The following is a 72,089-nucleotide window of genomic DNA, read 5'->3' as shown; positions in this document are numbered from 1 at the left end:
AATTGCCAGTGAGGGATCAGACACACACAAGTGCTGATAACAACCCCTCTAAAAAGGCTTCTTTAACCACTAAGGTTGAGGAATATAAAGCCAAGATACCTTATCCTCAAAAACTCCAGAAAGAGGAGCAGGATAAGCAATTTGCTCGCTTTGCAGATTATCTAAGGACTCTTGAAATAAAGATTCCATTTGCAGAGGCACTTGAGCAAATACCTTCTTATGCCAAGTTCATGAAAGAGATCTTGAGTCATAAAAAGGAGTGGAGAGAAACAGAAAGAGTTCTTCTCACTGAAGAATGCAGTGCAGTCATTCTGAAAAGCTTTCCTGAAAAGCTTAAAGACCCTGGGATTTTTCTGATACCATGCATATTAGAAGGTGATTGCACCAAGACAGCTTTATGCGATCTTGGGGCAAGCATCAACCTGATACCTGCATCCACTATCAGGAAGCTTGGCTTAACTGAAGAAGTTAAACCAACCCGGATATGTCTCCAACTTGCTGATGGCTCCACTAAATACCCATCAGGCGTGATTGAGGACATGATTGTCAGAGTTGGGCCATTCGCCTTTCCCACTGACTTTGTTGTGCTGGAAATGGAGGAGCACAACAGTGCCACTCTCATTCTAGGAAGACCCTTCCTAGCAACTGGACGATCCCTCATTGACGTCCAACAGGGGGAAATAACCCTGAGAGTCAACGATGACGAGTTCAAGTTGAACGCTGTCAAAGCCATGCAGCATCCAGACACATCAACAGACTGCATGAAAGTTGACCTTATTGACTCTTTGGTAGAAGAGATCAACATGGCTGAGAGTCTCGAATCAGAGTTGGAAGACATCTTTAAAGATGTTCAGCCTGATTTGGAGGATTCAGGGGACATGAAAGAGCCTCTGAACTTTCTTCTGAAAGAGGAAAAACCTCCTAAACCAGAGCTCAAGCCACTGCCACCATCCTTGAAATATGCATTTTTAGGAGAAGGTGACACTTTTCCAGTGATCATAAGCTCTGCTTTAAATTCACAGGAAGAAAAAGCACTTATTCAAGTGCTAAGGACACACAAGACAGCTCTTGGGTGGTCCATAGGTGACCTTAAGGGCATAAGCCCAGCTAGATGCATGCACAAAATCCTATTGGAGGATAATGCCAAACCAGTGGTTCAACCACAGAGGCGGCTAAATCCAGCCATGAAGGAAGTGGTGCAGAAAGAGGTCACCAAATTACTAGAGGTTGGGATTATTTATCCCATTTCTGATAGCCCCTGGGTGAGCCCTGTTCAAGTCGTCCCAAAAAAGGGAGGCATGACAGTGATTCATAATGAAAAAAATGAACTGGTTCCTACAAGAACAGTTACAGGGTGGCGCATGTGTATTGACTACAGAAGGCTCAATACAGCCACCAGAAAGGATCATTTTCCTTTACCATTCATAGACCAGATGCTAGAGAGACTAGCAGGTCATGATTATTAATGCTTTTTGGATGGCTACTCAGGCTATAACCAGATTGCAGTAGATCCCCAGGATCAAGAGAAAACAGCATTCACATGTCCATCCGGAGTGTTTGCTTATAGAAGGATGCCCTTTGGGCTATGTAATGCGCCTGCAACCTTCCAGAGATGCATGCTCTCTATTTTCTCTGACATGGTGGAAAAATTTCTGGAAGTCTTCATGGATGACTTCTCAGTATATGGAGACTCATTCAGCTCCTGTCTTGATCAACTGAAACTTGTTCTGAAAAGATGCCAAGAAACCAACCTAGTTTTAAACTGGGAAAAGTGTCACTTCATGGTGACTGAAGGAATTGTTCTTGGGCATAAAATCTCAAACAAGGGAATAGAGGTGGATCAAGCAAAAATAGAGGTAATTGAAAAATTACCACCACCTGCCAATGTTAAGGCAATCAGAAGCTTTCTGGGGCATGCAGGATTCTATAGGAGGTTTATAAAGGATTTTTCAAAAATCGCAAAACCTCTAAGCAACCTGCTAGCTGCTGACACGCCATTTGTGTTTGACACAGCATGCCTGCAGGCGTTTGAAACGCTGAAAGCTAAGCTGGTCACAGCACCAGTCATTTCTGCACCAGACTGGACATTACCATTTGAGCTAATGTGTGATGCCAGTGATCATGCCATTGGTGCAGTATTGGGACAGAGGCATTACAAGCTTCTGCATGTCATTTATTATGCCAGTCGTGTTTTAAATGATGCCCAGAAAAATTACACAACCACAGAAAAGGAATTACTTGCAGTGGTTTACGCCATTGACAAGTTCAGATCCTACTTAGTAGGATCAAAGGTGATTGTGTACACTGACCATGCTGCTCTTAAGTATCTACTCACAAAGCAGGATTCAAACCCAGGCTCATCAGATGAGTATTGCTTCTGCAAGAGTTTGATATAGAAATAAGGGACAGAAAAGGGACAGAGAACCAAGTAGCTGATCATCTGTCCCGGATAGAGCCAGTGGAAGGGACGTCCCTCCCCTTCCTTGAGATCTCTGAGACGTTCCCTGATGAGCATCTATTTGCCATTCAGGAAGCACCATGGTTTGCCGATATTGCAAACTATAAAGCTGCAAGGTTCATACCCAAGGAGTACAATAGAATACAAAAAAAGAAACTAATAACTGATGCAAAGTACTACTTGTGGGATGAGCCCTATCTCTTTAAGAGATGTGCAGACGGAATTATCCGTAGGTGTGTCCCTAGAGAGGAAGCACAGAGAATCCTATGGCATTGCCATGGATCTCAATATGGAGGCCATTTCGGAGGTGAGCGAACAGCCACCAAGGTCCTCCAATGTGGCTTCTATTGGCCCACACTCTATAAAGATTTCCGAGAGTTTGTACGTAATTGTGACAGTTGCCAAAGAGCTGGTAATCTGCCTCATGGTTACGCCATGCCTCAACAAGGAATCTTGGAAATAGAGTTGTTTGATGTATGGGGAATTGACTTCATGGGACCTTTCCCACCATCATACTCAAACACTTATATTCTGGTGGCAGTTGACTATGTATCAAAATGGGTTGAGGCTATTGCCACACCCACCAATGATACTAAAACAGTACTGAAGTTCCTCCAGAAACATATCTTTAGCAGGTTTGGTGTCCCTAGAGTGTTAATCAGTGATGGGGGCACTCACTTCTGCAATAAACAGCTTTACTCTGCCATGGTTCGGTATGGAATTCGCCACAAAGTGGCCACTCCATATCATCCACAAACCAACGGGCAAGCTGAAGTCTCTAACAGAGAATTAAAGAGAATCCTGGAACGGACAGTAAATACCCGTAGAAAGGATTGGGCAAGGAGCTTGGATGATGCTCTGTGGGCTTACAGAACAGCATTCAAGACCCCTATAGGGACCTCTCCATACCAACTCGTGTATGGTAAGGCATGCCACTTGCCCGTGGAACTGGAACATAAGGCCTACTGGGCAACCAGATTCCTAAACTTAGATGCCAAATTAGCAGGAGAAAAACGATTGCTCCAGCTAAATGAGCTAGAGGAATTCAGATTCACAGCTTTCGAAAATGCCAAGCTTTATAAAGAAAAATAAAAAAAATGGCATGACAGAAAGCTGTCATCTAGAATCTTTGAACCAGGACAGAAGGTCCTGTTGTTTAACTCTAGACTCAGGCTATTCCCCGGGAAACTGAAATCCCGGTGGAGGGGACCATACGTGATTACAAGTGTGTCACCATATGGTTACGTGGAGCTTCAAGATATTGATTCTGATAAGAAGTTCATTGTCAATGGACAAAGAATCAAGCATTATCTTGAGGGCAACATTGAGCAAGAATGCTCAAGGCTGAAGCTAGATTAAAAGCTCAGCAAGGTCCAGCTAAAGACAATAAAGAAGCGCTTTCTGGGAGGCAACCCAGCCATGGGGCATTAATCCTCTGAGCATTTTGCCCTATTTTTCTTTTTTATTTGTTTATATAAAGTTTACTGACACTAAGGTAAAGGATCAATTGCATAAGTTTACAGGGTTATAGAAGGAATTTGCACACAAAACAGAGATTGGAAGCTCAATGGCAAGAAAACGCCAGTAAAGGGGCATTTTGGGCGTTCAGCGCCCAAAATGGGCATCCACTGGGCGCTGAACGCCAGTAATGGCAGCAATTGGGCGTTCAACGCCAGAAATGGCCACCCACTGGGCATTGAACGCCAGGAATGGCAGCAACTGGGCGCTGAACGCCCAGGAGATCAGCATTTGGGCGCTGAACGCCCAAAACAGGCAGTGTTTGGGCGTTCAAACGCCAGGAGGACAGGGAGGAGCCAAATCCAGTAATCCCACACGTATTTCCATTTTAATTTCAAATTTTATGCTTCAACGCATGATTTTTACATGAACATATCAAGAACCCTGATTTCTAAAATCCTTAATTTCTAAAAATCCATCTTTCCAAATTCAATCCAACTCTTTTCAAAATCTTTTCTGAAAACAAATCTATCTTTTTCACGCAAAAATCTTTTCAACTAATCCATATCTTTTTCAAATATCCATATTATCTTTTTCAAAATTCAGAGTTATCTTTTTCAAAAATCTATCATATCTTTTCAAAATTAAACTCTATCTTCTATCTTATCTTTTTCAACTCAATCTTTTTATCTTATCTCTTCCAATTTTTCGAAAACCCACCCCCCCACCCCTTTAAATTGGGTTCGGCCCCCCTCCTTCATCAACAAGTGCTACTCAATCTCCGTCTATCCCTCTCCTTTCTTTTCTTTTGCTTGAGGTCAAGCAAACCTCTAAGTTTGGTGTGTTTATCCGAGATCACTACTAAGATTATGGCTCTCAAAGGAAAACAATCCACTCCAAGAGGCAAGAAAGAGAGCGTTCCAAAACCACTTTGGAATCAAGGGAAGTTCTTATCTAAAGAACATTCAGACCATTATCTTAAAGTAATGGGTCTGAGATCAGTGATCCCGGAAGTTAGATTCGATCTGAAAGAAGATGAATATCCGGAGATCCAGGAGCAAATTCGAATCAGGAACTGGGAAGTCCTAGCTAATCCTGAAACGAAAGTAGGAAGGAACATGGTTCAGGAGTTCTATGCTAATATGTGGCAGACTGACAAGCAAAGACTATCTGGAACAGCCTGCTACGAATTTCGGACCATGGTCAGGGGAAAGATTGTTCATACCACCCCTGACAAGATCAGAGAGATATTAAAGCTACCTCAGCTAAAGGATGATCCAGACTCCTTCAACAGGAGGATGATGAGAGCAGACATTGGCCTGGATAAGATTCTAGAGGACATATGTATCCTTGGAGCCAGGTGGACCACCAACACAAAGGGCGTCCCAAATCAACTCAAGAGAGAGGATCTCAAGCCAGCTGCCAGAGGATGGCTGGACTTCACTGGGCGTTCTCTGTTGCCCACTAGCAACCGTTCTGAAGTCACAGTTAAAAGAGCAGTGATGATTCATTGCATCATGATGGGAAAGGAAGTGGAGGTTCATCAGCTGATTTCAACTGAGCTCTATAAGATTGCTAACAAAAATTCAAAAGAGGCCAGGTTGGCTTATCCAAGCGTGATTTTTCTGCTCTGCAAGGACGCTGGAGTCAAGATGGGAATAACTGAATATATCCTAATTGAAAAGTCAATCACCAAAGCATCAATGGAGAGACAACAAGCACAGGAGGATCCTATCAAGAAGAGAGCACAGGAATTCCTCCCAGAGATTCCTCAAGCGGAATATTGGGAATATCTTGAGACGTCTGTCACCAAGATACAGGAAGCTATGGAGCAGATAATAAAACAACAGAAGGAACACAGTCAAATGCTGACCCATATGCTTAAAGAACAAGAGGAGCAGGGACATGACTTAAGGGAACTGAAGCGCCAAAAGTCTTCTGTAATACCAAGCCTCCCAAGGATCAGAGGAACCCCCATACCCCCAGAATAAAGGTTGTTAATTTCCAATTTCTGCCTTAACTCTGTGACAGTGTCCTTATAAAAGGTCTACCTTAGAAGTCATATAATAGTAATTAGTATCTATTTGATTTTATCTCCAATTAAGCTATAGTTTATTTTTCTCATCATCATTAAACATGAATAAAATAGTAGATCTTTTGAATAAGAAGCAATAAAATTTCGAGTTTAATAAAAGAAATTCTAATTGGTTAAATGTGGTGGCAATACTTTCTGTCTTCTGAAAGAATGCTTGAACAGTGCATATGTCTTTTGAATTTGTTGTTTAAGACTGTTAAATATGTTGGCTCATTAAAGAATGATGAACATGAGACATGTTATTGATAATCTGAAAATCATAAAAATGATTCTTGAAGCAAGAAAAAGCAGCAAAGAACAAAGCTTGCAGAAAAAAAAAAAAGCAAGCAGAAAAAGCCAAAAGCTCTTAAAACCAAAAGGCGAGGGCAAAAAAAAAGGATCCCAAGGCTTTGAGCATCAGTGGATAGGAGGGCCTAAAGGACTAAAATCCTGGTCTAAGCGGCTAAACCAAGCTGTCCCTAACCATGTGCTTGTGGCGTGCAGGTGTCAAGTGAAAACTTGAGACTGAGCGGTTAAAGTCAAGGTCCAAAGCAAAAAGAAGAGTGTGCTTAAGAACTCTGGACACCTCTAATTGGGGACTTTAGCAAAGCTGAGTCACAATCTGAAAAGGTTCACCCAGTTATGTGTCTGTGGCATTTATGTATCTGGTAGTAATACTGGAATACAAAGTGCTTAGGGCCACGGCCAAGACTCATAAAGAAGCTGTGTTCAAGAATCATCACACTGAACTAAGAGAATCAATAACACTATCTGAATTCTGAGTTCCTATAGATGCCAATCACTCTGAGCTTCAATGGATAAAGTGAGATGCCAAAACTGTTCAGAAGCAAAAAGCTACTAGTCCCGCTCATCTAATTAGGATCTGAGCTTCAATTAAAAACTCTGAGATATTATTGCTTCTCAACCTATTAGTCTTCTATTTTATTTGTCTAGTTGCTTGAGGACAAGCAACAGTTTAAGTTTGGTGTTGTGATGAGCGGATATTTTATACGCTTTTTGGGGATAATTTCATATAGTTTTGAGTATGTTTTAGTTAGTTTTTAGTCTATTTCTATTAGTTTTTAGGAAAAATTCATATTTCTGGACTTTCATATGAGTTGTGTGTTTTTCTATAATTTCAGGTATTTTTCTGGCTGAAATTGAAGGAGCTGAGCAAAAATCTGATTCAGGCTGAAAAAGGACTGCTGATGCTGTTGAATTCTGACCTCCCTGCACTCAAAGTGGATTTTCTGGAGCTACAGAACTCGAAATGGCGTGCTTCCAATCGCGTTGGAAAGTAGACATCCAGGGATTTCCAGAAATATATAATAGTCCATACTTTGCACAAGAATAGACGACGTAAACTGGCGTTCAACGCCAGTCCTCTGCCCAATTCTGGCGTCCAGCGCCAGAAAAGGATCAAGAACTAGAGTGAACGCCCAAACTGGCATAAAAACTGGTGTTCAACTCCACAAATGGCCTCTGCACATGAATTGCTTAAGTCTCAGCCCCAGCACACACCATGTGGGCCCCAGCACACACCAAGTGGGCCCAGAAGTGGATCTCTGCATCATCCATCATAGTTTATCCAATTTTTGTAAACCTAGGCTACTAGTTTAGTATTTAAACAACTTTTAGAGACTTATTTTGTATCTCATGACATTTTTAGATCTAAACTTTGTATTCTCTGACGGCATAAGTCTCTAAACCCCATTGTTGGGGATGAGGAGCTCTGCTGTGTCTCGATAAATTAATGCAAGTATTTCTGTTTTCCATTCAAACACGCTTGTTCCTATCTAAGATGTTCATTCGCGCTTAACTGTGATGGAGGTGATGAGCTGTGACACTCATCACCTTCCTCAAATCATGAACGTGTGCCTGACAACCACCTCCGTTCTATATACTATTGAATGAGTATCTCTTAGATTCCTTAATCAGAATCTCCGTGGTATAAGCTAGAATTGATGGCAGCATTCATGAGAATCTGGAAAGTCTAAACCTTGTCTGTGGTATTCCGAGTAGGATTCAAGGATTGAATGACTGTGACGAGCTTCAAACTCTTGAAGGCTGGGCGTTAGTGACAGACGCAAAAGGATAGTAAATCCTATTCCAACCGGATCGAGAACCAACCGGTGATTAGCCGTGCTTTGACAGAGCGCGTGAGCGTAGTTTTTACTGGGAGGACGGAAGGTAGCCATTGACAACGGTGATCCACCAACACACAGCTTGCCATAGGAGGAATAAGATGAAGCCATTGACAAGGGTGATGCCTCCAGACGATTAGCCGTGCCGTGACAGGGCATTGGATCATTTTCCCGAGAGATGACCGAAAGTAGCCATTGACAGTGGTGATGTATCACATAAAGCCAGCCATGGAAAGGGGTAAGACTGACTGGGTGAAGATAGTAGGAAAGCAGAGGTTCAGAGGGACGAAAAGCATCTCCATTCGCTTATCTGAAATTCCTACCAATGAATTACATAAGTATCTCTATCCCTATTTTATTATATAATATTCGAAAACACCATTATCACTTTGTATCTGCCTGACTGAGATTTAAAAGGTGACCATAGCTTGCTTCATACCAACAATCTCCGTGGGATTCGACCCTTACTCACGTAAGGTATTACTTGGACGACCCAGTGCACTTGCTGGTTAGTTGTATCGAAGTTGTGACAAATTATGAGTGTGTAATCACGATTACGCGCACCAAGTTGCTCACGTTGCCAGGGATTGTTCGAGCCTGGACATCACAATTTCATGCACCAAGTTTTTGGCGCCGTTGCCGGGGATTGTTTGAGTTTTCGGCAAGCTTTTGGTCCGGTAACATCAGTGCCAGATTCCCTTTTGATCCGGCAACTGCACTAAGTTTTTGGCGCCGTTGCCGGGGATTGTTTGAGTTTTCGGCAAGCTTTTGGTCCGGTAACATCAGTGCCAGATTCCCTTTTGATCCGGCAACAGCATAAGTTTTTGGCGCCGTTGCTGGGGATTGTTTGAGTTTGGACAACTGACGGTTCATCTTGTTACTCAGATTAGATAATTTTCTTTTTATTTTCTTTTCAAAAATTTTTTAAAAAAATAAAATAAAATATTTTCAAAAATCTCTCATCTGTTTTCGAAAAAAATAAAAATGTTTTCAAAAAAAAATAATAAATTATTCTATAGATTCAAAATTTTTAAGAATGAATTCTAGTGTTTCATGAAGCATGTTGAAGCCTGGCTGGCTGTAAAGCCATGTCTATTCCTTTGGGAATGAGTATGTCAGGCGTGTCATGTCAGAATTACATGTGAAGCTTGGCTGGCTATAAAGCCATGTCTAAATTCATTTGGACTGAGGCTTGCAATTTGCTATCAAGAGCAACTTAGTTGTTGCTCATCCACCTGCTGCTGATCCATGATCACCTGCTGAAGCTTGGCTGGCCATTGGCCATGTCTAGTGTTTTGGACTGAAGCTTTCTTTGAAAGCTTGGCTGGCTAGTGAGCCATGTCTAATTCCTGGACTGAAGCTTTAGACTAACATGGCAAGATTCCTGGAATTCATATTAAAGAATTTTGGAATCCTTATTTTTCTTTTTTCAATTAATTTTTGAAAAAAATCCAAAAAAAAAATTTAGAAAATCATAAAAACCAAAAATATTTTTCTATTTTGTGTTTGAGTCTTGAGTCATATCATAAGTTTGGTGTCAATTGCATGTGCATCTTGCATATTTCGAAAATTTCATGCATTCATGGTGTTCTTCATGATCTTCAAGTTGTTCTTGGTAAGTCTTCTTGTTTGATCTTGATGAATTTTTGTTTTGTGTCTTTTCATGTTTATCATATGCATTCTTGAATTCTTAGTGTCTAAGCATTAAAGAATTCTAAGTTTGGTGTCTTGCATGTTTTCTTTGCATTAAAAATTTTTCAAAAATATGTTCTTGATGTTCATCATGACATTCAAAGTGTTCTTGGTGTTCATCTTGACATTCATAGCATTCTTGCATGCATTCATTGTTTTGATCTAAAAATTTCATGCATTGCATAATTTTCATGTTTTCATAAAAATTCAAAAAATCAAAAAAATATCTTTCCCTTTTTCTCTCATCAAATTCGAAAATTGAGTTGACTTTTGCAAAAATTTTTAAAAATCAAAGTTGTTTCTTATGAGTCAAATCAAATTTTCAATTTGAAAATCCTATCTTTTTCAAAATCTTTTTCAAAAATCAAATCTTTTTCAAATTTCTTAGTTATTTTCGAAAATTCCAAAAATCTTTTTCAAAAATCTTTTTCATAAAATTTTCGAAAATAACATAATCAATTAATGTTTTGATTCAAAAATTTGAAGTTTGTTACTTGCTTGTTAAGAAAGATTCAAACTTTAAGTTCTAGAATCATATCTTGTGATTTCTTATGAATCAAGTCATTAATTGAGATTTTAAAAAATCAAATCTTTTTCAAAAACTAATTCCTATCACATCTTTTCAAAAATATCTTCTTATCTTATCTTTTTCAAAAATATCTTTTCAAAATATCTTTTCTAACTTCCTAACTTCTTATCTTTTCAAAATTGGTTTTCAAAAATTTGTTTCAACTAACTAACTAACTTTTTGTTTGTTTCTTAACTTTTTCAAAACCACCTAACTAATTCTCCCTTTCTAATTTTCGAAAATACCTCCCCCTTTTTCAAAATTTCTTTTTAATTTATTAATTATTTTAATTTTCAAAACTTAATTTTCGAAAATTACTAACAATTTTTCAAAAACCATTTTCAAAAATCACTAACTCCTTTTCAAAAATAATTTTCGAAAATTCCCTCCTTCTCTCTCATCCTATTCTATTTATTCATTCATTAACTAACATCTCTTCCTCACATCATCACCAAATTCGAACCCCCTCTTCTATCTGTGTTCGAATTTCTTCCTCTTTTCTTCTACTCACATAAGGGAACCTCTATACTGTGGTAAAGAGAATCTCTATTATTATTATCATTTTTCTGTCCATTCTTCCTTGTCATATGAGTAGGAGCAAGGATAAGAACATTCTTGTGGAAGCAGATCCAGAACCTGAAAAGACTCTGAAGAGAAAAATAAGAGAAGCTAAAATACAACAATCCAGAGATAACCTTTCAGAAATTTTCGAACAGGCAGAGGAGATGGCAGCCGAAAATAATAATAATGTAAGGAAGATGCTTGGTGACTTTACTGCACCTAATTCCAATTTACATGGAAGAAGCATCTCCATTCCTGCCATTGGAGCAAACAACTTTGAGCTGAAACCTCAATTAGTTTCTCTGATGCAGCAGAACTGCAAGTTTCATGGACTTCCATCTGAAGATCCTTTTTAGTTTTTAACTGAATTCTTGCAGATATGTGATACTGTTAAGACTAATGGAATAGATCCTGAAGTCTACAGGCTCATGCTTTTCCCTTTTGCTGTAAGAGACAGAGCTAGATTATGGTTGGATTCTCAACCCAAAGACAGCCTGAACTCTTGGGATAAGCTGGTCACGGCTTTCTTAGCCAAGTACTTTCCTCCTCAAAAGCTGATCAAGCTTAGAGCTGATGTTCAAACCTTCAGACAGAAAGAAGGTGAATCTCTCTATGAAGCTTGGGAAAGATACAAACAATTGACCAAAAAGTGTCCTTCTGACATGCTTTCAGAATGGACCATCCTGGATATATTCTATGATGGTTTATCTGAGCTATCAAAGATGTCACTGGACACTTCTGCAGGTGGATCCATTCACCTAAAGAAAACGCCTGCAGAAGCTCAAGAACTCATTGACATGGTTGCTAATAACCAGTTCATGTACACTTCTGAAAGGAATCCTGTGAGCAATGGGACGCCTATGAAGAAGGGAGTTCTTGAGGTCGATACTCTGAATGCCATATTGGCTCAGAATAAAATATTGACTCAGCAAGTCAATATGATCTCTCAGAGTCTGCATGGAATGCAAGCTGCATCCAACAGTACTCAAGAGGCTTCTTCTGAAGAAGAAGCTTATGATCCTGAGAACCCTGCAATAGCAGAGGTAAATTACTTAGGTGAACCTTATGGAAACACCTATAACTCAACATGGAGAAATCATCCAAATTTCTCATGGAAGGATCAAAAGCCTCAACAAGGCTTTAATAATGGTGGAAGAAACAGGTTTAGCAATAGCAAGCCTTTTCCATCATCCACTCAGCAACAGACAGAGAACTCTGAACAAAATGCTTCTAATTTAGCAAGTCTAGTCTCTGATCTATCTAAGGCCACTGTAAGTTTCATGAATGAAACAAGGTCTTCCATTAGAAATCTGGAAGCACAAGTGGGCCAGCTGAGTAAAAGGATCACTGATATCCCTCCTAGTACTCTCCCAAGCAATACAGAAGAGAACCCAAAAGGAGAGTGCAAGGCCATTGACATAAGCGCCATGGCCGAACCTCTGAGGAGAGGAGAGGACGTGAATCCCAAGGAGGAGGACCTCCTGGGACGTCCAGTGATCGATAAGGAGCTTCCCCCTGAGGAACTAAAGGACTCTGAGGCTCATCTAGAGACCATAGAGATCCCATTGAACCTCCTTATGCCCTTCATGAGCTCTGATGAGTATTCCTCTTCTGAAGAGAATGAGGATGTTACTGAAGAGCAAACTGCCAAGTTTCTTGGTGCAATCATGAAGCTGAATGCCAAATTATTTGGCATTGATACTTGGGAAGTTGAACCTCCCTTGTTCATCAATGAACTAAGTGATCTGGATCAACTGACATTGCCTCAGAAGAGACAGGATCCTGGAAAGTTCATAATATCCTGCACCATAGGCACCATGATCTTTAAGGCTCTGTGTGACCTTGGTTCAGGAATAAACCTCATGCCCCTCTCTGTAATAGAGAAACTGGGAATCTATGGGGTGCAAGCTGCTAAAATCTCATTAGAGATAGCATACAGCTCAAGAAGACAGGCTTATGGACAAGTAGAGGACGTGTTAGTAAAGGTTGAGGGCCTTTACATCCCTGCTGATTTCATAGTCCTGGATACTGGAAAGGAAGAGGATGAATCCATCATCCTAGGAAGACCTTTCCTGGCCACAGCAAGAGCTGTGATTGATGTTGACAGAGGTGAAATAGTCCTTCAATGGAATAAGGACTCCCTTGTGTTTACAACTCAAGGATCTCCCTCTACAACCATGGAAAGGAAGCTTGAAAAGCTTCTCTCAAAGCAGAGTCAACCAGAGCCCCCACAGTCAAACTCTAAGTTTGGTGTTGGGAGGCCACAACCAAACTCTAAGTTTGGTGTTGAACTCCCATATCCAAACTCTAAGTTTGGTGTTGGAGAGTCTCAACAAAGCTCTGCACATCTGTGAGGCTCCATGAGAGCCCACTGTCAAGCTATTGACATTAAAGAAGCGCTTGTTGGGAGGCAACCCAATGTTTATCTAATTCTTATTTTTATTGTTTTTCATGTTTTCTTAGGTTCATGATCATGTGGAGTCACAAAATAAATACAAAAATTGAAAACGGAATCAAAAACAGCAGAAGAAAAATCACACCCTGGAGGAGCATCTGTCTGGCGTTCAAATGCCAGAACAGAGCATAGTTCTGGTGCTGAACGCCCAGAATGGGAGCATCCTGGCGCTGAACGCCCAGAACAAGCATGGTTCTGGCGTTCAACGCCAGAAATGGCAGCAAAGGGGCGTTGAACGCCCAAAATGGGCACCAACCTGGCGCTGAACGCCCAGAGTTGTGTGCAAGGGCATTTTACATGCCTAAATTGGTGCAGGGATGTAAATGCCTTGACACCTCAGGATCTGTGGACCCCACAGGATCCACTCAGGATCTGTGGACCCCACAGGATCAACTCAGGATCTGTGGACCCCACAGGATCCACTCAGGATCTGTGGACCCCACAGGATCCACTCAGGATCCGTGGACCCCACAGGATCCCCACCTACCTCCACTCACTTCTTCTCACCACTCTCTTTCACACAACCCCATAAACACTCTTCCCTAAAAGCCCTTCACCAATCACCTCAATCTCTCTTCCCCATTAAACCTTCACCACTCACATCCACCCACTCTTCCCAATAAACCTACCTCATAAACTCCACCTACCTTCAAAATTCAAAACCAATTTCCCACCCAAACCCACCCATATGGCCGAACCAATACCCCCCCTCCCTTCCCTATATAAAGACCTCCATTCTTCATCAAATTCACACAACACACCCCTCTACACTCCTCTTGGCCGAAACCACATATCCCTCTCCCTCTCCATATTTCTTCTTCTTCTTCTTCTATTCTTTTGTTTATTGCTCGAGGGCGAGCAATATTCTAAGTTTGGTGTGGTAAAAGCATAGCTTTTTTGTTTTTCCATTACCATTGATGGCATCCATGACCGGAGAATCCTCTAGAAGAGGGAAAGGGAAGACAAGAGCTTCCACATCCGAGTCATGGGAGATGGAAAGGTTCATCTCCAAAGCCCATCAAGACCACTTCTATGATGTTGTGGCCAAGAAGAAGGTGATCCCTGAGGTCCCTTTCAAACTCAAAAGAAATGAGTATCCGGAGATCCGACATGAAATTCAAAGAAGAGGTTGGGAAGTTCTAACAAACCCCATCCAACAAGTCGGCATCCTAATGGTTCAAGAGTTCTATGCCAATGCATGGATCACCAAGAACCATGATCAAAGTAAGAACCCGGATCCAAAGAACTATGTTACAATGGTTCGGGGGAAATACTTAGATTTTAGTCCGGAGAATGTGAGGTTGGCGTTCAACTTGCCATACATGGAAGAGAACGCACGCCCCTACACAAGGAGAGTCAACTTTGATCAAAGGTTGGACCAAGTCCTTATGGACATATGTGTAGAAGGAGCTCAATGGAAGATTGACTCCAAAGGCAAGCCGGTTCAACTAAGAAGATTGGACCTCAAGCCTATAGCTAGAGGATGGTTGGAGTTTATTCAATGCTCAATCATTCCCACTAGCAACCGGTCTGAAGTTACTATAGACCGGGCCATCATGATCCATAGCATCATGATTGGAGAAGAGGTGGAAGTTCATGAGATTATACCTCAAGAACTCTACAAGGTGGCTGACAAGTCCTCCACCATGACAAGGTTAGCCTTTCCTCACCTCATTTGCCACCTATGCAATTCAGCTGGGATTGACATAGAGGGAGATATCCTCATTAAAGAGGAAAAGCCCATCACTAAGAAAAAGATGGAGCAAGCAAGAGAGCCCAATCATGGAGCTCAAGAGGCGCAAGAAGCTCATCACCATGAGATTCCGGAAATGCCTCAAATGCACTTTCCTCCACATAACTATTGGGAGCACATCAACACCTCCCTAGAAGAATTGAGTTCCAATATGGGACAACTAAGGGTGGAACATCAAGAGCACTCCATCATGCTTCATGAAATAAGAGAAGATCAAAAAGCAATGAGGGAGGAGCAACAAAGACAAGGAAGAGACATAGAAGAGCTCAAGGACATCATTGGTTCCTCAAGAAGGAAACGTCACCATCACTAAGGTGGATTCATTCCTTGTTCTTATTTCTTCTGTTTTTCGTTTTCTATGTTATGTACTTATCTGCGTTTGTGTCTTCATTACATGATCATTAGTAGTTAGTAACTTTGTCTTAAAGTTATGAATGTCCTATGAATCCATCACCTCTCTTAAATGAAAAATGTTTTAATTCAAAAGAACAAGAAGTACATGAGTTTTGAATTTATCCTTGAACTTAGCTTAATTATATTGATGTGGTGACAATGCTTCTTGTTTTCTGAATGAATGCTTGAATAGTGCATATGTCTTTTGAAGTTGTTGTTTAAGAATGTTAAATATGTTGGCTCTTGAAAGAATGATGACTAGGAGACATGTTATTTGATAATCTGAAAAATCATAAAAATGATTCTTGAGGCAAGAAAAAGCAGCAAAGAACAAAGCTTGCAGAAAAAAAAAAAAAGTAGGCGAAAAAAAAAATAAAAAATAAAAAAATATATAATAGAAAGAAAAGCAAGCAGAAAAAGCCAATAACCCTTAAAACCAAAAGGCAAGGGCAAATAAAAAGGATCCCAAGGCTTTGAGCATCAGTGGATAGGAGGGCCTAAAGGAATAAAATCCTGGTCTAAGCGGCTAAACCAAGCTGTCCCTAACCATGTGCTTGTGGCGTGTAGGTGTCAAGTGAAAACTTGAGACTGAGCGGTTAAAGTCAAGGTCCAAAGCAAAAAAAAGAGTGTGCTTAAGAACCCTGGACACCTCTAATTGGGGACTTTAGCAAAGCTGAGTCACAATCTGAAAAGGTTCACCCAATTATGTGTCTGTGGCATTTATGTATCCGGTGGTAATACTGGAAAACAAAGTGCTTAGGGCCACGGCCAAGACTCATAAAGAAGCTGTGTTCAAGAATCATCATACTGGACTAGGAGAGTTAATAACACTATTCAAAATCTGAAGTTCCTATAGATACCAATCATTCTGAACCTCAATGGATAAAGTGAGATGCCAAAACTATTCAAGAGGCAAAAAGCTATAAGTCCCGCTCATATGATTGAAGCTCTGTTTCATTGATAGTTTGGAATTTATAGTATATTCTCTTCTTTTTATCCTATTTGATTTTTAGTTGCTTGGGGACAAGCAACAATTTAAGTTTGGTGTTGTGATGAGCGGATAATTTATACGCTTTTTGGCATTGTTTTTAGTATGTTTTTAGTAGGATCTAGTTACTTTTAGGGATGTTTTCATAAGTTTTTATGTTAAATTCACATTTCTGGACTTTACTATGAGTTTGTGTGTTTTTCTGTGATTTCAGGTATTTTCTGGTTGAAATTGAGGGACTTGAGCAGAAATCAGATTCAGAGGTTGAAAAAGGACTGCTGATGCTGTTGGATTCTGACCTCCCTGCACTCAAAGTGGATTTTCTGGAGCTACAGAACTCGAAATGGCGCGCTTCTAATTGCGTTGGAAAGTAGACATCCAGGGCTTTCCAGCAATATATAATAGTCCATACTTTGGCCAAGAATTGACGACGTAAACTGGCGTTCAACGCCAGCCTTCTGCCCAAATCTGGCGTCCAGCGCCAGAAAAGGATCCAAAACCAGAGTTGAACGCCCAAACTGGCACAGAAACTGGCGTTCAACTCCACAAATGGCCTCTGCACGTGCTACACTTAAGCTCAGCCCAAACACACACCAAGTGGGCCCCGGAAGTGGATTTATGCATCAATTACTTACTCATGTAAACCCTAGTGACTAGTTTATTATAAATAGGACCTCTTACTATTGTATTAGAGGCGTCTTTTTGACCATCTTTGGACGCCTGGTTCTTAGATCAGAGGGGCTGGCCTCTCGGCCATGCCTGGACCTTTCACTTATGTATTTTCAACGGTAGAGTTTCTACACTCCATAGATTAAGGTGTGGAGCTCTGCTGTTCCTCAAAGATTAATGCAAAGTACTACTGTTTTCTATTCAATTCTTCTTATTTCGCTTCTAAGATATCCATTCGCACCCAAGAACGTGATGAAGGTGATGATTATGTGTGACGCTCATCATCCTTCTTCCTTATGAACACGTGCCTGACGAACACTTCCGTTCTACATGAAATCAAGCTAGAATGAATATCTCTTAGATCTCCTAACCAGAATCTTCGTGGCGTAAGCTAGAATGATGGCGGCATTCAAGAGAATCCGGAAGGTCTAAACCTTGTCTGTGGTATTCCGAGTAGGATTCAATGATTGAATGATTGTGACGAGCTCCTAACTCGCGATTGCAGGGCGTTAGTGACAGACGCAAAAGGATAGTAAATCCTATTCCAGCATGATCGAGAACCGACAGATGAATAGCCGTGCCGTGACAGGGTGCGTGAGCATATTATTCACTGAGAGGATAAGATGAAGCCATTGACAAGGGTGATGCCTCCAGACGATTAGCCGTGCCGTGACAGGGCATTGGATCATTTTCCCGAGAGATGACCGAAAGTAGCCATTGACAGTGGTGATGTATCACATAAAGCCAGCCATGGAAAGGGGTAAGACTGACTGGGTGAAGATAGCAGGAAAGCAGAGGTTCAGTGGGACGAAAAGCATCTCCATTCGCTTATCTGAAATTCCTACCAATGAATTACATAAGTATCTCTATCCCTATTTTATTATATAATATTCGAAAACACCATTATCACTTTATATCTGCCTGACTGAGATTTGTAAGGTGACCATAGCTTGCTTCATACCAACAATCTCCGTGGGATTCAACCCTTACTCACGTAAGGTATTACTTGGACGACCCAGTGCACTTGCTGGTTAGTTGAACGGAGTTGTGTCCACACATTGAGCCACAATGAGGATTCAATACAATTATATATTGTTAATCTCACACAAGTACAAAGAACATGGAACACAAAAACTTCGTCCACCACCTGTAGACCTCGGGATCAACCCCATTGGTCTTAACAGTATCACAGATCTACAAGAATTCAGTTAAGAACTGAAAAGGATCTTCAGATGGAAGTCCATGAAACTTGCAGTTTTGCTGCATCAGAGAAACTAATTGAGGTTTCAGCTCAAAGTTGTTTGCTCCAATGGCAGGGATGGAGATGCTTCTTCCATGTAAATTGGAATTAGGTGCAGTAAAGTCACCAAGCATCCTCCTTGCATTATTATTATTATTTTCGGCTGCCATCTCTTCTTCCTGTTTGAAAATTCCTGTATGGTTGTCTCTGGATTGTTGTATTTTAGCTTCTCTTAGTTTCCTTTTCAGAGTCCTTTCAGGTTCAGGATCTGCTTCAACAAGAATGTTCTTGTCCTTACTCCTGCTCATATGAAAAAGAAGAAAACAGAAAATAATAGGGATCCTCTTTGCCTCAGTAGAGAGAAGTTCCTTTGTGTGAGTAGAAGAAGAAAAGAATGTAATGTAAAGAAGAGAAGAGGAAAAACTCGAACACAGAGAGGGAGGTGGTGTTCAAATTTTTTGGATGGGAGAGAAGTTGACGTTAGGATTTTCGTCAGTAAAGAATGTCATAAAAACAGTCGCGTTGTAGATATAGTCTCTAAACCGACAAAAATTCCTTCGTACAAACGTTTTGGTTGTCACAAGTAACAAACCCCTTTGAAATTGATAACCGAGTATTCAAACCTCGGGTCGTCTTCTCAAGGAATTGCAGGGAGGTATGTTCTTATTATTGGTTATGGAGATTGTAAATTTGGGGGTTTGAGAAATTTGGAGTTTGGGCAATGTGCACAGGTATATTTAAATGATAAGTAAAATAAATTAACAATAATAAAATCTCTTGGCAAGGTATGGAGAACTGGAGGTCCTATCCTAGTTATCCTTATCAATTGTGATGAGAATTGGATTCTTCCCCCACCTTATTAACCTCTAACTATGAAGGTAAGTTAAGTGAATGAATTAATTCTTGAAGAATTCCAATTCTCAATCAACAATGAGTTTGATAACTCAAGAGTTACCAATTATTTAACCAAAGCCAAAAGGAAGAAAATATGTAAGTTAAATTGAGAGTACTTATAAATAAAGCAAAGCAGAATTAAATCTGAAATTACCTCGAATTGCATTAATAATAGAAGATCAATCTAAACATAAAGAGTTCATAAATTAAATTGGGAAAATAAATAAAAATAAAGAACCTGGGATTGAGAGTCACTCCTAAAACTAAGAGAAATCCTAAATCCTAATCCTAAGAGATAGGAGAGAACCTCTCTCTCTAAAAACTACATCTACTCCTAAAATTATGAATGTGAGAGCCTCTTATGTATGGATGCATTCCCCCACTTTATAGCCTCTAATCTGTGTTTTCTGGGCCGCAAACTGGGTCAGAAACAGCCCAGAATTCGCTGGAGAAGAATTCAAATACGCTGAATCCCGTCACTGCGACGCGGCCGCATGGATCACGCGGTCGCGTCACCTAGCGTCAGGGAAACCATATCATATTATATATCAAATCGAAGCCCCGGACGTTAGCTTTCCAACGCAACTAGAACCGCATCATTTGGACCTCTGTAGTTAAAGTTATAGCTGTTTGAGTGCGAAGAGGTCAGGCTGGACAGCTTAGCAATTTCTCCAACTTCTTGTATTCCTTCCACTTTTGCATGCTTCCTTCCCATCCTCCAAGCCATTCCTGCCTTATAATATCTAAAAATACTTAACACACATATCAAGGCATCTAATGGTAATAAGAGAGGATTAATAATAAGCAAATATAAGATCTAAGAAGCATGTTTTCAATCAAAGCACATAATTAGGAAGGCAAATGTAAAACCATGCAAATAGTATGAATAAGTGGGTAAAGAGTAGATAAAAACCACTCAATTGAGCACAAGATAAACCATGAGATAGTGGTTTATCAACCTCCCCACACTTAAACACTAGCATGTCCTCATGCTAAGCTCAAGAGAAGCTATAAAGATGAAGAGGAATGGTAGGATGTATGAAATGCAATCCTATCTATATGAATGCAACTACATGCAAAATATTTCTACCTACTTAGTTAAAAATAAATAAGTTCTCCAAGACAAACATAAATCAGATTTCACTAATTCAAATCATAAAATAAAAATCAGGTAAACTTGTAAGAAGACAGCTCATGAAAGCAGGGAACATAGAATCAAGCATTGAACCCTCACTGGTAGTGTATATCACTCTAATCTCTCAAGTGTATAGGGTTATTCACTCTACTCTTCTCTAGTCATGCTTTCTAAACCTTGTTCTTCATCTAACCAATCAACAAATATTTAATGTACCAATACAAACATCATGAGGTCTTTTCAAGGTTGTAATGGGGCTGAGGTAAAGGTAAGGATATATGTATGGCCAAGTGAGCTATAATATGAATCTTCAATTAACCTAAGCTTTCACCTAATATACATATACTCTATATACTTTTAAATTCATGCCTAGCTACCCATAATTCTCACTTTTGTATAATTCCCATACTCATGTACCAAATTTTTCTTTAATTTTTTTATCACATGTGCATTGATCTTTTATTAAACTTAATATTGGGGTAATTTTGTCCCCTTATTTACTTATTTATTGAGTATTTTTGGATTTTTCTCTTTTTTCTCTTTTTTTTTCTTTCTTCTTTTTTTTTTATTTAGAGAAACAAACATAACTTATCAATGCACATGGATTTTCTATTATTTTTCTATTTTGGTTTTTCATGAGTAGGTTCCCAAATTCCTGATATTCAAATAAATTAGAAACATTATACTTTTCCTTTATTAACCCATGTTCCCACAGTTTTCCCACACTTATTTGATACACAATCTCTATCTTAAGCTAACCAAAGATTCAATTGGGATAATTAATTTGTTTTCCGCTTAAGGCTAGTGATGTGGTAAAATATAGAACAAATGGAGATTAAAAGGCTCAAAGTGGCTGACAAGGGTGATTTAAAGGGTAGGCTTATTTGGGATAAGTGAGCTAAAATCAAACAATGGCCTCAATCCTATGCAAGCATGTAAATTTACTAAATAATGGACATATAGAATGGAACAAAGTTAAGATTGCAATCATAGAGAAGGGAACACACAGGAATAAAATATTTATGGTTAAATAATGTAACCATGTAAATAAGCTCAAAGTCTCACAGGTTGTGTGTTCTTTGACTCAAAAACCATGTTCCAAATACAACTTCAAACAAATTTAACACATAAAAATTTTTATTTAAATTAGTGAAAAAAATTTTTTTTTTCAAAAATAGAATCTTAAAAAGAGATTTATTATTTTAACCAAGTAGTAACTAAATGCACAAAATCAAATAAATATGCAATCAAATATGCAGATGCAACAACGAACAAATAAAGAAAATAAGATTATTGGTGTTGAAAAGAAAGTACTAACCCACGGAGATCGGTATCGACCTCCCCACACTTAAAGATTGCACCGTCCTCGGTGCATGCTGAGATTTGCAGGTGGATGGGTTGTTTCGACTGTTGCTTTTCTCTAAGGATTGTGCAGATGGACTTGTCTGTCTCTCCATGTAAAATGTCTTCCGCTTCCCTTCCGGGTGGCCATCCTGAAAGAAAAAGGGAAGAAGAGTAACCCAGAAATAGAGATAAGAAAATAAAAGAAGTATGGGTTAATGCCAAATGATAAGGGTTTCAATTGCATGGTAGCTACAACATGCAAGTGAGAAAACAGTAGAAGCACATGGCATACTAGTGGTGCAAAAATTGCAACAATGGGGAAGAGAGTGGGTAATGCAAAATAGTGTAAATACATATCAATGCAAAAGGAATATCAGTATTATAAAAATTAGCATTGACTTATGAATAATAATACCCAATTAGAATAAAACAAGTCATGAAGCACTAAGATAATACCAGAAAAGATATAACAGTTGAATAAGAATATTTGAACACCAATAATAACTTTAGAAAAATAAAATATGCAATGAATGAAAGTATGCAAATTAAATTAAATAAAATAAAATGAAAGTGAAAAAGAATGAGAAGTAGAAAAAGAAAGTGAGAAAGGAGAGAGAAGGAAGAAATTAGGATTAGAAGAGAAAAGATAAGAAAATTGGCACTAATCTGGATAGGTTGTGCGACGCTGGCGACGCGGTCGCGTGGGTGATGCGGTCGCGTGGCGCGCAATAAGGTCAGGTGATGCGGACGCGTGGGGCACGTGATCGCGTGACTTGATTTGTGCTAGTGGCGTGAGTGCAGCCTCGCGGTCGCACAACTCTCTGTTCGAAACTCTTTTTGGCAAAATTCTGGGTGACGCGATCGCGTGGTCGACGCGATCGCGTGAGTGGCCTTTCTTTTAAAAATGACGCGGACGCATGGGGCACGCGTTCGCGTGGTAGGGCTTGCCCTTCCAGCACGAGTCCAGCCCAACTCCAGCTCAACTTTCTGCCATACACCCTTTTTACGCCGATTTCAGGTCACGCGGTCGCGTGGGTGACGCGGTCGCGTGGGGTAATTTGTGCCATTGGCACGCCTCCAGTGCTGCTCCTGCGTAACTCTCTGTTCATATTAATATTGTCTCTCATCTCCTTGTGACGCGGACGCGTCGCTGATGCGATCGCGTCGCGTGCTCGCTTTTTCTTTTTTTTTTTTTTGTAATCTGAAAAATGCAGAATGCAGTGTTAATATGAATGTGATGCAAAACTCCAGGTTCAATATAACAAAATAAAATAAAATTCAAAAACAAATACAACTAAATAAAAATGATAAAGGACGATCATACCGTGGTGGGTTGTCTCCCACCTAGCACTTTTAGTTAAAGTCCTTAAATTGGACATTTGATGAGCTTCCTGTTATGGTGGCTTATGCTTGAACTCATCCAGGAATCTCCACCAGTGTTTGTGATTCCAGTAACCTCCGGGGTCCCAAACTAGGCATGTAAAATCCTTGAGCAGCTTCAAAAAGATTCTTAGGCTCCCGGGGTGTTAGATGTCAGAACAGATTCCAGGATCCCAAACCTTGCTTTTACACCCATCTTTGTCGGGATTTGTATTTTTCCAGCCGGGTGATAAGTAATTTGAATTCTCACTGCAGCTACCAAACAGCTTCCTAGACCCATTCAATTGAGCTCTACACCAACCTTTGCGTTTAAATTTAAAGCTTCCAACCATAATGAACCTTGCAGGACAATTCTTACCACTGGCCATCTTCCTCTTACTCTTAATGCCACAAAGAGCTCTAAGTTGACCATCCGTCTCCAGTAGCCCATATCTGCCTTGGAGGTTGTACGCTCTTCTCAACATCAACATCAAACACCGTGGGAGGAGGCTCTGTGACTGGACTTTCCAATGGAGGTACAGCATCTCTTAAGTCTGCAACCACTTCTTCCTTTTTAATAATTGCTGCTTTGTCCAGTTGTTTAAGTATAAAATCGTACTCATCCTCGATGTTTTTCTTTCTATGACAACTCCTTTCAACTATTCTTTCATCTTCAAGGGTCTCTCCTACCCTTACCCGTAGGGCCTCCTCTAGCTCTTTATGAAGTATAGATTCGTGAAGATGATTCCTTCTTTCCTGTTCCATATCAATAGCATAATTGGGATCATCTTGCTCTTGGATTGATGGATGTGGGTGCTCTTCCATGGATGGTGGTGATGGGATGGAGAGATTATTCTATGGTTGACAAGGAAGTGCACTAGAGCTTGAGGGTTGATTGTTGAAGGTAATTGGTGGTCTGATTTGGGTGAAGAGAGCTTGTATAGTAGAGTTTAAATCAGCAAGTGCTTTCTCCATGGAGGTTTGGGGTAGATAGGAGGGTTCATTTAGTTCATAAGGTGGTTGGTATGGTGGTTGAGGGTTGGGGTTATATGGAGGTGAATGGTGGTAGTTGGCTTGTGAGTGTGGTAGTTTAAAGTTATGTTGAGGAAAGGGTTCATAGGCATATGGTGGTGGTTGTTGATAGTCCATTGGAGGTGGTTGTTGCCATGAGGGTTTATCAAATCCTTGTGGCTCCTCCCATCTTTGATTGTTCCAACTTTAATGCCTGTTCTCATTGTAATTTCTTCTTCCTGCAACATTATTGTAACCAGACTCATAGCCAAAGGGGTGAGAGTTCATAGTAGCAAATAAAAAAAATTAAAAACAAAAATAAAAATAAATTTAAATTAAAAGGTTATTTAAATTTTGAATTTGAAAATTAAATTTTGAAATTTGAATTTTTGAAATTTGAATTTTTGAAATTTTGAAATTTGAAATTTGATTTTTGAAATAAGATAAGATAAGATAAAAATTTTAAAAATAAAAATCTGAATTTTTTTTTCAAAAAAAAATTAATTAAAAATATTTTTGAATTTAATGAGGAAAGAGAAAAACAATAACATGACAACAAATTTCAAATTTTTAGATCAAAACAAAGAAAACAACTAAGAACAGCTTGAAGGTCAAGATGAACGCGAAAAACAACTTGAAGATCAAGATGAACACTAAGAACAAATTTTTGAAAAAAATTTTTTTTTTATTAACTAAATAAAAACCGATAACCTCTTAATTTATGAAAAAGAAAAAATAAAAAGAAAAATAAAAACAAATAAACAAGCAAAAATAAAAAAAATATTTACAATAACCAATAATAAGGCACACGTTTGCAATTCCCCGGCAACGGCACCATTTTGACGTTAGGATTTTCGTCAGTAAAGAATGTCATAAAAACAGTCGCGTTGTAGATATAGTCTCTAAACCGACAAAAATCCCTTCATACAAACGTTTTGGTTGTCACAAGTAACAAACCCCTTAAAAAATTGTTAACAGAGTATTCAAACCTCAGGTCGTCTTCTCAAGGAACTGCGAGGAAGTGTGTTCTTATTATTGGTTATGGAGATTGTAAATTTGGGGGTTTGAGAAATTTGGAGTTTGGGCAATGTGCACAGGTATATTTAAATGACAAGTAAAATAAATTAACAATAATAAAATCTCTTGGCAAGGTATGGAGAACTGGAGGTCCTATCCTAGTTATCCTTATCAATTGTGATGAGAATTGGATTCTTCCCCCACCTTATTAACCTCTAACTATGAAGGTAAGTTAAGTGGATGAATTAATTCTTGAAGAATTCCAATTCTCAATCAACAATGAGTTTGATAACTCAAGAGTTGCCAATTATTTAACCAAAGCCAAAAGGAAGAAAATATGTAAGTTAAATTGAGAGTACTTATAAATAAAGCAAAGCAGAATTAAATCTGAAATTACCTCGAATTGCATTAATAATAGAAGATCAATCTAAACATAAAGAGTTCATAAATTAAATTGGAAAAATAAATAAAAATAAAGAACCTGGGATTGAGAGTCACTCCTAAAACTAAGAGAAATCCTAAATCCTAATCCTAAGAGAGAGGAGAGAACCTCTCTCTCTAAAAACTACATCTACTCCTAAAATTATGAATGTGAGAGCCTCTTATGTATGGATGCATGCCCCCACTTTATAGCCTCTAATCTGTGTTTTCTGGGCCGCAAACTGGGTCAGAAACAGCCCAGAATTCGCTGGAGAAGAATTCAAATACGCTGAATCCCGTCACTGCGACGCGGCCGCATGGATCACGCGGTCGCGTCGCCTAGCGTCAGGGAAACCATATCATATTATATATCAAATCGAAGCCCCGGACGTTAGATGAAATGCTTGGTTGGATTTTAGCATAGAATTTTCTCCTCTTGGCTTTGGTAGAGTAGTTAGTGACGCTTGAGTTATCTAATTCCTTTGTAGATTGATAATTAAAAGTTGCTAATTGATTTGGATACCACTAAAGCTAGTCTTTCCCTTGGGAGTTGGCTAGGACTTGTGGAATCAAGTTGATTCATCCACTTGACTTTCCTCCATGATTAGAGGTTAACTAAGTTGTAGCAATGGACAATTGTGGTCACAATTGAGGAGGATAACTATGATAGGACTTCTAGTTCTCATATCTTGCCAAGAGCTTTCTTAGTTGTTAGTTTATTTCTTTTGCAATTTACATTCCTTGTTCCTTAACTCAAAAACCCCCAAATATACTTCATAGCCAATAACAAGAACATTTGTTTGCAATTCCTAGGGAGAATGACCCGAGGTTTGAATACTTCGGTTTATAATTTTAGGGGTTTGTTACTTGTGACAACCAAATTTTTGTATGAAAGGACTATTGTTGGTTTAGAAACTATACTTGCAACGAGAATTCATTTGTGAATTCTAAACCACACAAGAATCCATTCATCAAAATGGCACCGTTGCCAGGGAGTTGCAATGGTGTTGTGTTATTAGTTATTGTATATATATATGAATAGTGTGAATATATTTGCTTTTGTTAGTTCTTGCTAGTTTTAGGATTTAATTTTCTTGCTTATTCTTATTTGATTTTATTTTTCATTTTCTCTTTTCACTATGAATTCTCACTTTGGCTATGAGTTTGGTTCTAACTATGTTGTAGAAAATGAGGGCCACAATGAGGATGTGTATCAAGGATGGGATAATCAAAGGTGGGAGGAGCCATATGCATATGATCAATCTTCATGGCAACAACCTCCACCAATACACTATGAACAAGAACCATTCTATGATGCATATCAATCTAATAGTTATGGTGAATCTCCTTGTGACTTTCAAGAACCACCACTATATACCTATGAGCCATATCCTCAACATAGCCATCAACCATACTCACAAGCCCCTTTTCACCAACCACCTTCATATGATCCTACTCCTTACACACCATACCAACCACCTTTTGAGCCATATGAGCCACATATAGAACCACCACCATTCCAACCTCAATACTTCCAAGAACCACCTCCAATATATGAAAATTTTCAACCACAAGATGAATACTACTTTCCACCACAACCTACCATGGAAAAATATTCATGTCCTTCGCTCTAAGTGCCATATGATCCTAATCATATTATCCAAGAGAACAAGAGTCAAGGGATCGTCTCAAGGAAACATTGGATCAACTTCAAGCAACCATGGAGTGTGTTGTGCAACAAGTGGAAAGAGTGGAAAGTAGTGAACCACCACAACTCTACCAAGAAGAACCACCTTCCTACTATGAATCCTTCTCCCAAATTGATGAACCCTTCCATCCACTCCAACCTCCGATAGATGACATCCTTGATGTTCTTGTTCAAGGACAAGAGGAGATGAAAAGGGATGTGCAAGAATTCATGGCCGCCTTGGACGAGGTGGTAAACCGGTTAGCATCCCAATGCTTGAATACTCAAGGAACTCCCATGGTTACATGTGGAGAAATAAATGAAGAGCATAACATGAAGGAGAGATTGGTGGAGAATGAGGAAAGTTGCTTTGTATTGGAACAATTGGAGGAAGCTACAATTGTTGAAGAAGAGGAAGAAGTGGTTGAAGACTTAGGAGATGCGGAACCACCTTGGGAGTCTAGAATTGAAGAAAACCCCTCCAAGATGATTGAAATTGATGCTAGGGAGGAAAGTGCACACCTTCCAAGGCATATTCCATATGAAGACTTGGATGGGATAGAGCAAGAATTGAGTTCCCTTGGTGAGGAAGATCAAGCATCAAGTCTTAGTGACAAAGAATCCTTTGAGCATGAAGAACCTTCTCCCAATGAAATGGAAAGTAATGTGGAGGTAAAATTCTCTCACACTCCCATTTATGATTTAAGTAAGGGAAAAGGCTTAGATAGAATTGGTGAACAAAGGATTGAAATTAAGAGATCTTGTGAAGAGGTGGAAGTCCCTAGAAAAAGGAAGATGGGAATTGAATACGCTTTGTCAAGACCCTTGGAATCACCTTTGCCTAGGTTGCCATTTACACCTTCATTTGAGTGGGTGAAACTCATTTCTATTAGCTTTATTATCCCACTTGAATATGGTTTGCTTGAAACGGATGACCAACTTAGGGAACTTTGTGCGATGAAGCGTAAGCGAAAAAGGTTTTGTGGTTGGCGTTGAAAATCAAGGCTCATTATGGTTGATGCATCAAACATGCGATATAAAGGTTGGAGTAGTGCTCAACTAGATGGATCTAGAAGGATTGTTGGTCACTTTATAGAGAATTCACCTTGTTCACCACCCGGATGGACTAATAATGAGAGTCAACTTAAAGACGGGTGTGAAAACAAAGTGTGGGATCCCGGATCGCACAAGGAGGATCAACTTTGGGAGCCCCAAGCTGGTGAAGAACTCCATCAAGACTTGGCTCAAATCCATGAGAAATTTTAGGGCACAATGGAGAACCAAGCATTGGTGGGAGTTCCAAGATGAATTCAAGTACAAGCCACCTTGATGAGGAGCTCCCCATAAGTCCAACTTAAGGACAATAAATAAAAGTGTTAGGTGGGAGATACCACACCATGGTACACTCTTTCCACTCTCTTGTAGCTTTGATTAATAAGTGATTTGAGTTGCAATTGTAGGTAGTTTTCCTCTTCATGTAGTTTTATCTTAATATCTTGGTTGTTAGTTGCTTAAAGTGCAAGCTATGTTTGTTTGCACTTGAAAGTTTTTTTTAATTTTGCATTTTAGTTGATCTTGAGTTGTAGGTAGTGTTAGGGAGATTTTTAGTTGTTTATAGTATTGCTGAAAAAAAAAAGAGGGGTCAAGGACGCGTACGCACGCTGTGCGCGTGTGCATCCCTAAGTATATGCAGGCCCATACTCTTTCCAGAGAGTTGGGCCAATCTCGCGCAAAAGCTGGGCCACTTGCACAACTGCGTGTACGCGTGCGCGCACTGCGCGCTTACGCGTCGATGTCCTTATTTTGTATATGCGCGCGCCCATGTACGTGCCGCGTGCGCGCCGATTCACAGACGCAGTATCCAGGCCATAGACCCGAGAGTTGTGCGAACCTTGGGCCAACCTTGTGCCACTAGCACAACCACCTGTACGCGTGCGCGCACCTGGCGCGTATGTGCCCTTCGGCCAAAATGCACATCGACGCGTAAGCGTGCATGATGCGTCCGCACCGGTAAAAAAAAAGTTTTTTTTTCCTCATCTTCCATTTTCTTTTGTCCATTGTATTCGCCTACTTTTACTCTTTACATTTTCATTTTGTTTTTATAGCTTATTTTTACTTCACTTTTTTTTTCTAGGTTCTTATTTTAATAATGGTGTTGAATTCTCTTACTCAATTGTTGAGCATTCTTGCATTGCTTTGGTGCTTCTTGACTTGTTTAATATTGATGGGTGATGAAACTTTTAAATTAATACTTCAATCTTTTATGACACTTGTGTCTTTGTGCATTGATATGACCTCATACTGTCTTTCATGACCCACTCTTTCTTGTTCGAACTTGATGCTTTTGGGTGCTCTTTATGCTTTGCTTTTGCTCTTGCATCCAGTATTCGTTGATATGCCATTTCCCTATATTTCTTTCTCATTTACATGCGTAGCTAACACGTGGTGAGACCCTACTTTTATTTGGCATTAGCCCCCGCCTATGTTCTATTTCGTTTGATATCTTTGTTGTAGGCTTAATTTTCTTTCTTTTTCTCTCCTTTTAGGTTGGCCACCAAGAAAGAAGGAAAAGGAAAAGCTTTTAAATGGGGCAACAAACAAGTCCTCCGCACAACTCTTTAAAGAAGCTCATCAGTTATAACAACTCATCAACATTGCTCTCCTTTGCATCCACCGAGGACGGTGCAATCTTCAAGTGTGGGGAGGTCGTCTGACCGATCTCCATGGGTAACAATGTCCTTTTCAACACCAATTTTTTTATTTTTTTCGTTACATAGTTGTTGCATTGCATGATAGGTTACATGTTAGTCAGAATTTGTACATATTTTTACCACTTCTTTCCTATTAGGACTACTTTGTTAGGGTAATGATTTCTTTTCCAAGAAATTATTTTTAGGGCAACTGGTGCACGAAATTTTTATCCTTAACAACGGCGCCAAAAACTTTGTGCTCGGAACATAATTCACACACTTTGTCACAACTTCGCATAACTAACCACCAAGTGCACTGGGTCGTCCAAGTAATAAACCTTACGTGAGTAAGGGTCGATCCCACGGAGATTGTTGTCTTGAAGCAAGCTATGGTCACCTTGTAAATCCCAGTCAGGCGGATTCAAATGGTTATAGAGTTGTAATTATTAAAAGATAAATAAAACATAAAATGGGATAGAGATACTTATGTAAGTTATTGGTGAGAATTTCAGATAAGCGTATAAAGATGCTTTCGTTCCTCCTGAACCTCTGCTTTCCTGCTGTCTTCATCCAATCATTCCCACTCCTTTCTATGGCAAGTTTTGTGTAGGGCATCACCGTTGTCAATGGCTACTTCCCATCCTCTCAGTGAAAATGGTCCAAGATGCGCTATCACCGCATGGCTATTCATCTGTCGGTTCTCGATCATACTGGAATAGGATTCAGTAATCCTTTTGCGTCTGTCACTACGCCCAGCACTCGTGAGTTTGAAGCTCGTCACAGCCATCCCTTCCCAGATCCTACTCGGAACACCACAGACAAGGTTTAGACTTTCCGGATCTCAAGAATGGCCACCAATAGTTCTAGCCTATACCACGAAGACTCTGATCGTGAATCAGAAGACTAAGAGATATGCATTCAAGCTTGCTTTCATGTAGAACGGAAGTGTTTGTCAGGCACGCGTTCATAAGTGAGAATGATGATGAGCGTCACATAATCATCACATTCATCATGTTCATGTGTGCGAATGAATATCTCAGAGAAGAAATAGGCTTGAGTTGAATAGAAAAACAAGAGTACTTTGCATTAATTCATGAGGAACATCAGAGCTCCACACCTTAATCTATGGTGTGTAGAAACTCTACCGTTGAAAATACATAAGTGATGAAGGTCCAGGAATGGCCAAATGGCTAGCCTTCCAAAGAGCATATGAATTCAAAAATAGGGAAAAGGACCCCTAGTACAATAGTAAAAAGTTCTATTTATGCTAAACTAGTTACTAGGGTTTACAGAAATGAGTAAATGATGCAAAAATCCACTTCTGGACCCACTTGGTGTGTGCTTGGGCTGAGCATTGAAGCTTTCATGTGTAGAGGTCTTCCTTGGAGTTGAACGCCAGTTTGTAACCTGTTTCTGGCGTTTAACGCCGCTTTGCAACCTGTTTCTGGCGTTTAACTCCAGAATAGGGCAGAGAGCTGGTGTTGAACGCCAGTTTGCATCGTCTAAACTCGAGAAAAGTATAAACTATTATATATTTCTGGAAAGCCCTGGATGTCTACTTTCCAACGCAATTAAGGGCACGCCATTTGAATTTCTGTAGCTCCAGAAAATCCACTTTCAGTGCAGGGAGGTCAGAATCCAACAGCATCTGCAGTCCTTCTTCAGCCTCTGAATCAGATTTTTGCTCAGGTCCCTCAATTTCAGCCAGAAATTACCTAAAATCATAGAAAAACACACAAACTCATAGTAATGTCCAGAAATGTAATTTTTATTTAAAAACTAATAAAAAATATACTAAAAACTAACTAAATCATACAAAAAACTATGTAAAAATAATGCCAAAAAGCGTATAAATTATCCGCTCATCACAATACCAAACTTAAATTGTTGCTTGTCCCCAAGAAACTAAAAATAAAATAGGATAAAAAGAAGAGAATATACTATAAATTCCAAAATATCAATGAAACTTAGCTCCAATCAGATGAGCGGGACTAGTAGCTTTTTGCCTCTTGAATAGTTTTGGCATCTCACTTTATCCATTGAAGTTCAGAATGATTGGCATCTATAGGAACTTAGATTTTAGATAGTGTTATTGATTCTCCTAGTTCAGTATGTTGATTCTTGAATACAGCTACTTTATGAGTCTTGGTCGTGGCCCTAAGAACTTTGTTTTCCAGTATTACCACCGGATACATAAATGCCACAGACACATAACTGGGTGAACCTTTTTCAGATTGTGACTAAGCTTTGCTAAAGTCCCCAATTAGAGGTGTCCAGGGTTCTTAAGCACACTCTTTTTTTGCTTTGGACCTTGACTTTAACCGCTGAGTCTTAAGTTTTCACTTGACACCTTCACGCCACAAGCACATGGTTAGGGACAGCTTGGTTTAGCCGCTTAGGCTAGGATTTTATTCCTTTAGGCCCTCCTATCCACTGATACTCAAAGCCTTGGATCCTTTTTATTACCCTTGCCTTTTGGTTTTAAGGGCTATTGGCTTTTTGCTCTTGCCTTTTGGTTTAAAGAGCTTTTGACTTTTTCTGCTTGCTTTTTCTTTCTCTTTCTCTTTTTTTTTTCACCATTTTTCTTTTCTTTTTTTTTTTGCAAGCTTTTGTATTCACTGCTTTTTCTTGCTTCAAGAATCAATTTTATGATTTTTTAGATTATCAACAACATTTCTCCTTTTTCATCATTCTTTCAAGAGCCAACATATTTAACATTCATAAACCACAATATCAAAAGACATATGCACTGTTCAAGCATTCATTCAGAAAATAAAAAGTATTGTCACCACATCAAAATAATTAAACTGGTTTCAAGGATGAATTCGAAACCCTGTACTTCTTGTTCTTTTGTTTTTAGAACAGTTTTCATTTAAGAGAGGTGATGGAGTCATAGGACATTCATAGCTTTAAGACATAAACATTTAAACACTAATGATCATATAGTAAAGACACAAACATAAATAAAACATAAGGCTCAAAAACTGAAAAACAGGAAAATAAGAACAAGGAGATTAAGGAACGGCTCCACCTTAGTGAGGGTGGCGTCTTCCTCTTCTTAAAGAACCAATGGTGGTCTTTAGCTCCTCTATGTCTCTTCCTTGTCTTTGTTGCTTCATCCCTTAGTTGCTCCCAATAGTTGTGTGGAGGAAAATGTATCCCTTGAGGTATCTCAGGGATTTCATGGTGAGGAATTTCCTCATGCTCTTGTTGAGGTCCATGATCTCTTGTTTTGCAGTCAAATGCTCTACTACTGAGCTATGGACCCTTGAGATGAATCTCTCCATCTCCCATGACTCAGAGGTGGAAGCAATTGCCTTCCCTTTCCTCTTTCTTGAGGTTTCTCTGGCCTTAGGTGCCATTAATGGTTATGGAAAAACAAAAAGCAATGCTTTTACCACACCAAACTTAAAATGTTTGCTTGTCCTCGAGCAAAAGAAGGAAGAAGGTAGTAGAAGAAGAATAAAATGGAGGAGATGGAGGGAGGTGAGTGGTTCGGCCATGTGTCGGTAGGTTTGGGAGGGGAGAGTGGTGAATATGTGATGGCGAGGAGAGAATAAGGTAATTGGTGAAGGGTATTTGGTGAAGAGTGTTATGAAAAGGTGTGAAGAGGAGAGAAGAAGAGGTGGGGTAGGTCGAGATCCTGTGGGGTCCACAGATCCAGAGGGGGTGGATATGGGGTCCACAGATCCAGTGGGGTCAAGGACTTAACATCCCTGCTCCAATTAGGCATGTAAAATGCCCTTAGTATGCATGTCTGGCATTAAACGCCAGCTTGATGCTTGTTTCTGGCGTTTAACGCCACTTTCATGCTCTATTCTGGCGTTAAACGCCAGTCTGGTACTTGTTTCTGGCGTTTAATGCCAGCTTGATGCTTCTTTCTAGCGTTAAATGCCAGCTTGATCCTTCTTACTGGCGTAAAATGCCAGTAAGTTCTTCCTCCAGGGTGAGCTATTTTTTTAATGCTATTTTTCATTCTGTTTTTGAGTTTTCAGTAGTTTTTGTGACTCCACATGATCATCAACCTAAAAAAAATAAAATAACAATAGAAAATAAATAGATATAATTAAATAACATTGGGTTGCCTCCCAACAAGCGCTTCTTTAATGTCAATAGCTTGACAGTGAGCTCTCATGGAGCCTCACAGATGTTCAGAGCATTGTTGGGACCTCCCAACACCAAACTTAGAGTTTGAATGTGGGGGTTCAATACCAAACTTAGAGTTTGGTTGTGGCCTCCCAACACCAAACTTAAAGTTTGACTGTGGGGGCTTTGGTTGACTTTGCAGTGGGAGAAGCTTTTCATGCTTACTCTCCATGGTTATAGAAGGAGATCCTTGAGTTTTAAACACAAGGTTGTCCTCATTTAGTTGCAGGACCAACTCTCCTATGTCCACATCAATCACAGCTTTTGCTATGGCTAGGAAGGGTCTTCCAAGGATGATAGATTCATCCTCATCCTTCCCAGTGTCTAGGATTATGAAATCAGCAGGGATCTAAAGGCCTTCAACCTTTACTAACACGTCTTCTACTTGTCCATAAGCCTGTTTTCTTGAGTTATCTGCCATCTCTAATGAGATTCTGGCAGCTTGCACCTCAAAGATCCTAAGTTTCTCCATTATAGAGAGTGGCATTAAGTTTATTCCTGACCCCAGGTCACACAGAGCCTTCTCAAAGGTCATGGTGCCTATGTTACAGGGAATTAGAAATTTACCAGGATCCTGTTTCTTTTGAGGTAATTTATGCCTATCCAATGCATTCAGTTCATTGGTGAGCAAGGGAGGTTCATCTTCCCAAGTCTCATTACCAAATAATTTGGCATTCAGCTTCATGATTGCACCAATGTATTTAGCAACTTGCTCTTCAGTAATGTCTTCATCCTCTTCAGAGGATGAATACTCATCAGAGCTCATGAAGAGCAAAAAGAGGTTCAATGGAATCTCTATGGTCTCTAGATGAGCCTCAGATTCCTTTGGTTCTTCAAAGGGAGACTCCTTATTGGTCACTGAGCGTCCCAGGAGGTCTTCCTCACTAGGATTCACGTCCTCCTCCTCCTCTTTGGGTTCGGCCACACCAAGGAAGGTAATGGCCTTGCACTCTCTTTTTGGATTCTCTTCTGTATTGCTTGGGAGAGTACTAGGAGGAGTTTCAGTGACCCTTTTACTCAGCTGGCCCACTTGTGCCTCCAAATTTCTGATGGAAGACCTTGTTTCATTCATGAAACTTAGAGTGGCCTTAGATAAATCAGAGACTATATTTGCTAAGCTAGATGGATTCTGCTCAGAATTCTCTGTCTGTTGCTGAGAGGATGATGGAAAAGGCTTGCTATTGCTAAACCTGTTTCTTCCACCATTATTAAAGCCTTGTTGAGGCTTTTGTTGATCCTTCCATGAGAAATTTGAATGATTTCTCCATGAGGGATTATAGGTGTTTCCATAGGGTTCACCCATGTAATTCACCTATGCTATTGCAGGGTTCTCAGGATTATAAGCTTCTTCTTCAGAAGATGCCTCTTGAGTACTGTTGGATGCAGCTTGCAATCCATTCAGACTTTGAGAAATCATATTGACTTGCTGAGTTAATATTTTATTCTGAGCCAATATGGCATTCAGAGTATCAATTTTAAGAACTCCCTTCCTCTGAGGCGTCCCATTGCTCATAGGATTCCTTTCAGAAGTGTACATGAACTGGTTATTTGCAACCATGTCAATGAGTTCCTGAGCTTCTGCAGGCATTTTCTTTAGGTGAATGGATCCACCTGCAGAATGGTCCAATGACATCTTTGATAATTCAGACAGACCATCATAGAATATATCCAGGATGGTCCATTCTGAAAGCATGTCAGAAGGACACTTTTTGGTCAGTTGCTTATATTTCTCCCAAGCTTCATAGAGGGATTCACCTTCTTTCTGTTTGAAGGTTTAAACATCCACTCTTAGCTTGCTAAGCTTTTGAGGAGGAAAGAACTTGGCTAAGAAAGTCGTGACCAGCTTATCCCAAGAGTTCAGGCTATCCTTAGGTTGAGAGTCCAACCATATTCTAGCTCTGTCTCTTACAGCAAATGGGAAAAGCATAAGCCTGTAGACCTCAGGATCAACCCCATTGGTCTTAACAGTATCACAGATCTGCAAGAATTCAGTTAAGAACTGAAAAGGATCTTCTGATGGAAGTCCATGAAACTTGCAGTTCTGTTGCATCAGAGAAACTAATTGAGGCTTTAGCTTCCCTTAGCTTCCTCTTCAGAGTCCTTTCAGGTTCAGGATCGGCTTCAACAAGAATGCTTTTATCCTTATTCCTGCTCATATGAAAAAGAAAAAAACAGAAAAGAAGAGGAATCCACTATGTCATAGTATAGAGATTCCTTTATGTGAGTAGAAGAAGAAAAGAAATTCGAACACAGAAAGAGGGAGAGGGTTCAAATTTTTAAGAAGAAGAGAAGTGTTAGTAGATAAATAAATAATTAGGAGGAGGTGAGAGAGAAGAATTTTCGAAAATATTTGAAAAGAAAAGAAAAATATTTTTGTTTTAATTTAAAATTAAAGTTAAAATTCGAAAATAAGAAAAGAAATAAAACTAAAATTAAAATTTAAAATAATTAGTTAATTAAAAAAGAATTTTGAAAAAGATGAAGGTGATTTTCAAAAATTAGAGAGAGAAAATTAGTTAGGTAGTTTTGAAAAAGATAAGAATCAAACAAGATAAGATTAATTGAAAAAAAAAAGATTTGAAAATCAATTTTGAAAAGATAAGAAGTTAGAAAAGATTTTGAAATTGATTTTGAAAAAGATGTGGTTGAAAAGATATGATTGAAAATCATTTTGAAAAAGATTTGAAAAGAAAATTAAAAAGATTTGATTTTTGAAATCAAAGTTGATTACTTGACTAACAAGAAACAAAAAGATATGATTTTAAAATTTAAAGATTGAACCTTTCTTACTAGGCAAGTAACAAACTAAAATTTTTTGAATCAAACACATTAATTGTTAGCATTAATTTCGAAAATATGAAATAGTAATAAGAAAAAGATTTTGAAAATAAATTTTGAAAATTTAGAAATTATGAAAGAAAAAATGAAAAAGATTTGTTTTTTTGAAAAAGATTTGAAAAAGATAGAATTTTTTTAAATTGAAAATTTGATTTGACTCATAAGAAACAACTAAATTTTAAAAAATTTTGAAAAAGTCAACTCAAATTTTTGAAAATTTATGAGTGAAATAAGGGAAAGATATTTTTTTGATTTTTGAATTTTTAATGATGAAAGAGAAAAACAATGAAAAGACTCAAAACATGAAAATTATGAATCAAAACACACAATGCATGCAAGAACACTTTGAATGTCAAGATGAACACCAAGAACACTTTGAATGTCAAGATGAACATCAAGAACACATTTTTGAAAATTTTTTAAGAAAAGAAAAACATGCAAGACACCAAACTTAAAAATTTTTTAAAGTTAAGACACTAACAAATTAAAAATTCATATAAACAAGAAAAGACACAAAACAAGAAATTTTAAAGATCAAACAAGAAGACTTACCAAGAACAACTTGTCATGAAGAATGCAATGCATGAATTTTCGAAAAATGCAAGAAAGAGATAACCATGCAATTGACACCAAACTTATGACTTGACACTAGATTCAAGCAAGAAACATCAATTTTTTTGTTTTTTTATGATTTTATTAAATTTTTTTGGATTTTTCGAAAATTATTTGGAAAAGGAAAATAAGGATTTCAAAATTTTTAATAGGAATTCCAAGAATCTTGCAATGTTAATCTAAAACTCCAGTCCAGGAATTAGACATGGCTCACTAGCCAGCCAAGCTTTCAGTGAAAGCTCTGGTCCAAAACACTAGACATGGCCAATGGCCAGCCAAGCTTTAGCAGATACCAATCAGACATACAACAGCTGATACTTCATTCAACTTGCTTCTATGCTGATGAGTGGAAGCCTCGGTCCAAAAGAGTTAGACATGGCTGTAGCCAGGCTTCAACATGTTTCATGAAACTCTAGAATTCCTTCTTAAAAATTCTAAAGAACATAAATTAAATTTTTTTGGAAAATATATATATTTTTTTTTTGTATTTTTTTTCAAAAATTATATTGGAAAAACGAAAAGAAGAAAATTTTTTTTTTCGATAATAAGAAATAAAAACCTTAAAAATAAAATAAAATTACCTAATCTGAGTAACAAGATGAACCGTCAGTTGTCCAAACTCAAACAATCCCCAGCAACGGCGCCAAAAACTTGGTGCACGAAATTGTGATCCTTAACAACGGTGCCAAAAACTTGGTGCTCGGAACGTAATTCACACACTTTGTCACAACTTCGCACAACTAACCAGCAAGTGCACTGGGTCATCCAAGTAATAAACCTTACGTGAGTAAGGGTCGATCCCACGGAGATTGTCGGCTTGAAACAAGCTATGGTCACCTTGTAAATCTCAGTCAGGCGGATTCAAATGGTTATAGAGTTGTAATTATTAAAAGATAAATAAAACATAAAATGGGATAGAGATACTTATGTAAGTTATTGGTGAGAATTTCAGATAAGCGTATAAAGATGCTTTCGTTCCTCCTGAACCTCTGCTTTCCTGCTATCTTCATCCAATCATTCCCACTCTTTTCTATGGCAAGCTTTGTGTAGGGCATCACCGTTGTCAATGGCTACTTCCCATCCTCTCAGTGGAAATGGTCCAAGATGCACTGTCACCGCATGGCTATTCATCTGTCGGTTCTCGATCATACTGGAATAGGATTCAGTAATCCTTTTGCGTCTGTCACTACGCCCAGCACTCGCGAGTTTGAAGCTCGTCACAACCATCCCTTCCCAGATCTTACTCGGAATACCACAGACAAGGTTTAGACTTTCCGGACTCAAGAATGGCCGCCAATAGTTCTAGCCTATACCACGAAGACTCTGATCGTGAATCAGAAGGCTAACAGATATGCATTCAAGCTTGCTTTCATGTAGAACGGAAGTGTTTGTCAGGAACGCGTTCATAAGTGAGAATGATGATGAGCGTCACATAATCATCACATTCATCATGTTCTTGTGTGCGAATGAATATCTTAGAGAAGAAATAGGCTTGAGTTGAATAGAAAAACAATAGTACTTTGCATTAATTCATGAGGAACAGCAGAGCTCCACACCTTAATCTATGGTGTGTAGAAACTCTACCGTTGAAAATACATAAGTGATGAAGGTCCAGGCATGGCCAAATGGCCAGCCTCCCAAAGAGCATATGAATTCGGAAATAGGGAAAAGGACCCCTAGTACAATAGTAAAAAGTTTTATTTATGCTAAACTAGTTACTAGGGTTTACAGAAATGAGTAAATGATGCAGAAATCCACTTCCGGGCCCACTTGGTGTGTGCTTGGGCTGAGCATTGAAGCTTTCACGTGTAGAGGTCTTCCTTGGAGTTGAATGCCAGTTTGTAACCTGTTTCTGGCGTTTAACTCTGCTTTGCAACCTGTTTTTGGCGTTTAACTCCAGAATAGGGCAGAGAGCTGGCGTTGAACGCCAGTTTGCATCGTCTAAACTCGAGAAAAGTATGGACTATTATATATTTCTGGAAAGCCCTGGATGTCTACTTTCCAACGCAAGTAAGAGCGCACCATTTGGACTTCTGTAGCTCCAGGAAATTCACTTTGAGTGCAGGGAGGTCAGAACCCAACAGCATCTGTAGTCCTTCTTCAGCCTCTGAATCAGATTTTTGCTCAGGCCCCTCAATTTCAGCCAGAAATTACCTGAAATCACAGAAAAACACAAAAACTCATAGTAAATTCTAGAAATGTGATTTTTATTTAAAAACTATTAAAAAATATACTAAAAACTAACTAAATGATACTAAAAACTATGTAAAAACAATGCTAAAAAGCGTATAAATTATCCGCTCATCAGCAACCTACCAATTTGAAAACTTTTTGTTGAACTTGCTTGAAAGAATTTATTTTGGAACATGGTTTTTGAGCTAAGAACACAGGCTTGTGAGATTTGAGCCAAATGGTGTGGTTACATCTTATAACCACTTATTTTCCCTTCTTGTGTGCATTGTTCTCATTCTATGATTGTGATATTTGATTTGTTTGATTCTTTATGTCCATTATTTTGTGTATTCATGCATTTATATGATTGAGGCCATCATTTCATTTAGCTCACTTACCCAAATGGCCTTACCTTTTATCTTCCATTGTTAGCCAATTTGAGCCTATGCTTAACCCACTTTGTTCATAATTTTAGCACATTACAAGCCTTAAAGCGGAAAACAATAAAAGTCCTTAATTTGGATCTTTGATTAGCTTAGGCTAGGGTGTGTGTGTGTCATTTAAGTGTAGGAAATCTTGGAACATTGGGTGAATAAAAGGGTAGTTTTGTATTTTTGTTGTAAATATTGGGAACTGGGTACATGCTCATGTGTAATGAATGTAAAACCTTATGCATTGATGATCTTGTATATAGAAAAAAATGAAAAAAAGGAAAAGGAAAAGAAAAAAAAAGGCAATATGGAAAAGAAAAGAAAAAAATAGAAAAAGAAAGAAACAAAGAAAAAGAAAGATATAAAAGGGGGACAAAATGCCCCAAAGCAAAGCTCAATAAGGGTCAATGCATAAGTGTTGTGAAATGAAAAGGAATACATGAGTATGTGAAAAAGTGAGAAAAATGGGTAGCTAGGTTAGCTTTGAAATTGTATAGGATGTCATAGGTTAGGTGGGAAGTTTAAGCTTATCAAAGAATCAAATTTCAAGCTCACTTAACCATATATGCATCCTACCTTGACCCTAGCCCCATTACAACCTATGAAAATACCTCATGATACTTGTATGCATCATTGAATAAATGTTGATTGTTAGAAGAAGAACAAATCTTAGAGAGCATGATTAGGGGAGAATTGAGAGAATCAACCCTACACACCTGAGCGACTAGAGTGCAAACACTTCCGATGAGAGTTCGATGCTCAATTCCTTGATTCCCGACTTTCATGAGCATTCTTCTTGTAAGTTGGTGCACGAAATTGTGATCTCAGGCAACGGCGCCAAAAACTCTGTACGCACGTCTTAATAAATTGTTTTTCATTCACAACTTTGATACAACTAACCAGCAAGTGCACTGGGTTGTCCAAGTAATAAAACCTTACGTGAGTAAGGGTCGATCCCATGGAGATTGTTGGTATGAAGCAAGCTATGGTCATCTTGTAGATCTCAGTCAGGCGGATATCAAATTGTTATGGAGTTTTCGAAAATAAATAATAAATAGACAGAAAATAAAGATAGAAATACTTATGTATATCATTGGTGAGAATTTCAGATAAAGGTCTAGAGATGCTTTCGTCCCTCTAAACTTCTGCTTTCCTGCTATCTTCATCCAATCAGTCCTACTCCTTTCCATGGCTGGCTTTATGTAAGGACATCACCATTGTCAATGGCTACTTTTCATCCTCTCTAGAAAATGGTCCGATGCGCTGTCACTGCATGGCTAATCGTCTGGAGGCATCACCGTGGTCAATGGCTGCATCCTATCCTCTTGTGAAAATGGTCCAAATGCTCTGTCACAGCACAACTAATCATCTGAGGTTCTCAATCATACTGGAATAGGATTCACCCTCCTTTTGCGTCTGTCACTACGCCCAGCACTCGCGAGTTTGAAGTTCATCACAGTCATTCAATCCCATAATTCTACTCGGAATACCACAGACAAGGTTTAGACTTTCCGGATTCTCATGAATGCCGCCATCAATCTAGCTTATACCACGAAGATTCTGATTAAGAGATCCAAGAGATAATCATTCAATCAAAGGTAGAACGGAAGTGGTTGTCAGGCACGCGTTCATAGGGAATGATGATGATTTTCACGTTCATCACATTCATGTTGAAGTGCGAATGAATATCTTTGAAGCGGAATAAGTTGAATTGAATAGAGAAACAGTAGTACTTTGCATTAATTCATGAGGAACAGCAGAGCTCCACACCTTAATCTATGGAGTGTAGAAACTCTACCGTTAAAAATACATAAGTGAAAGGTTCAGGCATGGCTGAGAGGCCAGCCCCCTAAACGTGATCAATAGTCTCCTAAGATGAACAATAGATTAAAACTGAGACCAAAGATGACTAATACAATAGTAAAAAGTCCTATTTATACTAAACTAGTTACTAGGGTTTACAGAAGTAAGTAATTGATGCATAAATCCACTTCCGGGGCCCACTTGATGTGTGCTTGGGCTGAGCTTGAAGTTTACACGTGGAGAGGTACTTCTTGGAGTTGAACGCCAGTTTGTAACGTATTTTTGGCATTCAACTCTGGCTTGTAACGTGTTTCTGGCGTTTAACTCCAGACAGCAGCGTAGAACTGGCGTTCAACGCCCTTTTACGTCCTCTAAACTCGGCCAAACTATGAACTATTATATATTTCTGGAAAGCCCTGGATGTCTACTTTCCAACGCAATTGGAAGCGCGCCATTTTGAGTTCTGTAGCTCCAGAAAATCCACTTTGAGTGAAGGGAGGTTAGAATCCAACAGCATCAGCAGTCCTTCTTCAACCTCTGAATCTGATTTTTGCTCAAGTTCCTTAATTTCAGCCAGAAAATACCTGAAATCACAGAAAAATACACAAACTCATAGTGAAGTCCAAAAATGTGAATTTAACATAAAAACTAATGAAAACATCCCTAAAAGTAACTAGATCCTACTAAAAACATACTAAAAACAATGCCAAAAAGCGTATAAATTATCCGCTCATCACAACACCAAACTTAAATTGTTGCTTGTCCCCAAGCAACTGAAAATCAAATAGGATAAAAAGAAGAGAATATACTATAAATTCCAAACTATCAATGAAACATAGCTCCAATCAGATTAGCGGGACTTGTAGCTTTTTGCCTCTTGAATAGTTTTGGCATCTCACTTTATCCATTGAGGTTCAGAATGATTGGCATCCATTGGAACTCAGAGTTCAGATAGTGTTATTGATTCGCCTAGTTCAGTATGTTGATTCTTGAACACAGCTAATTTATGAGTCTTGGCCGTGGCCCTAAGCACTTTGTTTTCCAGTATTACCACCGGATACATAAATGCCACAGACACATAACTGGGTGAACCTTTTCAGATTGTGACTCAGCTTTGCTAAAGTCCCCAATTAGAGGTGTCCAGGGTTCTTAAGCACACTCTTTTTTTTGCTTTGGACCTTGACTTTAACCGCTCAGTCTCAAGTTTTCACTTGACACCTTCACGCCACAAGCACATGGTTAGGGACGGCTTGGTTTAGCCGCTTAGGCCATGATTTTATTCCTTTAGGCCCTCCTATCCACTGATGCTCAAAGCCTTGGGATCCTTTTTATTACCCTTGCCTTTTGGTTTTAAGGGCTATTGGCTTTTTGCTTTTGCCTTTTGGTTTTAAGAGCCTTTGGCTTTTTCTTCTTGCCTTTTTCTCTCTTTTTTTATTTTTTTCGCTATTTTTTTTTCTTTTTTTTTTCTGCAAGCTTTGTTCTTTGCTGCTTTTTCTTGCTTCAAGAATCATTTTAATGATTTTTCAGATTATCAAATAACGTGTCTCCTTGTCATCATTCTTTCAAGAGCCAACATATTTAACATTCATGAACAACAACTTCAAAAGACATATGCACTGTTCAGGCATTCATTCAGAAAACAAGAAGCATTGTCACCACATCAATATAATTAAACTAAGTTCAAGGATAAATTCAAAACTCATGTACTTCTTGTTCTTTTGAATTAAAACATTTTTCATTTAAGAGAGGTGATGGATTCATATTCACTACTTTAAGGCATAGACACTTAGACACTAATGATCATGTAGTAAGACACAAATATAAATAAACATAAAGCTCAAAAATTGGAAAACAGGAATAAATAGACAAGGAGATTAAGGAATGAGTCCACCTTAGTGAGGATGGCGTCTTTCTCTTCTTGAAGAACCAATGGTGCTTTTGAGCTCCTCTATGTCTCTTCCTTGTCTTTGTTGCTCCTCCTTAGTGATTTTTGGTATTTCTATCCTCAGTTGCTCCCAATAATTATATGGGAAAAATGTATCCCCTGAGGTATCTCAGGGATCTCTTGATTTGCAGTCAAATGTTCTACCACTGAGCTATAGATCCTTTACATTAATCTCTCCATCTCCCATGACTTGGAGGTGGAAGCTTTTGTCTTCTCTTTTCTCTTCTTTCTTCTTTCTTTTTTTTTTTTTTTTGAGGTTTCTCTGGCCTTAGGTGCCATCAATGGTTATGGAAAAGCAAAATAAGCAATGCTTTTACCACACCAAACTTAGAATGTTGCTTGCCCTCGAGCAAAAGAAGAAAGAATAGATGAAGAAGAAGATGTGGAAAAAAAAACTAGGATTATTAGGAGGGAAGGTGGGGATCCTGTGGGGTCCACAGATCCTAAGATGATCTTGTGAGGTCCACAGATCTTGAGGTGTCAAGGATTTACATCCCTGCACCAATTAGGCATGTAAAATGCCTTTGCATGCAATTCTGGCGTTTAAACGCCGAACTGATGCTTGTTCTGGGCGTTCAACGCCCAGATGCAGCATATTTCTGGTGTTGAACGCCAGCTTCATGCTTGTTTCTGGCGTTCAGCTCCATGCTCTGTTTTGGCGTTGAACGCCAGACAGATGCTCCTTACTGGCGTTTAAACGCCAGTAAGATCCTCCACCAGGGTGTGATTTTTCTTCTGCTGTTTTTAATTCTATTTTTAATTTTTTGATTTATCTTGTGACTCCACATGATCATGAACCTAATAAAACATGAAAAACAATAAAAATAAAAATAGAATTAGATAAATAAAAATTGGGTTGCCTCCCAACAAGCGCTTCTTTAATGTCAATAGCTTGACAGTGGGCTCTCATGGAGCCTCACAGATGTTCAGAGCATTGTTGAGACTCCCCAACACCAAACTTAGAGTTTGGATATGGGAGTTCAATACCAAACTTAGAGTTTGGTTGTGGCCTCCCAACACCAAACTTAGGGTTTGACTGTGGGGGCTCTGGTTGACTCTGCAGTGGGAGAAGCTTACTGTGCCTCTTTTCCATGTTTACAGAAGGATGTCTTTGAGTTTTAAACTCAAGGGAGTCCTCATTCAATTGAAGGACTAGTTCACCTCTGTTATTAACATCAATCACAGCTCTTGTTGTGGCTAGGAAGGGTCTTCCAAGGATGATGGATTCATCCTCATCCTTCCCAATATCTAGGATTATGAAATCAGCAGGGATGTAAAGGCCTTCAACCTTTACTAATATGTCCGCTACTTGTCCATAAGCCTATTTACTGAAATTGCTTGCCATCTCTAATGAGATTTTAGCAGCTTGTACCTCAAAGATTCCCAGTTTCTCCATTACAGAGAGTGGCATGTGATTTATTCCTGACCCAAGGTCACATAGAGCCTTCTCAAAGGTCATGGTGCCTATGGTACAAGGTATTAGGAACTTTCCAGGATCCTGTTTCTTCTGAGGCAATGTCAGTTGATCCAGATCACTTAGTTCATTGGTGAACAAGGGAGGTTCATCTTCCCAAGTTTCAATACCAAATAATTTGGCATTCAGCTTCATGATTGCACCAAGGTACTTGGTAACTTGCTCCTTAGTAACATCCTTATTTTCTTCAGAAGAGGAATACTCATCAGAGCTCATGAATAGCATAAGGAGGTTTAATGGAATCTATATGGTCTCTAGATGAGCCTCAGATTCCTTTGGTTCCTCAAAGGGAAACTCCTTATTGATCACTGGACATCCCAGGAGGTCTTCCTCCTTGGGATTCACGCCCTCCCCTTCCTCTTTGGATTCGGCCATGATGGTTATATCAATGGCCTTGCACTCTCCTTTTGGATTCTCTTCTGTATTGCTTGGGAGAGTACTAGGAGCGGTTTCAGTGATTCTTTTACTCAGCTGGCCCACTTGTGCTTCCAAATTTCTAATGGAGGACCTTCTTTCATTCATGAAACTCACAGTGGCCTTAGATAGATCAGAGACTAAGTTTGCTACATTAGAAGTATTTTGTTCAGAGTTCTCTGTCTGTTGCTGAGTGGATGATGGAAAAGGTTTACTATTGTTAAACTTATTTCTTCCACCATTCTTAAAGCCTTGTTGAGGCTTTTGATCCTTCCAAGAGTGATTTAGGTGATTTCTCCATGATGAGTTATAGGTGTTTCCATAAGGTTCACCTAAGTAATTTACCTCTGCTATTGCAGGGTTCTCAGGATCATAAGCTTCTTCTTTAGAAGCTACCTCTTGAGTACTGTTGGATGCAGCTTGCATTCCATTCAGACTCTGAGAAATCATATTGACTTGCTGAGTCAATATTTTATTCTGAGCTAATATGGCATTTAGAGTATCAATTTCAAGAACTCCCTTCTTCTGAGGTGTCCCATTACTCACAAGATTCCTCTAAGAAGTGTACATAAACTAGTTATTAGTAACTATGTCAATGAGTTCTTGAGCTTCTGCAGGCATTTTCTTTAGGTGAATGGATCCACCTGCAGAAGTATCCAATAACATCTTAGCTAATTCAGACAGACCATCATAGAATATATCCAGGATGGTCCATTCTGAAAGCATGTCAGAAGGACACTTTTTGGTCATTTCCTTGTATCTCTCCCAAGCTTCATAGAGGGATTCACCTTCTTTCTGTCTGAAGGTTTGAACATCCACTCTAAGCTTACTCAGCTTTTGAGGAGGAAAGAACTTGGCTAAGAAAGCCTTGACCAGCTTATCCCAAGAGTTCAGGCTATCCTTAGGTTGAGAGTCCAACCATATTCTAGCTCTGTCTCTCACAGCAAATGGGAAAAGCATGAGCCTGTAGACTTCAGGATCTACTCCATTAGTCTTAACAGTATCACAGATCTGCAAGAATTCAGTTAAGAACTGAAAAGGATCTTCAGATGGAATTCCATGAAACTTGCAGTTTTTTTGCATCAGAGAAACTAATTGAGGTTTTAGCTCAAAATTGTTTGCTCCAATGGCAGGAATGGAGATGCTTCTTCCATGTAAATTGGAATTAGGTGCAGTAAAGTCACCAAGCATCCTCCTTGCATTATTATTATTTTCGGCTGCCATCTCCTCTTCCTGTTCGAAAATTTCTGTAAGGTTATCTCTGGATTTTTTGTATTTTAGCTTCTCTTAGTTTCCTCTTCAGAGTCCTTTCAGGTTCAGGGTCTGCTTCAACAAGAATGTTCTTGTCCTTGCTCCTGCTCATATGAAAAAGAGGGAACAGAAAAATAATAATAATAGGGATCCTTTTTACCCAGGTATAGAGGTTCCCCTATGTGAGTAGAAGAAGAAAAGAATGTAGTGTAAAGAAGGGAAGAAGAGAAAATTCGAACACAGATGGAAGAGGGGGTTCGAATTTGGGTGAGATGAAGTGTTAGTAGATAAATAAATAAATAGAAAGAGATGAGAGAGAAAGAGGATTTTCGAAAATAAAATTTTGAAAAGGGGTCAGTGATTTTCGAAAATTAGGAATGAAAGCAAATTAAAATTAAAAATTGAAACAATTAGTTAATTAAAAAGAATTTTTGAAAAAGAGGGAAGAGATTTTTGAAAATTAGAGAGAGAGAGTTAGTTAGGTAGTTCTGAAAGAGATAAGAAACAAACAAAAAGTTAATTAGTTAGTTGAAACAAATTTTAAAAATCAATTTTTAAAAGATAAGAAGATAAGAAGTTAGAAAAGATATTTTAAAATCAAATTTTTTTTTTGAAAATGATATGATTTGTAAAGATATGATTGAAATTAGTTTTGATAAAGATTTGATTTTTAAAATCACAATTAATGACTTGATTCACAAGAAATCACAAGATATGATTCCAGAACTCAAAGTTTGAATCTTTCTTAACAAGTAAGTAACAAACTTGAAATTTTTGAATCAAAACATTAATTGTTGATGATATTTTCGAAAATATGATGTAAAATTAAGAAAAAGATTTTTGAAAAATATTTTTGAAATTTTCGAAAATAAATAAGAAAAATGAAAAATATTTAATTTTTGAAAAAAGATTTTGAAAAAGATAAGATTTTGAAATTGAAAATTTGATTTGACTCATAAGAAACAATTGAATTTTAAAAATTTTTGAAAAAGTCAATCCAAATTTTCGAAATTTATGAGAGAAAAAAGGAAAGATATTTTTTTGATTTTTGAATTTTTAATGATGAAAGAGAAAAATAAAAAATTGACTTAATGCATGAAAATTTTGGATCAAAACATGTGATGAATGCAAGAACACTATGAATGTGAAGATGAACACCAAGAACACTTTGAATGTCAAGATGAACATCAAGAACTTATTTTTGAAAAATTTTCAACAAAAGAAAACATGCAAGACACCAAACTTAGAAATTTTTTATGTATAGACACTATGAATGCAAGAATGCATATGAAAAACAAGAAAAGACACAAAACAAGAAAATATGAAGATCAAACAAGAAGACTGGCCAAGAACAACTTGAAGATCATGAAGAACACTATGAATGCATGAATTTTCGAAAAATGCATAGAAATTTTTAGAAAAAAAAATGCAATTGACACCAAACTTGAAATTTTCTCAAGACTCAAACAAGAAACACAAAATATTTTTGATTTTTATGATTTTATGATTTTTTTTTTGGATTTTTTCAAAAATTAATGTGAAAAAGAAAATAAGAATTCCAAAATCTTTAAGAAGAATTCCATGAATCTTTCAATATTAGCTTAAAGCTCCAATCAAAGGGTTGGACATGGCTTAATAGCCAGTCAGCTTTAGTATGTAACTCAGATATACTGCTCATTAGTTATCAAATTAACTTGCCTCTATGCTGATGGTTTGGAAGCCTTAGTCCACAAGATTTTAGACATGGCTTTACAGCCAGCCAGGCTTCGACATGCTTCATGAAACACTAGAATTCATTCTTAAAAATTCTGAAGAAAAATATATTTTTGAAAAGATTTATATTTTTTTTTCGAAAACAGATGAGAAATTTTTGAAAGATTTTCGAAAAATTTTTGAAAATAAAACAAAAAGAAAATTACCTAATCTGAGCAACAAGATGAACTGTCAGTTGTCCAAACTCGAACAATCCCCGGCAACGGCGCCAAAAACTTGGTGCACGAAATTGTGATCTCAGGCAACGACGCCAAAAACTCTGTACGCACGTCTTAATAAATTGTTTTTCATTCACAACTTCGATACAACTAACCAGCAAGTGCACTGGGTCGTCCAAGTAATAAAACCTTACGTGAGTAAGGGTCGATCCCACGGAGATTGTTGGTATAAAGCAAGCTATGGTCATCTTGTAGATCTCAGTCAGGCGGATATCAAATTGTTATGGAGTTTTTGAAAATAAATAATAAATAGACAGAAAATAAAGATAGAAATACTTATGTATATCATTGGTGAGAATTTCAGATAAAGGTCTAGAGATGCTTTCGTCCCTCTAAACTTCTGCTTTCCTGCTATCTTCATCCAATCAGTCCTACTCCTTTCCATGGCTGGCTTTATGTAAGGATATCACCATTGTCAATGGCTACTTTTCATCCTCTCTGGAAAATGGTCCGATGCGCTGTCACTGCATGGCTAATCGTCTGGAGGCATCACCGTGGTCAATGGCTGCATCCTACCCTCTTGTGAAAATGGTCCAAAAGCTCTGTCACAGCACGGCTAATCATCTGAGGTTCTCGATCATACTGGAATAGGATTCACCCTCCTTTTGCGTCTGTCACTACGCCTAGCACTCGCGAGTTTGAAGTTCGTCACAGTCATTCAATCCCAGAATCCTACTCGGAATACCACATGCAAGGTTTAGACTTTCCGGATTCTCATGAATGCCGCCATCAATCTAGCTTATACCACGAAGATTCTGATTAAGAGATCCAAGAGATAATCATTCAATCGAAGGTAGAACGGAAGTGGTTGTCAGGCACGCGTTCATAGGGAATGATGATGATTGTCACATTCATCACATTCATGTTGAAGTGCGAATGAATATCTTAGAAGCGGAATAAGTTGAATTGAATAGAGAAATAGTAGTACTTTGCATTAATTCATGAGGAACAGCAGAGCTCCACACCTTAATCTATGGAGTGTAGAAACTCTACCGTTAAAAATACATAAGTGAAAGGTTCAGGGATGGCCGAGAGGCCAGCCCCCTAAACGTGATCAATAGTCTCCTAAGATGAACAATAGATTAAAACTGAGACCAAAGATGACTAATACAATAGTAAAAAGTCCTATTTATACTAAACTAGTTACTAGGGTTTACAGAAGTAAGTAATTGATGCATAAATCCACTTCCGGGGCCCACTTGGTGTGTGCTTGGGCTGAGCTTGAAGTTTACACGTGGAGAGATCCTTCTTGGAGTTGAACACCAGTTTGTAACGTATTTCTGGGATTCAACTCTGGCTTGTAACGTGTTTCTGGCGTTTAACTCCAGACAGCAGCGTAGAACTGGCGTTCAATGCCCTTTTACGTTGTCTAAAATCGGCCAAAGTTGGACTATTATATATTGCTGGAAAGCCCTGGATGTCTACTTTCCAACGCAATTGGAAGCGCGCCATTTGGAGTTCTGTAACTCCAGAAAATCCAATTTGAGTGCAGGGAGGTCAGAATCCAACAGCATCAGCAATCCTTCTTCAACCTCTGAATCTGATTTTTGCTCAAGTCCCTCAATTTCAGCCAGAAAATACCTGAAATCATAGAAAAATACACAAACTCATAGTGAAGTCCAGAAATGTGAATTTAACATAAAAACTAATGAAAACATCCCTAAAAGTAACTAGATCCTACTAAAAACATACTAAAAACAATGCCAAAAAGCATATAAATTATCCGCTCATCACAAGTCTACTTAAACTTCATTTTGATATTTAAATTGGTAGGATTCATGAGTTGTCATGGGACCTTAGCCCTTCTTGTGCATGTATGTCTTGGAGATTGATTTATTTTTAACCAAGTAGGTAGAATCATTTTGCATTTAGTTGCATTCATATAGACAGGTGCATATAGTTTAGGTTGCATTTAGATTAGTTCACATTGAATAAATATTGATACCCTTTGCTTTCTCTTGGTTTAAGCATGAGGACATGCTTGGTTTAAGTGTGGGGAGGTTGATAAACCCCATTTGTAGGGTTTATCTTGTGTTAAATTAGGAGTATTTTGATAACCTTTCCTCACATTTTATTCAATAAAATAGCATGGTTTTATAACTTCTCCTTTAATTGCGCTTAAGTGTGAAAACATGCTTTTAGGTCCTAAAATAGCTAAATTCAATTCACCTTGATTCCATTAGATGCCTTGATATGTTTGTTAAGTGATTTCAGATTTAGGAGGCAAAGATTAGATCAAGGGAATGAAGAAAAAGCATGTATAAATGGAGAACTCATGAAGAAATGAAGGAATCACAGAAGCTGTCAAGCCGACCTCTTCGCACTTAATCGGCCATAACTTGAGCTACAGAGGTCCAAATGATGCGGTTCGAAATGATATAATATTTGTCATGGTTGCATTTTGCATAAGGATGTGCACGCGCACGGTATGCGTACGCGCCGATGGGTGCACACAATTCACTTATTGCAACTCATGGCCAACGATTTTAGAAGCCTTGTGGGCCCAATCCAACTCATTTCTGATGCTATTTAAGCCAAGGATTGAAGGGGAATTGCCATACTTTCACACATTAGTTTACTTTAGTTTAATTTTTGGAGGGAAAGTTAGTTTTAGAGAGGATCAGAATTAGGATTCGGTTTAGTTCAATAATCTAGATCTAGGTTTCAATTCATGCTTTCTTCTTCTTCTACCTCTCAATTCTATGTTGTTACATTCATGATTCCTCTATTATTTTGTTGTAATTTCCTTTATGTTGCTTCTATATTTTGTTGTAGATCTACTCTTGTTCCTTCCATTTTCTTTCAATTCAATATGAGGTAATTCATAATAATTGTGTTCCCTTTGATTGTTGTTATTTATTTCTTACATTCTATTGTTGTTAGATTCTATTTTTATTATCAATTTACTATGCTTCCTTTTTTGCCTTCCAAGTGTTTGATGAAATGCTTGGTTGGATTTTAGCATAGAATTTTCTCCTCTTGGCTTTGGTAGAGTAATTAGTGACGCTTGAGTTATCTAATTCCTTTGTAGATTGATAATTAGAAGTTGCTAATTGATTTAGATACCACTAAAGCTAGTCTTTCCCTTGGGATTTGGCTAGGACTTGTGGAATCAAGTTGATTCATCCACTTGACTTTCCTCCATGATTAGAGGTTAACTAAGTGGTAGCAATGGACAATTATGGTCACAATTGAGGAGGATAACTAGGATAGGACTTCTAGTTCTCATATCTTGCTAAGAGCTTTCTTAGTTGTTAGTTTATTTCTTTTGCAATTTACATTCCTTGTTCCTTAACTCAAAAACCCCCAAATATACTTCATAGCCAATAACAAGAACATTTGTTTGCAATTTCTAGGGAGAACGACCCGAGATTTGAATACTTCGGTTTATAATTTTAGGGGTTTGTTACTTGTGACAACCAAATTTTTGTATGAAAGAACTATTGTTAGTTTAGAAACTATACTTGCAACGAGAATTCATTTGTGAATTCTAAACCACACAAGAATCCATTCATCAGTTGGTCCCTCATAATTGTCAATATATGGTTTGTAGACAAGGATGGTGATCTCAATTTCCATGCCTTAGCTAAGAGTTCTTTTCCTTTCTTTTATTAGTTAATTGTCATTTACTTTCTTGTTATTTACTTTTTTTTATCAATTACCAAATCAAACCCCCCTTGTTTCTTCATAGCCAATAATTGATCACTTCATTGCAATTCCTTGTGAGACGACCCGAGGTTTAAATACTCTCAGTTTTTATTGGGTTTGTACTTGTGACAAACAAAATAAAACTTTGATTGAAGGTTGTTTGTTGGTTGGGACTATACTTGCAACAGAATTATTTTGTGAAATTTCCTAACCGACGATAACCTTCTTTCAAGTTTTTGGCCATTGCCGGGTAATTGCAATGGTGTTATATTATTGGCTATTGTGAATATGTGAATATGTGAATATGTTTTTCTTTTACTTTTTTGTTGGTTTTTATTAGGTTTAGAACTTTGTTGCTTATTTTTGTTAGCTTTTGTTTTTATTTATCACTTTGAATTCTCATCACTTTGGCTATGAGTTTGGTTCTAACTATGTTGTAGGAGATGGAAATTACAATGACAACATGGATCAAGAATGGAACAATCAAAGATGGGAGGAGTCTCAAGGATTTAATCACCCTTCTTAGCAACAACCTTCCCAAATGTATTATGAGCAAGAACTATACCATGATGCATACCAATCCAATAGCTATGGTGGACCTCCTTGTGGTTATCAACCACAACCACCATGTGCCTATGAGCCCCCTCCTCAATATAGTCATCAACTATCATACTTACAAGCCTTATACCACCAAACACCTCCATATGATCCCAATCCATATCCACCATACCAACCACTTTATGAGCCATATGAACCATACATAGAACCACCCCAATTCCACCACCAATACACACAAGAACCACCACCTCCATGCCATTATCAAGATGAACCACCTCCCATGTATGAGAATTTCTAACCACATAATAAATTCCTCTTTCCACCATAACCCTCCATGGAAGAATACCCATATCCATCAATCCAAGAGTAATATGATCCCACCTATGTTAGCCAAGTGGAACAAGGGCCAAGGGATCATCTCAAGGAAGCAATGGATCAGTTTCAAGCAATCATCCATCAAAAGGAGCAAGAGGAAGCACAAAGGATGAATGAAGCTATCGAGGCTAACCTTGCCAAAATTAAAGCCAACTTGGACTCATGGAATTCATACCGTAGACAAAGCATCTCCACGGATGAATGTGAGAAATCAACCGAAGAGAAGAGCATGAAGGAGATTTTAGATCCCAACATGAGAACAAGGAGATGGAGTATGTCTTGCAACAAGTGGAAGGGATGGAGATTGTTAAAGAAGAAGAAGTGGTTGAATACCTAGGCGAAGTTGAACAAGAGGTGGATTCCAAGCTTGAAAACGCTTCCACACCAAGTAATATTGTTGATGAGTTGGTGGAAGTTGTTGAACCTTCTTCCATTGAGCTTGAATTTGATGTTGAGGAGGATCATGTACAACCTCCTAGGCATATTGTTGATAATGAAAGATTGGAAGAAGTTGAGCAAGAAGCAAGCCGCACCATTGAAGATGATCCCACACCAACCAATGTGCCATTTGAAATTGTTGAACCTTCCTCATTGTTATGTAAAATTGATGACAAGGAGGACCGTGCATAACCTCCGACGCATGGCTTGAGCAATGAGGGATGTATAGAAGAAGTTGGTGAGCAAGGAATTGAAATTGAAGAAGCTTTCCAAGAGATAGAGATAGTCAAAGAAGATCACAAGGGAGTGGAACTTGCAAGATCATTGGGACCACCCCTTCCTAAGTCACATCATCCATCCTTTCATTCAAGTGGGTAAATTTCTTATCCCTAAGCTTTAATTTTCCACTTCAATATGGTTTGCTTGAGATGGATGGACAACTTAGAGCCCTTTGTGGAATCAAGAGAAAGAGAGAAATGGTTAGTGAGTGGGAATACCAATCAAGGTTTATTACGGTTGCATGCTCAAAGTCCAAATTCAAGGATTGGTGTGCCTCTCAATTGCTCAGACATAGGAGGATGTTTGGTTATCTTAATGAGAATTATAAGAGCTTGCCACCCAATTAGAATTATGATGATCAACTTGAAGATGGGTGTAGAAACAAGATTTGGGATCTGAGATTATATGAAGATCAATTTTGGGAGCCCTTAGCTTGTGTGGAACTTCATCAAAGCTTGGTGCCATTGATTTTGAAATTTGGAGCTTACTTGAAATCCAAGCACTGGTGGAAGTTCAAGGAAGAGTACAAGCACAAGCCACCTTGACAAGGAGCCTCCCAATTGTCCAATTTAACGACAATAAATAAAAGTTCTAAGTGGGAGATACCCTACCATGGTAAACTCCTTCCATTCTCTTGTATATATAATCAATGAATGAATTGAGTTGCCATTGTTAGGTAGTTTTCTTCTTTGCATATTCTTGTTTTAGTGTTTTGGTTGTTAGTTCGTTTGATTAGATTTATGCCTTAAGTTGTAGGTTAGTTGTTTGAATTACATTTTTATTTGAATTGCCTCAACTTCCATGAGCAACAGAGTGAAGGATGTCAAGCTAGTGACAATAAAAGAGCGCTTGTTGGGAGGCAACCCAACCGGAGGTAACTATCTTTTCATATCTATTTCAATAAAAAGGTTAAGTAGTTTTATCTATAATGCAAGAAGCTAAGTTTGGTGTTGTACACCAAAACAATCTAAAGGAGAATGCAGGATTCTAAGTTTGGTGTTTCACCAAAATCCCATTATAAAACACATTCTCACTCTCTGCATAATGCTGGCTTCAAGCATGTTGGATGAACTAGTTAACTATTCTGCTGTTTCTTAGTTTTCAGTTTTATTGCTTTTGAAAAAGAAGAAGAAAAGAAAAAAATTTATCACACATGGTTAATTTGATGCATGAAAACCATTGGCAAGGTACTAAGTTTGGTGTTCCCACACCAAAGTAAGTTCAAAAGCCCACAAATAAATCATGCATGCTAACCATTTTTCAAGTGCTTGGGGAACAAGCAACTTTCAATATCATTGCAGAGGTCCATACAAGCTTTTGGAAGGATTAAAACATCATCAACCAAAGAAACAAGAGATGAACCTGAAGGCCAGCAATGATGATGATGATGAGAAGAAGGAAAGCAAGTGAACTCCAAAAGGTTGTATTGTTAAGTGATTATCTTACATCAAACACTGCTATGATTGAGAGTGGTTTAGTTTCCCTGATTATCTGTCTGTTTAGCATAGTTTCTTTTCTGCAATTCAATAAGCAAGATGCTTGATCATTCACAACATTTTTCTCTTCAAAACTTGTTTGCACTCAATGTTCAAAAAAAAATTGCATCACTCAAAAGTTCTTTGAAAGAAGGATTAAGGAATTAAACAATTTTGAGGCAAGCAAAAGATTAGGAGAAGTGGTGGTTCTAGTTGTATGATTATGTATTGAGGTTGCATGCTTGTGAAAACTTGCATGGGAGCTCATAGGCGGGACATGAAGTTCAAAGAAGTATTGTGGAGATTCTCAAAAATTTATTGATCCAAGAAGCAGCAAACAAAACAAAAGAAAGAAAAGAAAATACAAAAACAAAAAGAACATGGCCCAAGGCTCTGAGCATCAATTACTAGGCAAAAAAAAAAAAAAAAAAAGAAACAAAACTCAAAAAGTTGTTAGCCTAGTAAATGCTTGTGGTTGAGCTGTGTCAAGGAAAGAGGCTTGAGCAAGTAAATCCTTAGGGGTGCTTTAACACCTAATACCTTAAAACCAACTGGTTTAGGAGTATTGATTGAAAGCTTATCTAAAGAGCTGCTTTGAGACATGACACTTAGAGTCAAGGCCAAAGCACAGAAATTATAAGCTGCTTCAAGGTGACTACATATAAAGAGATCTCCATGATACCATTTGGATGAAAATCCTAAGACCTAAGACTCCCAATATGTGAGGACTAGTAAGCACTGAAGCCCTTGCTTGAGCATATGATTTAGAATTTACCCCACTGTTACTTGATCACTTCACTCACAGGACCTTACAATTTATTCTTCAATCCGTCTTAATTGAAAGAACCTCTGAGCATAATTCATTTCTTGCTTGGGGACAAGCAAGCTTTAAGTTTGGTGTTGTGATGACAAGTCATCTTAGCCTAGTTTCACTAGCCTTTTTCTTCTGTTTTCATTTAGTTTTATGCACTTTCTTGCATTATAAATTAGCCATTTGAATTGGAATTGCATGGTTTCCTTAAATCAATCAACCACCTTTTAATTGGTACAAAATCATGAGGTTCAAGCCAACTTTAGTTGATAATTAATTGATTTATAAACCTTGTGAATTTTGTGATACTTTGATTGGTTGTTTTGATTACTTGTAGGTGAAGAAAGGAAACAAAAGGTGTGCCAACATTATGGAAGAAGGTTGCAAGAATGGGTTTGAGAAAATGGAATTCACGTTTGAGCTAACGTTTACCTCAAACGTCAACTCAAACGTGAGTAGCAGTTGAAGAACACCCTGGGAAAAGCCAACGTTTGCGCCAACGTTTGCCTCAAACGTGAGGTCAAACGTTGGCTCCAAAAGAGAAGAGAATTGAAGCTCCTGGGAAGGCAACGTTTGCGCCAACGTTTGCCTCAAACGTGAGGTCAAACGTTGGCGCCAAAGAGAAGAGAAATGGCATCCCTGGAGGCAGCAACGTTTGAGCCAACGTTTGACTCAAACGTGAGGTCAAACGTTGGCTCCAAAAAGAAGAAAGTTGGCATCCCTGGAGGCAGCAACGTTTGAGCCAACGTTTGACTCAAACGTGAGGTCAAACGTTGGCACCAAACAGCATGAAGGGGCATACTTCAAACAAGAATAACTTGAGTTGTAGATGTCCAATTGAGGTGATTCCAAGTGGGTTAGAAAGCTGACATTCAGATCCTTCCAACCATATATAATAGTCTCTATTGGGCACAAAATTGGCAACACAACAAGAGGACAAAGTAGACCCCAAGAAGCATACAAGAAGGGAGGTCCACGTTTGAGCTCACGTTTGACCTCAAACGTTGAGCCAAACGTGGATGACAGCATCATTGGCCTAGCTGCATAATTTTACTCAAGTAACGTTTGAGTCAACGTTTGCCTCAAACGTTGGCTCAAACGTGAATGGTTCATGGCTTGGTTCACTAATGGATTTTCTCCCAACACCAAGAGCAATCAACGGAGGCCACTATCAACCCAATTCCATCAAGGCTAAAGGCCCAATTCAAGGCTCAATAATCATTTGAAGAAAGTGTATAAATAGCTTAGGATTTGAAGTTTTGGGAGAGCTTTTCCTTTGAGAGTTTTCTTTAAACATTTTCATAAGCAGAGAGCTTTTGGTTTTTGAGCATTTTGAGATTCTGAGTCTTGGGTGTTGAAGAATTGAGAAAATTCTGTCTCAATCTCACCTTGAGATCTCTTTCTGTTTTGATTTACTGCATCATTGAGAATTTGCTGTTTCACCTCTTTTCTTCTACTGCTGGATCTTTACTTTTCTTGCAATTAAATTCTCAATTTGGATCTAGGAAGGTATTGAGATCTAGACTTGGTTATCTAGTCTCTTGGGTCCTGAGATCTGGAGTTTTCATTTTAATTTCTCTGTTGAACACTTCTGCAAGCAATTTACGTTTCTAGTTGAGATCTGTTTCATTTTAATTCCTCTTTTACTTCTCTACTTGTTGAGATTTACTTTTCTCTACTTAATTTCTGCAAATCCAATTCCAAATCTCCTTTACAATTCAAGTCATTTACATTTCTTGCACTTTAAGATTCTGCAATTTACATTTCTTGCGATTTAAGTTTCTGCAATTTATATTTCTTGCACTTTAAGATTCAGCTTATTTACTTTCTTTGCTCTTTAATTTTCTGCAATCTACCCCTCTCCCTTTATTTTCCATGCAATTTAAATTCTGGTAATCACAAATCACTCAACCAACTTTTGATTCGCTTGACTAAATCAACCACTGAACTAAAATTGCTCAATCCTTCAATCCCTGTGGGATCGACCTCACTCACGTGAGTTATTATTACTTGATGCGACCCGGTGCACTTGCCGGTGAGTTTTGTGTCGGATCGTTTTCCGCACATCAGACGGTGCAAACTTTAAGTGTGGGGAGGTCGAGAACCAACCACCGTGGGTAACAATTTCTTTTTCCAACACCTATTCTTAATTTTCTTTGTTAGTTAGTTGTTGCATTGCATGATAGATTGCATGTTAGTTAAAATCCATACATATTTTACCACTTCTTTCTTGTTAGGACTACTTGGTTGAAGTGATGATTTCTTTTCAAGAAAACTGTTTTAGGGCACCCTACCAATTTGAATAAAAAAAATTGAGTTGAACTTGCTTGAAGGAATTAATTTTTGAACAGGTTTTTGAGCTAAGAACACACAAGCATGTGAGTTTTGAGCTTAATTGCATGGTTACATCATATAACCACTATTTTCATTCTTGTGTGTATTATTCTCTTTCTATGATTGTAATCTTTGATTTGTTTGATTCTTTATGTCCATTATTTTGTGTATGAATGCATTTATATGATTGAGGCCTTCATTTCAATAGCTCACTTACCCAAATAGCCTTACCTTTTATCTATCATTGTTAACCAATTTTGAGCCTATGATAAACCCCTTTTGTTCTTAATTTTAGCACATCACTACCCCTAACTGAAAAACAATAAATGTCCTTAATTTGGATCTTTGATTAGCTTAGACTAGTGAGAGGTTTATCATTCAAGTTTGGAAAAATTGGGAACATTGGGAGAGATAAAAGTGTGTTTTTGTATTTTTGTTGAAGATCTTGGAAATTGGGTACATACTCAAGCATTAAATATGTAAAACCATATGCATTGATACGTTTGTATATATTTTAGTAAAAAAAATGATAAAGAAAAAGAAAAATAAAAAGAAAAAAATATATAAGAGAAAAAAAAAGGGAAAAAGAAAGGCAATAAAAAGGGGACAAAAATGCCCCAAAGCAAAGTAATAATAAAATTGCATATGGAATGTGAATTAAAAAGAATGCATGAGTGTGTGAAAAGGTAAAAAATGGATAGCTAGGTATTGTATTAGAGTTGTATAAGTTATTATATGTGTTAGGTGAGAGCTTAAGTTAATCAAGGATTCAAATTTCAAGCTCACTTGGCCATATATATCCTTACTTTGACCCTAGCCCCATTAAAACCTATGAATAAGTCCTCGTGATAAATGTATGCATGCATTGAATAATTGTTGATTGTTAGATGAAAAAAATATTGGAAACCATGATTAGAAGAAAATTGAGTGAATCAACCATATACACTTGAGCGACTAGAGTGGATACACTTCTGGTGAGGGTTCGATGCTCAACTCCTTGTTCCTGGCTTTCACAAGCTTTCTTCTTGCAAGTTTATTTATGCTTCATTTTGATATTTGAATTGGTGAAATTCATGAATCATCATACTATGATAGCCCTACATGTTCATATATATTCTGGGAGATTCATTTACTTTTAACCAAGTATGTAGATGCATTTTGCATTTAGTTGCATGCATGTAGATAGGTGCATATAATTTAATTGCAATGAATAAATGTTCATACCCCATTTCTTGCCTTTCTTGGTTTAGCATGAGGACATGCTTAGTTTAAGTGTGGGGAGGTTTGATAAACCCCAATTTTGTGGTTTATCTTGAGTTGAATTTAGGAAATTTTATCAACTTATCTTATATTTATTCAATGAAATAGCATGGTTTCATTAAATTCTCCTAATTGTGCTTAATGGTTAAAAACATACTTTTTAGGCCTTTAATTGGTTAAATTTAATCCACTTTGATTCCACTCGATGCCTTGATATGTTTGTTAGTGATTTCAGGGTTAAAAGGTAAGGAATGGATAAAAGGAGTAAAGAGAAAAGCATGCAAGAAGGAGAATTCATGGAAAATAAGGATTTGGAAGATTCAAAAGTGACGTGTGATGCCAGGGCATCTTGGCCAGTTTCACTGACCTTTTCTTTACTGTTTTTAGGTTAGTTTCTTGCATTTCTTTAGGAAATAAGCTAGTTTTGGGTAATTATTCACTTATGCCTTGACTCAAGCACACATTGTGCATTTTACATGATTTCATGAGGATTTTGCATAAGTTTAGTGACAAATATTATGTTGCATTACTCATGACTTGGACTGGAGCTTTGATGCACTTTGTTGCTTGATTTCAGGACCAAAAAGGAGCAAGAAAGGGGAGGTAACTTGCAAGGATTAATGAGAAAAGTGATTGCCAATAACACTCTCAAAGAAAGCCATCAATGCCCACGTTAGAGAGTCACGTTAACCAAGTTAACGTGAACTCTAACGTGGAGAAGAGAAGATGAGCCAACGTTAGTGACACTCAACATTGTCACTAACGTTGGCAATCACTCATAAGTGGCCACGTTAGAAGCCACGTTAACTAGGTTAACGTGGCCTCTAACGTTAAGGGGGAGGGAGAGAAGCCAACGTTAGTGACACTCAACATTGTCACTAACGTTGGCCTATGGTGCTAAGTACCACGTTAACTCCCACGTTAACTTGGTTAACATGGGAATTAACGTAGAGGATGAAGAATTGTCGACAACGTTAGTGACACTCAACATTGTCACTAACGTTGATGCAACCACACAACCCCCAAGAGTCACGTTAACCTCCACGTTAACTTGGTTAACGTGGAAGCTAACGATGAGAAATGAAAGATGAGCCAACGTTAGTGACACTCAACATTGTCACTAACGTTGGGATGGCTAAAAGATGGCCACGTTAGAAGCCACGTTAACCTAGTTAACGTGGACTCTAATGTGAGACCCAGGGGCACATTGGAATGTTAGTGACAATGTTGAGTGTCACTAACGTTCTCGAAGGTTAGCAAGGACCACGTTAGAAGCCACGTTAGCCTAGTTAACGTGGGCGTTAACATGAAACAAGAAGGGGCACACTGGAACGTTAGTGACAATGTTGAGTGTCACTAACGTTCTCGAAGGACTAACAAGGTGACGTTAAAAGCCACGTTAACCTAGTTAACGTGGGTTTTAACGTAAGGCAAAGGGGTGCACTGGAACGTTAGTGACAATGTTAAGTGTCACTAACGTTCTCGAACTTATATTCTCACTAAATATTAACACCCCTAACGTCCTGAGCTGAAGTCTCTGCCCACTTAGCACTTTCTCTCTGCAAGTAAAGCCAAGCCCAAATGAAGAAAAGAACTGCTTCAAACTCAAGATCCAAAGGCCCAAGACATGAAGAGTAAACTAGAAGCTGAGAAGAGTAGTATATATAGGAGTAACTTTGAATTGTAAAGGAGTTCTGGAGGCTGAAGAACCACTCTCTGTATTTACTTTCTTTGCAATTTCTAGTTTTATGATGTATTCTCCATCTTTGTTTTTATTTTCAAGAGCTATGAACAACTAAACCCCTTTCATTGGGTTAGGGAGCTCTGTTGTAATTTGATGGATCAATACTAATTTTCATTGTTCTTCTTCTATCTTTCCTCTTGATTTTACTTGAAAGCTTTCGATCTTCATCCAATTGAGTAGTTATCTTGGAAGAGAAGTTATTCAAACTTGGATCTCTTTTGAACCTTGGAAGAGGAATGAAGAGATCAAGCTAGAAATGCTTTCTCATGCTGGACCAAATTGGGTTTGGATGGGTATGTGACTGTAACCCTCTCAATACTTGGTTTGGGAAATGCATGTGGTATAATCAGTGACCATACTTCATCTCTTCTCATGAGCAATTGACCAAGGAATTGGCTATTGATCAAGATTTGAGAGATTGAATTGCAAGGAATTGTAATTCAATCACTTAAGATTGCCAAGGAGATCAATGAGTGCATTGATTGAGGAAGAGATGAAAATGAACTTGATCCGGAGAATTGCAACATCTCCTAAGCCCAATGAACTCCCCATCTCTAATCTTACCCATTCTCTTTAATTTCTGCGATTTACTTTTATGAGCAAATCCCCCATTCCCATTTACAATTCTGCAATTTATTTTCAGTCATTTACTTCCAGTCCTTTAATTCTAGCATTTACTTTTCTGTTATTTATATTTCCGCCATTTTATTTTCTGCAACTCTCAACCCAAATTCTGGATTCGCTCAACTAGAACATTCTTCTAATTAAAGTTGCTTGATCAATCAATCCCTGTGGGATTCGACCTCACTCTATTGTGAGTTTTTACTTGATGACAACTTCGATACACTTGCCGAAGGGAGATTTGTTGAGAGACAAGTTTTCCACGCATCAAGTTTATGGCGCCGTTGTCGGGGATTGATTGTGCATCAACAATGATTAGATTGGAAGATCACTAGATTGAGCATTTTATTTTGTGTATTTCATTTTCTGTTTGATTGATTTGCTTTTTGTTTTAGTTAAACTTCTTCCCTTCTCCATCTACTCTTTTGTTTTTCTTTGTTATTTTCAATTCTGTTTGCTAACCCACTAACTATTTGATATATTGCATCACCCACAACTAACATCAATTCTGACGTAAATACTGTCTGCACCTATCTTCTCTGCTTGTACTTGTGGGTTGTATGACAGGGAGAAGAAGCGGGGCTTCAACTTCCTTTGATTCTGAACCAGAGAGAACCTTCCTTAGACTAAGGAGGGAGGCAAGAAGAAAACGAGTAGTTGGTGCTGAAGAAGAGGAGGAACAGTTTGAGGAATACTTTGAACCAAACATGGAAGAAAACATGGAAAATCATCATGAAGAAGAGACTCACAACCATGGCAGAGGAGGTGGAGCAAATCATGCTGGGGAGGATAGAAGAGTTTTGGGCTCTTACATTAATCCAAACCCAGGCAATTGCGGAAGTAGCATCCAAAAGCCAACAATCCATGCCAACAACTTTGAACTTAAACCACAGCTCATCACCCTTGTTCAGAACAATTGTTCATTTGGAGGAGGTATTCAAGAAGATCCCAACCAACATTTGACCACCTTCCTGAGAATATGTGACACAGTGAAATCTAATGGTGTTCATCCTGACGCCTATATATTGCTCTTATTTCCCTTCTCACTCAGACACAAGGCAGCCAAGTGGCTGGAATCCTTCCCAAGGGAGAGCTTGACAACTTGGGAGGATGTGGTGAACAAATTCTTAGCAAGATTCTACCCTCCTCAACGAATCAATAGGCTGAGAGATGAGGTTCAAACCTTCAGGCAACAGGATGGTGAGACTCTGTATAAAGCATGGGAGAGGTTCAAAGACTTAACAAGGAGGTGTCCACCTGACATGTTCAACGAATGGGTCCAGCTGCATATTTTCTATGAAGGGCTCTCTTATGAGTCAAAGAAGGCAGTAGATCATTCATCTGGAGGATCTTTGAGCAAGAAGAAGACCATTGAGGAAGCTATAGATGTTATTGAAACAGTAGCAGAAAACGACTACTTCTATGCTTCCGAAAGAGGGAACACAAGGGGAGTGATGGAGCTAAACAATGTAGATGCTCTGTTGGCCCAAAACAAGCTCATTACTCAGCAGCTGGCTGACCTCACCAAGAAGATGGAGATGAACCAAGTAGCAGCAATCTCCACTTCATCAACAACACAAGAAGGAGTAAACCAAGAAGCAGAAGGGAGTCAGGAGCAAGCCAACTACATTGGGAATTCACCAAGGAAGAACTATGATCCATACTCCAAGACATACAACCCTGGATGGAGAAATCACCCGAACTTTGGGTGGAGAAGTGAGCAAGATCAAAACCAAGACCAGAGACGTTCCAATTCCAACAACAATGCAGCTCACCAATAATTCACCCAGAGGACATCTCAACACCCCCACAACAACAACTCTCCACACACTTATCAAAACCAAAACAGCACATCAGATCCGAACCACTCATCAATTGATGACAGGCTTTCTAAGATTGAAACATTCATTGAAGGAATATGCAGAGACAATCAAGACAGTAAAGCATTCATAGAGGAAGTGCAGTCAAACATGCACAATCAAAATGCTGCCATCACAAAACTGGAGACACAAATCAGCTATCTTTTTAAGCAGTTTCCGAACCACAACTTTTGCTATGATACCCATTCAAGCAAAAGGGAGGAGTGTCAAGTTATCACACTTAGGAGTGGAAAGGAACTGAAGGAACATCCCCAAAAACCACTAGAAGAAAGCTCAATTGAAAAGGAAGAGGAGCAAGATGGAATGCAACCCCCCATGCCAAGTTTGCAGAAAGAGAAAAGGATACCCCAACTCAACATCTCAAGAGCTCCATACCCCCAGCTATTGAAGAAAAAAGAAGATGACAACCAGTTCTTGAGATTTTTGGAAATCTTCAAGAAGCTACAAATCAACATACCATTTGCTGAAGCCATAGAGCAAATGCCACTTTATGCCAAGTTTTTGAAGGAGCTAATGACTAAGAAAAGAAGCTGGAAGAACAATGAGACTGTGATACTAACTGAAGAGTGCAGTGCTATCATTCAGCATAAACTACCTTAGAAACTGAAGGATCCTGGGAGTTTTCAGATCCCTTGCATTATAGGAGAAATCACAGTAGAAAAGGCTCTTTGTGACTTAGGGGCCAGCATCAATTTGATGTCAGTAGCTATGATGAGAAAGATGAAAATTAAGGAGGCTAAACCAACAAAAATGGCTTTACAACTGGCAGACCGATCGTTCAAATTCCCTCACGGGATAGTGGAGGATTTGCTAGTAAAAGTAGGAGATTTCATATTCCCAGTAGATTTTGTGGTGCTGGACATGCAGGAAGACGCCAAAACCTCCATCATTTTGGGAAGGCCATTCTTGGCTACTGCTGGAGCTGTCATTGATGTTCAAAAAGGTGACCTCACCCTTAGATTACACAATGAAAAGATAACATTTAATGTGTTCAAGGCCATGAGTTATCCACCAGAACAATTGGGGGAATGCATGAGGTTAGATGCACTTGAGGATGAAGTGCAGGAGAATTTTGAAGAAGATGAACCTGAAGAGAACGAGAGATTGGTGGAGGAAGAATCTGAATCAAGTGAAGAGGTAGCTACAACAGAAACACATATGCCAGATGCACCAAAGGAAGGGAGCGAAAAATCAGAAGCACCCAAACTTGAACTCAAAGCACTGCCACCCACTCTCAAATATGCATATCTAGGAAAAAATGAAAACTACCCAGTGATCATAAATTCATCCCTCAGTCAAGATCAAGAGGATGAGCTACTCAAGGTGCTGCGGGAGCATAAGGATGCCATTGGATGGACCCTTGCTGACTTGAAGGGAATCAGTTCAGCCATATGCATGCATAAAATACTGTTGGAAGATGACGCCAAGCCATCCATTCAATCCCAAAGAAGGCTGAACCCAATCATGAAGGAAGTGGTGCAGAAAGAGGTTATGAAGCTTTGGCAAGGAGGAGTCATATACCCAATTTCGGACAGCCCTTGGGTTAGCCCCATACATGTCGTACCGAAGAAGGGAGGGATCACTGTGGTTACCAATGAGAAGAACGAGCTCATACCTACAAGGACCGTCACAGGATGGCGGATGTGCATAGACTACAGGAAGCTAAATGAGGCTACACGAAAGGACCATTTTCCCCTTCCATTCATGGATCAGATGTTGGAAAGACTTGCAGGGCACGCTTATTATTGTTTTCTCGACGGTTATTCAGGATACAACCAAATAGTGGTTGATCCAAGAGACCAAGAGAAAACTTCATTTACCTGTCCGTATGGAGTGTTTGCCTATAGGCACATGCCATTTGGGTTGTGTAATGCCCCTGCAACTTTCCAACGCTGCATGCTTTCTATCTTTTCAGATATGATAGAAAAATTCATTGAAGTTTTTATGGATGATTTCTCGGTGTTCGGAGATTCTTTTCCTAGTTGCCTACATCACCTCGCCTTGGTATTGAAAAGGTGCCAAGAGACCAATTTGGTCTTGAACTGGGAAAAATGCCACTTCATGGTGACAGGGGGAATAGTCCTTGGTCACAAAGTCTCTCGCCAAGGCATTGAAGTTGATAGAGCTAAAGTGGAACTTATTGAAAAACTACCCCCACCCAGTGATGTCAAGGCAATTAGAAGTTTTTTAGGGCATGCTGGTTTTTACAGAAGATTTATTAAAGATTTTTCAAAGATAGCCAAGCCCTTAAGCAATCTCCTTGTGTCGGATACACCATTCATCTTTGATAAAACCTGCATGCTAGCATTTACACATTTGAAAAAGAGGTTATCCTCTGCTCCTATCATTTCCCCACCTGATTGGAATTTACCATTTGAATTGATGTGCGATGCATCTGATTTTGCAGTTGGGGCAGTGTTAGGACAAAGGAAAGATAACCTAGTTCGTGTGATATACTATGCTAGCAAAGTCCTTAATGAAACTCAAAGAAATTATACCACTACTGAAAAGGAATTGCTAGCAATAGTTTTTGCATTTGACAAATTTAGATCATACCTCATTGGTGCTAAAGTGATCGTTTTTACAGATCACACAGCACTTAAATATTTGTTTGCCAAGCAAGAATCGAAGCCAAGACTAATAAGGTGGATCTTACTGTTGTAGGAATTCGATATTGAAATCAGAGACAAGAAGGGAGTGGAGAACAAGGTGGCAGATCACTTATCTAGAATCCCTCATGATCAAGGTGGAGAAAATGATACAAGTGTTAACGAGCTCTTCCCTGATGAGCAGTTGATGACAGTTCATAAAGCACCATGGTTCATAGATATTGCAAATTTCAAGGCAACTGGAGCATTACCCCCAGGGATCAATAAGCATCAAAAGAGGAAGCTCATGAATGATGCAAAATACTTTGTCTGGGACGAGCCATATCTCTTCAAGAAATATTCAGATGGAATTCTTAGAAGATGTGTCTCGGAAGAGGAAGGGAGAGAAGTCCTGTGGAACTGTCACGGTTCATGCTATGGCGGGCACTTTGGAGGGGACAGAACTGCAGCAAAGGTGTTACAAAGCGGATTCTTTTGGCCCACTCTTTTCAAGGATGCCAAAGAGCTAGTAAAAAGTTGCAATGAATGCCAAAGATCTGGAAACCTGCCCAAAAGAAACGCCATGCCACAAAATTTCATCTTGGAACTTGAACTGTTTGATGTGTGGGGAATTGATTTCATGGGACCATTCCAAACCTCATATGCAAACAATTACATCCTGGTAGCAGTAGATTATGTTTCCAAGTGGGTAGAGGCTATTGCAACCCCAACTAATGATAACAAGGTAGTCATGAACTTCCTCAGGAAGAATATTTTCAGCCGGTTTGGAGTCCCAAGAGCCCTCATCAGTGATGGAGGGAGCCACTTTTGTAACAAACCACTGAAAGCTCTCCTCTTACGATATGGGGTAAAACATAAAGTAGCCACACCTTACCATCCTCAAACAAGTGGGCAAACTGAGATATCCAACAGAGAGCTGAAGAGGATCCTGGAAAAGACTGTGGGCGCATCTAGAAAGGATTGGTCGAAGAAGTTGGATGATGCTCTGTGGGCATACAGAACAGCATTCAAAACCCCACTTGGAATGTCTCCATATCAATTAGTCTATGGGAAAGCTTGTCATTTACCACTGGAGCTGGAACATAAAGCTCTTTGGGCTATCAAGATACTAACTTTTGACAGCATTGCTGCTGGTGCAAAAAGAATCTTACAGCTGCAAGAGATGGAGGAATTCAGGTCACAAGCCTATGAAAACACTAAGATGTATAAAGAGAAGGCAAAAAGAATGCATGACATGCACTTGGCACCCAGGAGTTTCGAAAAAGGGCAGCAGGTACTCCTCTACAATTCTAAATTAAGGCTGTTCCCAGGGAAACTCAAGTCAAGGTGGTCCGGACCTTTCCTAGTTACAAAAGTGTCACCATATGGCCACATTGAAATCACGGATGAAGGCTCAAAGAGGACTTTTACAGTGAATGGACAAAGACTCAAGCATTATCTGGGCAACATGGGGGAAGACCCCAGAGTAAAGTACCATCTCAAATAATTAAGAACTCATCGAGCTAGCGACGATAAAAGAGCGCTCTGTTGGGAGGCAACCCAACCTTAGGTAGTTTCAATTTCATCCTTATTTCAATAAAAGTCACAGGTGGTTTCCCCTGTATTGAAAGGAGCTAAGTTTGGTGTTCCACACCAGAACAATCCAAGAGTGATGGTGTAATTCTAAGTTTGGTGTTCCACTAAAGGACATTGGTTAGAATTACATCCCACTCCCAAAAAAAAAAACATTGCTAGCTGCATCCAACCAAGAGAAACCACTTAGGTGTAGTTAGACTATAGGTGATCATTACTTTGTTGATAATAAGATATGAGGGTCTCTGCATATATGCAATATTGTGTACTGGGCAAAGAACTAAGTTTGGTGTTCACACACCAAACTGAGTTCAAGAGGCACAAGCATACATATAAGCTAACTATGTCTCAAGTGCTTTGGGAACAAGCAACTTCCAGTGACCTTGTAGGAATCTTATAAGGAAATGGTGCACTTTCACCCAAAGAAGCCAGGCAACAAAAACAAGGAGTACAAGCAAGGAAAAGAGCGTGGGCACCCACAACAGTAAAAGGTGGTGGAGTTCCTTCTTTGTTCCATCTTTCTCTGTGTTTTAAATAAGGAAGATCTTGTATGAAATAGAACTTGCTTCCATGTTATGTTTAAACCTTTTTCAAATCATGTTATTTTTAGTTTTTGGTATGGAAGAGAGTCTATGTGCACTGGTCTTTATGTCACTGCATCATTCCCTTATCTACTTGTAAGTTTGTCCCTTTTTATCAAATGAAGAAGAGAATGTTTATGTTTTTAAAAGACCAGGGTAGAGTTCATATTGTGGAAGTGCATTCATGAATCTTTGGGGTAGTCATAAGTTAGCTAAGTTGGTTCAACCACAAGGCTAGGAGGACAACTATCTATCCTGAATACTTTGCTTTGGATACACTCATGAGACTAAGTTAATAACAAGATCCTAATAAGAGAAAAGGGAAAGAACAATGGAAGTGAAAAACAAAAGAAAAAGAGTAAGCAATAAGGCTAGGCATCAATGGTTTTAAGCTTGAGGCAAGTGTCTGTGGTGCCCCTGTGTGAGGGATCTACTTGGATGAATAAGCTCTTAGGGGTGCTTTATCACTTGGTAACTTGGGTTAACTAACCCGGGATTATCAGCTGAAAATCCACTATCAAGAGTAACCCTCACTACAGAGCATTTAGTAACCCAAAGAGGTGCTGGACACCAAGGTCTCAAGAAAAGAAAATAAATAAACTATATGCCTGTGGTGTGTATGTATGGGGGAGAGACTTGAGGGAGTAAGTCCTTAGGGGTGCTTCAACACCTAGCACCTTGAACCAACTGGTTCGGGAGTGTTGGCTGAAAGCTTATCTTAAAGAGTTGCCCCCTTACAGAGCACTTAGCCTAAATAACACAAATAACCCTTGAAACAACAATAAAAGGATCAATGAATAAAAGTCTCATGAGATATAAACAAAGTAAGTGTTTAGGGACTTGATAAAGGTCTGAAAGCCAGTAACGGAATGAACCTAAGTTGCTATGCATGAAACCACCATAAAATCAGTAATATGACTTCCACAAGAATGACTCATTCCCCTGGATATTCCATTCATCATTCTCTTGTTCCAGTACTTGCTTAGGGACAAGCAAGCTTTAAGTTTGGTGTTGTGATGCCAGGGCATCTTGGCCAGTTTCACTGATCTTTTCTTTACTGTTTTTAGGTTAGTTTCATGCATTTCTTTAGGAAATAAGCTAGTTTTGGGTAATTATTCACTTATGCCTTGACTCAAGCACACATTGTGCATTTTACATGATTTCATGAGGATTTTGCATAAGTTTAGTGACAAATATTATGTTGCATTACTCATGACTTGGACTGGAGCTTTGATGCACTTTGTTGCTTGATTTCAGGACCAAAAAGGAGCAAGAAAGGGGAGGTAACTTGCAAGGATTAATGAGAAAAGTGATTGCCAATAACACTCTCAAAGAAAGCCATCAATGCCCACGTTAGAGAGTCACGTTAACCAAGTTAACGTGAACTCTAACGTGGAGAAGAGAAGATGAGCCAACGTTAGTGACACTCAACATTGTCACTAACGTTGGCAATCACTCATAATGGCCACGTTAGAAGTAGGTTAACGTGGCCTCTAACGTTAAGGGGGAGGGAGAGAAGCCAACGTTAGTGACACTCAACATTGTCACTAACGTTGGCCTATGGTGCTAAGTACCACGTTAACTCCCACGTTAACTTGGTTAACATGGGAATTAACGTAGAGGATGAAGAATTGTCGACAACGTTAGTGACACTCAACATTGTCACTAACGTTGAAGCAACCACACAACCCCTAAGAGTCACGTTAACCTCCACGTTAACTTGGTTAACGTGGAAGCTAACGATGAGAAATGAAAGATGAGCCAACGTTAGTGACACTCAACATTGTCACTAACGTTGGGATGGCTAAAAGATGGCCACGTTAGAAGCCACGTTAACCTAGTTAATGTGGACTCTAACGTGAGACCCAGGGGCACATTGGAACGTTAGTGACAATGTTGAGTGTCACTAACATTCTCGAAGGTTGGCAAGGACCACGTTAGAAGCCACGTTAGCCTAGTTAACGTGGGCGTTAACGTGAAAAAAGAAGGGGCACACTAGAACGTTAGTGACAATGTTGAGTGTCACTAACGTTCTCGAAGGACTAACAAGGCGACGTTAAAAGCCACGTTAACCTAGTTAACGTGGGTTTTAACGTAAGGCAAAGGGGTGCACTGGAACGTTAGTGACAATGTTAAGTGTCACTAACGTTCTCGAACTTATATTCTCACTAAATATTAACACCCCTAACGTCCTGAGCTGAAGTCTCTGCCCACTTAGCACTTTCTCTCTGCAAGTAAAGCCAAGCCCAAATGAAGAAAAGAACTGCTTCAAACTCAAGATCCAAAGGCCCAAGACTTGAAGAGTAAACTAGAAGCTGAGAAGAGTAGTATATATAGGAGTAACTTTGAATTGTAAAGGAGTTCTGGAGGCTGAAGAACCACTCTCTGTATTTACTTTCTTTGCAATTTCTAGTTTTATGATGTATTCTCCATCTTTGTTTTCATTTTCAAGAGCTATGAACAACTAAACCCCTTTCATTGGGTTAGGGAGCTCTGTTGTAATTTAATGGATCAATACTAATTTTTATTGTTCTTCTTCTATCTTTCCTCTTGATTTTACTTGAAAGCTTTCGATCTTCATCCAATTGAGTAGTTATCTTGGAAGAGAAGCTATTCAAACTTGGATCTCTTTTGAACCTTGGAAGAGGAATGAAGAGATCAAGCTAGAAATGCTTTCTCATGCTGGACCAAATTGGGTTTGGATGGGTATGTGACTGTAACCCTCTCAATACTTGGTTTGGGAAATGCATGTGGTATAATCAGTGACCATACTTCATCTCTTCTCATGAGCAATTGACCAAGGAAATGGCTATTGAT

At 38.7% G+C, this 72,089-nt stretch overlaps 4 non-coding genes across 4 annotated transcripts; 2 read left to right on the top strand and 2 right to left on the bottom strand.

The window, feature by feature from the left end:
* Positions 1–11,515: 11,515 nt before the first annotated feature.
* On the bottom strand, positions 11,516–11,623 carry LOC148545021 (small nucleolar RNA R71). The gene has a single exon (XR_015901474.1). It is a non-coding gene; the product is annotated as a small nucleolar RNA R71 (small nucleolar RNA).
* Positions 11,624–35,843: 24,220 nt separating this feature from the next.
* Positions 35,844–35,951, top strand: LOC148545020 (small nucleolar RNA R71). The gene has a single exon (XR_015900905.1). It is a non-coding gene; the product is annotated as a small nucleolar RNA R71 (small nucleolar RNA).
* Positions 35,952–46,565: 10,614 nt separating this feature from the next.
* LOC148545019 (small nucleolar RNA R71) lies at positions 46,566–46,673 on the top strand. Its single transcript, XR_015901127.1, has one exon. It is a non-coding gene; the product is annotated as a small nucleolar RNA R71 (small nucleolar RNA).
* Positions 46,674–63,790: 17,117 nt separating this feature from the next.
* Positions 63,791–63,894, bottom strand: LOC148545018 (small nucleolar RNA R71). The gene has a single exon (XR_015901973.1). It is a non-coding gene; the product is annotated as a small nucleolar RNA R71 (small nucleolar RNA).
* Between the last annotated feature and the right edge of the window lie 8,195 nt (positions 63,895–72,089).

This window comes from Arachis ipaensis, chromosome B9 (assembly GCF_059453495.1).
Source record: "Arachis ipaensis isolate K30076 ecotype BB chromosome B9, ASM5945349v1, whole genome shotgun sequence".
In the NCBI taxonomy this organism is placed as follows: domain Eukaryota; kingdom Viridiplantae; phylum Streptophyta; class Magnoliopsida; order Fabales; family Fabaceae; genus Arachis; species Arachis ipaensis.
This window is presented reverse-complemented; position numbering and strand designations above follow the sequence as displayed.